Here is a 72089-nt window from a genome sequence, read left to right as displayed (position 1 = left end):
CGGGCACCTGCGTTGTTTTTGATGGCGGTATGCTAATGAAGCGGATGCGCCTTGCAAACGAGAAGGAGATGCCTAATTAATTTTCAGATTTCAGCTTTGATGTGTCTAATTGCTCTAAGCTTCCCGACTTCATTAGTCAGCGAGCGGTCTCGGCGGACGGAGGAGCCGGGTCCCCGTGGTTAGCGAGGGGTGGTATACCTGTGTATTTTTAGGCCCTGCTATTTATTATTAGAAGCGCTGTGGATGCTTTTACATCCCTGACAAATCTTAAACAAATAACAATTGATCTCGACGGAATTTACGCTGTGTTTCAAATTATTAGGCTCATGCTGTTTTTGTATTTCATTTTTTTGTGATTTATCTACAAAGCATCTCTGTGGCTGAGATCTTGGCGATATAATTGTGATTGCAATTTAATGTGCAATTATTTTTGTGAAGGTCCTCTTCCCATGCATTTTTTTTTTAAACAAACACAAGCAATGAAATAATGAGATGCAAACATGCGGACCACGCTTCTTAAGCATTGATCTTATCTAGACCGATTAAATGGGCAGATTTTGTTGTTGTTGCTGATTCATTGTTTTTTTTTTTTTTGCATATCTTTGCGTGATAAAATTAGACAAAATCATATCATTCAAACCCACTCTCCTGCCCCAAAAAACAAAACAACAAATCAGCAAAAAAAGTGGCCGATTTTTGCCGATTTTTATTTTTTTACTCTGTTGTAAATTAAACAAATCTAAAAGTAAAGTAAGTACATTTTCTGCCTGTCATTTATTTATTATTGCAAAAGTGCATTGTGCCATTTAAAAAGGTAATGTTAAAGCTTTTTTATTTTTATTTTTTTTTTTTTACTTCATGCATGCTCCACCAATGCCCAGATGAGTACGAAGAGCCCTGACTGTTTTACTCTGCCAGCATCTATCAGCTTTTATCTTCCCTTTATAGCAGAGTGTGTGGACCCTGCACACTCCCCAGTTTCTTTGGGGAGGGCAGGGGCGGAGTTTTTCTTACCTCTTTTGAAGTCATGTCTTCGTTTGTCAACTGCGGCTGTCGCTTTAAGATCGTGCACTTACTCGCACGCGCACCATGAACGAGTCTGACACAGATGCTGCAATTGCGCTTTGGGCCAGAGGTGGCAGTCGCGAGTAAAAAAAAACTTAATTGGACAATTAATCGGTTATTGGAATTTGATTCTGCCAATTATCGGAATCAGCGTCAGCCTAAAAAAATCCTTTATGGTCGACCTGAGGCATAGTTAGGGTGTTGCGACAAAGCGAGGGCCACTCGACCGAATGCTACTTCTCCGCCGTTTGTTTCATGCTGGGTGAAAGCAAAACATAATCTCTCTCATGTGTGAGCTGCTGTCAGCCACAGCTCACACCCAGTCACTCACACACGGATTTGCCGTTCCCTGATACATTGTCAGCTTGAAATTACTTCTGTTCTTTCGATTACAATGCCAGTCCAAAAGATTACTGCGCCAAATTCTTGCTGACGGCGCAGCCGTGTTGGGACAAAGCATCATCCACCATCCAAGTAGCGCAGCATTCATCAGTGTTGGAAAATCAGTCCAAGAACCTTCAATTTATTTTTTTATTTTTTATTTGCTTTCAGCTGTCAAGCGATGATTCACTACTTCATTTGGAGAATTCTAAAAGCTTTAATTGCAGTGTGACCTCAGACAGTGCAGTTCAGCGACCAATGCTGAAATGAATCGCGCGTCATGCAAGTCAGGTGTCTCATCAATGTGCTATTTCACTTCACTATTCTGATAAGCAAGGAAAAAGTAGCAGGTTGCCACCTCGCTTATTTTACACAACGTTACACAGCGTGGCTCAAAATGGATTTTGTTTTTGTTTTAGGAAGTCTTGGCAAGAGGGGCAGATTAGCATTAGACGTCAGATTTGAGAAAGGCAGCATGAAGTTAAATCTATATATGTGCGAGTATATCTTTGGAGCTGATAAGCAGACTGTGCTATCTGTGGCACATCAGCGGCAAACATCGCATTGCCCAGGCGCGAACCTGCTCATCTAAGCGATTTGGAATTCCCATTGACGCTCAAAAGATAATCAGCTTACTAACGTTGTTTTAAGATGTATTTATACTCGCGTCTGCGCTATGGATTGCAGTTTGCCGTTAATGATGCTTTCTCCTATTGGGCTAAATCACACACCGCATTAATTCATGCATCCTAAGGCTTCAATTAATTTAACCAGAACAACATATTATGTATAGAAAAAAAAAGATGCTTAATTATGATGTTACGCTTTGGGAAGTCCTTCAAAAGTTTCCTCAAGGGTGTCATCTCGTGCATTTGTAATCTACATTTTCCATGCTCAACTCCAGACAATAATTTAGATGCTGTTGAGCCGTTGTATATCACCTCTAGTATAATGTTGAAGGAATTTATTGATTTCACCCTTGAATGGTGCTGAATATTCAGCTGTGTACAAGCACTTTAATACAAATCAGGGTCCTTTCAACAAAGAAGCAATTTTGTAAAAATGCAAATGATACAGGTGACCTTGCCAAGTGTGGAAATGAGTGCAAAAAGGTGCGAACAACTGAGGCGACCGAAGCGAAAATATTCCTTCGAGGCAACCGGGATGTCTTTATTCTTTCTAGCAAACCCACAAGACTGTCAGAGGATGGACTGGGGTTTGTGGTTGGTGTGTGTGTGTGTGTGGGGGGGCGTCAAATTTTCCCGGAGCATGAATGATCGTGAGCGTTTTGGTATTGACGTATTTTAATGCAGCTGCATCGCTCCCAGTCGAAACGGTATCATCTGCATAGAGAGGCAGTATGATGCTTAAGAAAGAAAAAAAAACACTAGTCAATAAAAATGTGCTTGTGAATAATGGATGAGGGTGTGAAAGAAAAGGGAGAGGTGATGTATGAGTGGGTGTATTTGTGTATGGCGAGGGATTCATGCGACAGGGAGTAACGGCTGTTGCCATTAACATGCAGACATTCCGAACAAAGATCCGTCTTATCCAGTTGGCCTTGAATCTTCTGCTGCATCAGCCAGCAATGCTTTGTTTGTTTTTTGGGCAGTGTGGCGAGCCAGATGCACGGTGGCAAAAATTCAACAGGTTTGCTCAAACACACAACAAAAGTTTCAAAACGAGCAGGGGTGTGCTGCATTTCTCCAATAAAAGACAATTTAATACGTATCTTGATACTATGTATATATATATATTTATTTATTTAGTTAAATATTTATTTATATACAGTGCTGCTCAAAAGTTTGTGAACCTCCTTGAGCAATTTGGACTTTCCAATTGTTTCAACCTGATTTTGTTGTTCAATCTGAACCATTACATTTTATATGAAATAGGTAGGTGTAGGTTTATCAATTCAACGCATTGTTCTATTTTTAATCAATTGCGTTGTCAAAACTTAATTAAAACGAGTTTTATGGTCAATTCATGTCGGTGCAAAAGTAAGTGAACCCTGAGCTACATTGCTTAAAACAAGCTGTCATGTAGAATCCGGTAGGACAAATTGGTAGCTAAACTAACCATTGAAATGGACCAATGAAATGAGAGGTTTAGCGAAGAAATTGTGCATCACTCACTGAAACAGAGACAAAACCACGTGACTTTAGTCTTACCCAGTTGAAACCATACAGGTCAGTCATGCTGAGAGGAAGAGAAATCTTAGGGGACCTCAGGAAGTGGGTAGTGAAAGCACATCTGTCTGGGGAAAGCTATAAAGTCATTAAAAAAAAAGCTTCATCATTCCACTGTGAAGCAGATCATCTGCAACTGGAGAACACAAAACATTACTACAATCCTGCCTAGAAGTGGACGACCTTCTAAAAATATCAGCAAGAACCACAAGAAAAATGATAATTCAGGTAAAAAGCCAACTCGAACATTACATCGAGGGATTTGCAGACCTCTTTTGCTGCATCTGGGACACATGTGCATCCTTCAACAATCAGAAGAAAAGTCAAGGCTTTCATGGAAGGCTTGCTAGGTAGAAGCCTCTGCTCACAAACAAATATCAAAGCTGCCCATTTCAACTTTGCCAGCGAGTACCTGGACAACACTGAAGCTTTTTGGAAGTCCCTTCTGTGGACAAATTAGTCCAAAATTGGTCACAACTAAAACAGTCATGTTTGGTGAAAAGTCAACTCTGCATACCAGCAAAATAACCTTCACCCTAGAATGTTAAGTTCTGGGCTGGCTTTTCATCCTCAGGACATGGACAACTCCACATAGTCCAGGGAATCATGAATTCAGAGGAATATTGTGAAATCCTGGAACATAACCTGAAGCGGTCCTTTGTGAAGTTACAGCCTGGTAGACGATGGATCATGCAACATGACAATAATCCAAAGCATTCCAGCAATACAACCAAGGAATAGCTGAAGAACAACAAGATTCACGTTCTGGATGTGCCCAGTTAAAATCCTGACTTAAATTCTTTTAAAACACTGGCGAGACCTGAAGCGGGCAGTTTATGCTAGACGCCCATCCAACCTCTCTCAACTGGCTGCGTTTTGCAAGGAAGAGTGGCAAAAATTCATAGATGTGAAAGACTGGTAAGTCACTAAAGAAAGTGTTTGGATGAAGTTCTCTTTGCAAAAGGAGGTGCAATGTCCGATTAAATGAGAGGTTCACATACTTTTGCACCCATGAAATGAGTTTTTCTTAAATCAACAACTTTTGTTCAAGAATGAATGACAATATATCATTCTTTTTTTTCAAGTCCCTTATTTTCAATGTCAGCATTGTAGATTTGGGTATGACTAAATATTTAATAAGGTTATTTTAATATTTTATACAAAAAGTCTGACCATGCCTGTAGGGTTCACAAACTTTTGAGCAGCGCTGTATATATTTTATTACATTTTCTTGAAATCTACCTAGGTGGTCACCAGTTTACTTGGGTGGCCCACCCAAGTATTAACATGGTGTGGGAAACACTGTATATGAATTGGGATGATAAATAAAGTCCTACAATATCTTTCCGAGTCTTCTTCCTGTTTTTAGACTAGGTGCCATTGATTTATCCTATTCCTTGGATAGAAGAAGAAAGAAAACAATAAGTTAGAATGTATATGTACAGTATATGATAAGAAATGCATATGAAAGTGATGCGTAGGAGTCGTGGCACCAACCTCATTTAATTGCTCTGGGGAGTAAAAAAAATGAAGACAGAAAGTCTGGTATAAATTCATCCAAAAAAGGTGCATCACGATGGAGTGGTTTATCTTACAAACTGGGAATCAAATTCATCTCTTTTGAGCGTGTGCTTCAGGGGAATCCTGACCTTGTGACGAGTGAATGAGTACTAATTTGGCTGCCAATTAGACTTTACTGAGAGAAATTGGTATCAAACTATTTTTGCTGCAATTCAGCCATACTAAATATTGCGAACGTTACTGTGGACAACACGCAAAGCAAGGAAGCGGCTCCTTGGAAATTATAGGTTTTGAACGGCACGTTGCACAAATGACCGGTATTATAGCAACGGCACGGAATAAACGAGGGGCATGGGTGGAGAAGAGGGAGGTGTAGAGGAGCGGATCGCTTCAAGGGTCTTGACCTCCCTTTCAGCTCCAAGTGAGGAGCTTTGATCAGTGAGAGCTTCTCGGACGGCAGCCAATCATGCAGTGTATGTATCCCCGGCACCTGCATGAACAATTTGGATGACGATGAGCGTGCACACGCCAAACAAATTGCCACCATTGTTGCTTATTGGTAGTCTGGCCCATTGAAAGAGTACTAAAGGAGAACAGGATAAGAGCAGATGGCCGCTTTTGCGTCCTCCATGTCCATATTCAACACCTCACCCTCCAAATCTTTGGCTCATCTAACATCTGGCTTTCCTGACAATGAGCTTTTCATTGTCACATTCACCTCCGCACAAACCACCGTAACGACTGTGATTTTGCATCCAAGACGATCGGCACGATCCAAACCTGACACTGAATGGGTCCAAGCTCAATTGTTTGGTGAGAGGTTGACCTTGCATCACCCAATCCAATCCCCTGTTAGTAAATATATTATTTACTTATACTTATAATTATAATAGCAACTGCAATGGTGTGTGCTTACTGTTTTTTTTTTATAGTGCAGTGTACTTAAGATGAGACCAACACGACATCACATGCTTAAGAAATGTCTGTTGTGGTACCTAGATTGACCTTATTGCCACATGGTAACACAGTTTGCAATAAAATATGAAGAAGAAGAGTATTAATACAAGATCATCAACTGACACCAACACATTAGCAACACTAGAGGGTATGGAGACCGAGACGAGACCAAGGCTTTCGGGGGTCGAGGCCGAGGCGAGACCAAGGCTTTCGGGGGTCGAGGCCGAGGCGAGACCAAGGCTTTCGGGGGTCGAGGCCGAGACCAAGGCTTTCGGGGGCCGGGACGAGACCAAGGCTTTCGGGGGCCGGGACGAGACCAAGGCTTTCGGGGGCCGGGACGAGACCAAGGCTTTCGGGGGCCGGGACGAGACCAAGGGTTTCGGGGGCCGAGACAAGACCAAGGCTTTCAGGGCCGAGGCCAAGACGAGACCAAGGCTTTCGGGGGCCGAGGCGAGACCAAGGCTTTCGGAGGCCGAGGCGAGACGAGACCAAGGCTTTCGGGGGTCGAGACCGAGACAGATTGAATATATCTAAGATAAATCCCAAAAAACAGAACAAAATGACCTTCATCTTTTTTGTCAGTACGTTTGTAACAAAGCACAAATTTTGCTATGTTGTTTGAGATCTAATCTAGGGGGCGTGGCACTTCAGACGACAGTGGAAACGCAGCGCAGCACCCGCATTCTGCGTTTCTCACTGTTCTTGATCAAAGATCCAGAGTCCGCCCTGTCCAAAACCGAGCCCTTAGACAGACACAACGATGAGCTGACAGACTGCTCCAGTACAGTGACGTGGACGTTCTTCCTTGCACATCTCTCAAACAAATTGACGCCAATGATTTATTTGCTCGCACTGTTTTATCTTACAAAGTTATGACACACGTGTTCATCTCATCTGTCATGCATCAAGATGTGCATAGGTTCCAATCGGTCTCGGCAATTTCTCGTGTCACAGTGCCACTCCGTGAAACAATGGATGTCTGCTTCTAATGCACATACGGTTGCGAAGATGAGAAAGAAACCCCTCATTCAATCGAGGTAATTTTTTTTTAAAATATGTAGCAAAGCAATCGACTTGCTTGCATTTTATATAACTTGGGACTTGCGGAACACTCACTGTAATTTGTAGTTACATTCAAAATGTGACCAGAACAATACAATCTTTGTCAACACAACACACTGCATATTCTCCTTGCTGACCTGTTTCTTGTAATGTCCTTTGGGAAAAACAAGTATTTATCTGAAATGCCACTCTGGTGCTTTTGTTTGTTTCAATGTACTTTTTATAGAAATATCAAGCTATGAACAATGTCAGGTACAATTTGCCATGACTTCTGCAAAGCTGTTATTTCGAGTTTAACTAATGGAATAGAGCTGGACAGGAGAAAGAATACATGTCAAAGCTTTCATTCTGCATTTGAGGAGATAAAAATGATTAACTCTTAAATGTGGCTGGACTCTGGAGGGAGATGTGATATTGGCAGGCCAGTATTCACTATTGGTGCTGAAAATTTACCTCAGGAATAACGGTTGGTCAGCTTTTATTGGTTGACCATTTGGTCGACGTAACCCCGCTTCCGTCTATCGCTTCAACTTTTTACAGCTAAGTCTCCACCTCAGTGTGTGTGATCAAAGTGGTCGTCATCAAAGTTTCCAATAACAACGTAGTGGCATAAGGATGGTTAAAATGGGTCAAACACACCCACTAGTCTCTTTACGACAGCTCCTATCAGTTCATTCGTTTGGATATAATGAAAAAAGTTGCCACAATAACAGTAATCAAATTTGCGTGCCAGTGCTATGAAACATCCTCGTCCCATCTGTGTCGCTGCCAAGCGAGGTGACATTCTAAAAACGACCAGCTGCTATCGGTGCACTCCACTCCTCGGTGCTTTCTTTAATAAGAATACTAAACTCTTTTTTTTTTTTTTTTCTTCTTCTCTTCTTTGTCTGTGGCATGTTCTGCACCCATGAGGGAATAAAGGGGACATGTACGTTCAGGAATAAAAGTGATATTAATTCGAAAATGCTTTATATCCTTAAAGTTGTTTGGTTGGTAGTGGGACTAGTTTCTGTGCATAAAGCAAAATGTGCAAAAGGTATAAGATGGATGTGCTCAACATTTCCCATGTTCTCCATGATAGCATGAAAATATATTATTTATAAGACCTGCAATGTGTTGTTATAACATTGGCAAAAAATGATGATTGATGGGCATTTTTTGGGGGAACCGATGCAGAGAATGACTGAAAGTGGTGGACAATGTGTGTGTGTGGGGGGGGTCCCTTTCATCCAGATCCGTCACAACTGCCAAAAGAGTTTGGGTAAGTCAACTTTTAACTTCTTAACATTGGTACTTCGTATTTGTATTATATTGATAAAAAAAAAAAGGGTTATTGATGTTGTTCTATGTTACCGGTTCAGCCATTCTTTTCCAAAGTTTGCAAATGTCTTATTTTGATTAAACACAGAAGATAGTTTTCTTTTATCAAGGACTACAAAAATCCGTGAACAATTACTGTTCATATGCTGAAATCAGAGGTTTTGGACAATAAAAAATAAAATAAAATGGCTCCAGATGATTACTCTATTAAAATAGTTGTCGATTAATTGGATAATCGATTACTTGTCGATTGCTCGATACATTTTGGCAATCCTTAGCTGCTGTGGTGTAAAAATCAGCTACTTTAAAATGTGTATTCCCTGCTCCGACTTTCTATAAAAAAAATTAATAAATCATGCACGTTGAACACTAATTGCACCTTTTGCACGGTCACGCTTATGGCAAGGAGACTAATATCAAACAGGCCTTTGGCAGAATCGGGACGCCACTGGCAGCAGAATGAATCAAATTGCGGGAAAGCCTCCCAGTGTCGAGGCTCGGTAATTAACAATGTCCATCAGCGGGGTTGCTGCTGTCGGCCACTGATGACAGTGCCACTTTGCCTTTAATTCCATTCCAATGGAAAGTTCAAATGTAATTAGAATTAGAAGCGATTCATATACAGTATCACATTTGCAGGAATGATTGGATGGCATTTTACGTGCACTTACGGTATGTCAGGCTTTAATTACTTTCAGGGATACAAAAAAAAAAAAGCAATAAGGCACAAACAAATGTGAGTAAATCCCCTTTCCATTTTACATAATAGCTCCCTCCAAAACTTGCCCTGCAGCTTAAAGTAAATCCAGGCTGTTGAGAGTGCCCGTAAAAATAAAGACCACATGCCACTGCACTGATAGAGGATTTAATTTAGGTATATTTGGCTTCTTGACAAATTGAGATCAAGGAGTCTCACCTGGAAACTCAGAAGATAATAGCTTGATTGACCAAAGTTACTTATGTCACGGGGAGATTTGCACTTTTTCCCCCTAGCGTATTAAGTGGAACTCAGTGTCACCATAATTCAATTCTATGCTTTTATTAGTTTTATTCGTGCAATTCCAGCAGCACTTTGGCTCTAAAAGGAATCAATCTCTGCAATATTTTCTTATTAGAACCATTTCAAATCTCAGGTAAGTGTCTAATGGAACACGGGTTGCTCACATTTGTGCGTCTTAAAATGTTGTCCTTTGCCGTTATGTTACTTGATTTGAATCCAGCATACAGAAGGCTTTGATGCAGCCTCTGAACTGAAGAGAACACTTGATGCAATGGTAGTTATTACAAAAATGGCCAGCAGGTGGCAGCATAGTATAAGAGATCAACCTGGACCATGTTGCAAAAAGCTCTTTTCCCTAGTGTGTTCAACGGGTTTGTGAATAATGATGAAATTTAGCAAAACGGAAACAGATACAATTATACTTTTTTTTCCTGATGAAAGAAGAGACTCTAATCTTTGTTTTGGTGGGTTTCATGTTTTTATAGCAATATAACACAATATTCTGTGGGCCTTGCAAAATCAGTAAAAATCCAGTAAAACAGCCGGGCGCGAAGGGGGTTGCTTCAGTGAAAATGTCTGTGAGTGAATGAGTTAATTGCTGTGTAATTAAATAAGTCATCTGATTGAGGTAAACAATTAAGTATCCTAAAAATAACTGGCCAGCCGCAGTGACGGAAGATCTAGAGACGTACTAAATTGCAGTTTGTCGCGTTTGTACGAATCAAAGCCATATTAGAATTTTCCCTCCTGAAGATACAATCAACAAATGCAAATGCACGGTGACTCGGCTGTTGTCACGATTGAACTGCAAATAATGATCCACGTTGCATTTGCATGTCATGAAACATGTTGTACTTTGGACTCGAGGGAGTTTCAAATTTGTCGGGGGCACGACTTGGTGGCTCAATCAAGCACCAGATGCGGTTATTTTTAAAGTAGGGGGTATGTTTTATGACACTTAGTCGCTCAAAATTACGTTCTTCTGCCATTATCGCCATTGTGCATCTGTCGACTTTTTTTTCCTCCCTCGGCTTTGAAGTGGTGTTTATTTTAATGCGATGCCTCTTTAAACGTTTACTATTGCATCTGTGTTCCTCCATTCCATGTTTTCCAGCCCCCACCACCCCCCCCCCCCCCACTCCATCCGAGCTCATATGCCATTAACAGGAAATTAATACATATCGCTTGCCTTTCTCACTCACCCAGATGGTGACCAATGGCATTGCTCCGCCGAAACATATTACACATGGGAGCAAATGCACAAATGAAAGCTAGGAATGAATTTCGTGTAAATTACATTTCATATGTAGATTGCAGTTGATACAATGACGTATTTAATTGGGAATAAAAGGAGGGAGCCCAAAAGGGAGGAAATTAGAGAGTGAGGAGATGGAGGAAATAAGGCTGAGGGGCGATGATGTGTTAAAGTGGAGGGAGCCGAAGCCGCATTGTTGTTTGATATGAATGCCACACCGGCGACTTGTTTTGGGGAGAATCGAGATCTGCTCTGCGCTGTATGAAGTCACCTTTCACAGTTCCCCAAATGTGTGAGATGGCAAGTATTCCACGAAGGTGCCAAGTGCACAGCAGTGTGAGATCCAAAGAATCATCGTTGAGAATTTCCGAGCTTTTTGCAAATGGTGACACTTGAAATTGAGACAGCCCCCAAGGACACACTTGTCATTTCATTTCAAGTCGGTAAAATATTTAGTGTCTCATAAATGAGTCGCGTCATGTTCAGAAGTGTAAAAAGTGAGACCACTCATATTTTTTTGAAGAAGCTGATGACACTCAGTTTATAGCATGTAGAAATGATTTATTTGATCATTTGCTGTTTTGATGAAGCAAACAATAATTGCAGTAGAAATATGTTTATAATTGCAGTGAATAAGGTTAAGGTTAGCTGAATGAAAAAGTGTGAGCTTAACAATATGTCATATATTCCCTTTGGACTTCAAAGTTTGTTGCTTCCACGGACTTGTTTGGAAAGTTTCATTTTGTCCTGTACTCTTCTAATCAGAGGTGGGTAGTAACAATTACATTTACTCCGTTACATTTACTTGAGTAACTTTTGAAAAAAATGGAGCTCAAAAAGTTATTATTATTTTTATGGTTTGAAGACAGCATTTTCACATCATTTTGTTTTTGTCTGTATTATGACATTGTTTTAAAAAATAAATAAATTACACTTCATGTTTAACTCATTCACTGGCAGCCATTTTCACTGAAGCGACCCCCTTCGCTCCAGGTTGTTTTACTGGATTTTGACTGATTTTGCAGTCTCCTCTTTCATCAGGAAAAAAAATTAAATATATATTATCAAATATATAAAATATTTCTATCTGTTTCCATTTTGAGCAATTAGCATTAGAATATAGCTAAGTTTCATCATTATTCAAAAATCTGTTTAGAACTGTGGGGAAATCGGCTTGTTTCCCAGTTTTCCCTGGTTGCTCTTATACTCTGCTGCCACCTTCTGGCCGTTTATGTAATTACTACCACTGCTTCACCCGTTCTGTGCAGTTCAGAGGCTGCATTCTATATGCTATAGCAAAAAATAATAAAAACATTAAAAACAAACAACTTTGGGACACTTAAAACATTTCAAATAGAACGTATTTATACGTTTTTGGGAGCAAATGAGTTGCAGTTACTCAGTACTTGAGTATTCTTTTCAGCGAATACTGACTTTTACTTGAGTAATATTATTTTGAAGTAACGCTACTCTTACTTGAGAACATTTTTTTGGCTACTCTACCCACCTCTGCTTCTAACCCAGTAGCCCGGCAACCTCGTGTTTGCAGTATATGTGCATTTGTAAGACCATGTCAAGTCTCAAGCCCATTGATGTTTGCACTCCCTCCTCCTCCTCCGAAGGAGCGCGGAGCATCTCGCGGCATCTGGGCGTCCGCTTCAAAGGCGTAGAGACGGGCGCCAGACAGCAGAGACACATTCAAACACCCTGACCTGATTATGTGTTTCTACCAGAGAGCTGTACATGTGATGCGTGGCGACGTGTCATGAAAAAGACACAAAAACACACACCCAAGTGCTCATTCTCCGTGAGAAGCACACCAGGTTAGGTGCGGAGTGCAGCAAACGGGCGAAACGACAAAGACGAAAGGAAGACAAGCGGAAAGTGTCCCCGAGGGACCCCGCTGACAGCTTGAAACTACTCGCGCGCACAAACTTTAGACATTCATACCAGACTGCTGTCATGGGCAATTTCGTGCACCTGTGGCCCTACACACAGTTGACTTTGGAGTGAAAACAATTTTCCAAATAACTTTTCTAAAATGGGCTTGATCCTCAACCAGAACAAATTTATAAGAGTTTGGGATTTCCTCCCCTAGGAGTTAGGTTTTTATTTCGTTTTTAGTCAAATTCAGTTAGGTTGAATCCCTTTTCAGAGCAAGTTTGCTAGTTTTTAGTAGTTTTAGTTATGTTACTTATTTTTATTTACTTCGAGTTACAAGTCATCTTGAGACAATCCCCATCCCGTCCAACCATAAAGAAATTGCCATGGAGATGTGATGTTATTTATGTAATTATCCAAATGTGGAAGTTAATTGTAGCATGGTGGTAGCAAATCTGCCGCGGTTCTTTGGGGATCGAATCTCTACTCCGGCTTTCTTGTGTGGCATTTGCATGTTCTTCCGAGGCTTGTGATAGTTCTGTAATTAGTCAGATTAGGAATTAAATAAATTACTGAATCTGTATTTAATTGCATCGTGTATATACATGTTTATATAAAATCTCTAGTATGAGTAAATAATATTTAATTGAGACAAATGCAAGCACTTACTCTGAATGACAGAAAGGTGGCTTTGAAGCCCAAATCCCTAGATTTGCGTAGCCTCAAACCCCCTTCCCCCAGTAAGTATTGGACCATTTGTCTGTGATTACTTCACTTTGCAGGGACTTTTTCACTCTCAGAAAAATGCCCTCATTTTTTGGTGCAGTAATACTCTTATTTAAGCCACTTCTACATGCCGCGGCTAAACCATTACCTTGACTCACCTTGGATAAAGTTATATTCTGGAAAGTCACTTTTGTGAAAGTGAGATTGATTAGCATGTTCCCAGAATAATGGCAGTAAGCACAAAAGGACACCTGTTTACGTAAGTGCACTTGTGGGATTATGAATTTGCGCTCTGGTGGTGAGCCGGCGACACTTGAAATGTCTTTGATACAATATGAAGACCTTGCCGTCGCTCATTTGAAGCTGCGGTTGTTAAGTAGACGGGTATGAGCAGACAAGTGAAGGTATTTGTCTGATGAAACTTTAACTTATATAAAAGAGAGAGCATTAACGCCAAAGTCTGGCAATCTAACAACAACAAAAATCTCTTTATTCCGACTTTTGCCCTTCTATGCTGTTTGAAAGATCCCTTGTGAATGTCATGTGACTTCCTGCAAGCGTATCAAAGCCAGAGACGAAAGGTCTGGATCTTTAATCTGCCATTGACCCAGTCTATAGAGACAGCCCACTGTGTGAGATACCACAAACTGGTCGATCCATAGCGACAGAGAAGACACCCCCCCCTGTGACTCTTTGCCCAAATAGGCCTTGTTAAATACACAGTCTGAAATGGGGACGTAGCCATCAGTCATAGAGAACCGCAGGCACCTTAAGCTTTCACCATTATGTTAACACGCGCCCTTCCAGAGCTAAAAGTACTTTTGTAATCTGGATTGAATTTACTACAGTAACCAAGTATTGGTACCGTTCCTCCCCCATCACTGCTGCATAGCAACAGCTGAGCCCAGGTAGCAGGTGCAAGCCTCATTTTCTCCAGGACGTGTACGTAGCCCCGTGCTGGTAACCCGTAATGGAGCCAATCCTTCAGGGCTGCGTGTGCGTCTCCAAGCAGCTTGAGGCCTGAACGCCGGGGGGTGCATTGGCTAACACAGGGGGCTTCATTAACCTCCGTGTTAGCGGCCAGGTATAACGTTGACAGCTGCCAGATGGGAACTTGGATGGTCCATGTCGACAGACAATGTGGCAGAGAGCGCACAAGAGAAAATGACAAACGTCTCCTATTAACACCTGGTAGAATAATTGTGTGAATGCTGAGGAGTATTCGCACGTTATTATGCACTAAAGTTTTTCTGTTAAAAAAAACAAAACGAAAAAAAAACTTTTTTCATCCTGAAACATTTCTCAACCAATTGAAATCATTCAAGCTTCACAAAATTCATAGAATTCAGGTACAGGTACGTTACTGTATCGTGGTTGAGTCTTCCGCAAATAAACAACATTGCACATTAAACTAGGTTACAATGTACACAAAAACAATGTACATTTCTTGAAAATTTGTTTTAATACCATATATTTTGAATGGTATTTAATCTTTTATCAACTGAAGTATTTTTATTTTACATAGGTAAAAAAAAAAAGTTAGCAATATTGACTACTTACATTGTGATACACCATTCAGCCAGGCATATGAGCACAATTATCTTTAAAAAGGTTTTTATTTAATCTTTACATTGACCAATTTATTTGCCTTAACCACAGTTGTGTTGATTAAAGGTTAAATAAAGTTACCTAAATTATACCATTTTTCTCCGGATCCTTATTTTGAATAAAAAAACAAAACAAAAAAACATCAGTAATTATCTAAATCAACTGATACGATATTTTTACATTGTGACACTTTTCTAGCAATATCGCCGAGCCCTATTCATGCTATTTAATCTTGCAAATATTCATGAAATCCGCATTTTAAGAGAGATCTATGTCCTCCTTGCACATTTCTCAAACATTCCAACTTCAGCGTATTCATGATTTATATTGAATTATTTCTTCAGTCAATACATTCCAACTTCAAGTGCTCACATATGTTTTACAGCATGTCCTTTAACTCCACAAGATTTCCATTAAACACTTCAGCATTCACATGCAATTTCCACAGAAATTGCATTCTCAAGTACATGTGAGAGTGTTTCAAAGTCTCAACGTCCAACAAGCCTTCTCGCTAATGGCTGGAATGCTAATAATGTGTGCGCAGGAGAGTGGTCAGTGGGTTCAAATATGTATTTTATTAATACCAGATTAAGTGTGTTGTGAATGTTTGCTGACGTTATTTGGTGTATGAGCTGCTTATACAGTAGTTCTCTGGTTTACTGTCAATATTTATACAGTGGTCACTGCTATGCCTGCAGAGATTTATTCCCCCAAGGGAATTAGCTACTGATGCGCAGCAGTGTAAATTCACCATTATGGCGAATATGAATCGTCAAGGCTCCATCAGGGTTTACAGGCCGTGCCAATTAAAATGTCTTTAGCGTTGTGGAATGAGCTTATTAAGGGAGACGAAAGGGATTCATGCAATTTATTGCAAGACCTGCTATTGGGTGAAAAAATGGCCGTGCCAATTGTATAACCCGCCGGATTCAGAAAGTAAACATTTTATTGGGTTTGGTTGGTGTGAATGCGGTCGTTATAGAGACGGCTAGTTGCTGTAAAATGACCTAATGATGATGGGCTAATCTTTTATTTTACTCAGCAATTGCTTGCAATTTGGGGTACACTTCCAAATGTGTCCTTTGTGTTGAAAGGTTGTAGCCCGTAAAGGTCATAATGTCACAATTTAAAGTATTGTCTCTGAAGCGGTCATACCTAGAATACATACTGAAGTCAAGTTTCATATCAGTTGGATATGCTTGGTCTAATGTCATGATGACTTTGACACAATGACGAATTTCCGCGACTTTTGTCTTTGATAGCGGCAACAAATCGCAGTTAAAAAAAAAAATCTTTGTAATTATAGCTTCTGTTGCGTTGTGTTCTTACGCCGTCATAAACATTCATTTTGTGTGTCGTGATAATTGCTGTCGAGAAAACGTCTTGTTTAATCGTGCATAATACATGGAATGCCATATTAGCACTCGCTAGATGGAAGATCAAGCTCAATCTTCAACTCCAGTGGGATAGATTAAAAATAATGACAGATGGTGTTTCTTAAACATCAACGATGCGCCACGTGTCTTAAGAAATTTATTTTACCAGCGATCAGGCCAAGGGCAATTAATCATGTGTGTCAGGAGTCCTTGTGGGTGGGCAGCATTACACCATAGTGAACTTGTTACAGTATGGAAATGTATAGCCTTATTAATAGCGGTTGTCGATTGGGGCCGGACTTCCCTTGGTAGTCATAGTTGTGATTAGTGTTTTCACACGAGGGTCATTCCAGCGACTTTTACAGCAGTTTGCCGCCTTTCTTGTCATCAATTCGCGAAGGACATTACAAATGAGGGAAGGACCTTTTCACACAGTGGATGTGTAAGCTGCGTAGTATAACCAACATCTTAGAAAACAGCTGATTGGGCTTAGAAGTTTTGAATTTCAGTTGATTTACCTGACTGTTAATTGAAACTGGGTGGTCTGTGGTAAGAAGCAGAAATGACGTCTATTTGCGTCATGGCGGTTTCGATGGGGGTCGATCATATTGCTCACGCATGTAAACGGGTTATTCCAAATCTTTCAGAAACTGGTACTTTGACATCAACCTGAATATTGATGGCATGTAAACATAGTCATTGAGAAAACCGTCAACTATAACTTGAATGATGGTTTTAGCATTCTTCTCTACTGTTACTTTACTGTGCTGTTAGTTGCTAGCCTGTTACAACAACTCATCCAATTTTCTTCTTAAATTGTACTTTTCCGTCCCTGTTTGTCAAAATTGATTGTAAAAAATATTGACGCTAACATTAACTTTTTTGCTGCAAATGAAATAGGCTTGAAATATTGGTTATCGGCTTCCTTGACGACTAATAATCGGTATGGTATCAACTCTGGGGGAAAAAACATATCGGTCTATCACTAGAAAAAATTAAGCTTTTTTTTTTTCATATGTGATGTGTTACTTGCCAAATGGCGAACTTTTGACTGTTAGAAAACTACAGTACAGTTGTATACATTCAAACCTAGCTATTAGAAAAAACGTGAGTCTTCGCGCTGTGATTAAAAAAAAACAAACAATTTTAAAATCCCCTTTATATACATCTATGGTCCCGGCGCCCTTATACTGGTCATTGGATACTTCAATCTTGCTCGTCTCTCTCGTCTGCTGATCCTTCACACAAGTGGAATAAATCTGGCAATGTAAAAAGAGCTCTTTAAGATTTAAATTATTTTATTTGTTCAAAGTGCTTCAAGTTGATTTGTCGTAGATTGCCATTAGACAATCTTGCTATCTGCGCCGTACAACAGACTATTTAAGACATACACGATCCTTGTGAGGACAAGCGGTTAAGAAAATGGTTGGATGGACTACATAATAAACTATGAATAAAGACAGTTATAAACTTTTATAGGGAGGCAGCAGGGCTCTGTTCCTATCCCACACACACAGCAAATGTTTTTTTTATGCCTTTAAAGAACCACAGAAACAGTTTTTGTGACATGGCCAAATTCATGTAGTTCAACTTTTGTTTGAGATGATGTAAAAAAAGAAAAAAAAAAGTTGGTTCTCTTATTCGATTAGGGTTTTGGTGTTTACCGTGCCAAAATGGAAGGCACTTGTACAAAGAAAAGGTGTGACACATTCTAAACTTAAGCTGCGAAGCTTCAACTGCTTTATTTCAAAAGCTTCACCCCCGCCGTGGTAGGGATTTCTGAGTGTGATCTTAATCTTATTATCTTTTGAAGGCATTTCACCTATAGGACCTCCATAAATAAGCCTCATCTGAAGTATTGCGTTCTGGCTGTGTCTGATAAAGCATCTAGCATTGTTCCTTTTCTCCCTTTTTCCCCACTACAAACTGCATCTCTCTTTTTTTTTTTTCTTTTTTTTTTTTAAAGCAGCCTTTAATCATACGGCAAGGTGACCTCACATTCTGTTTATCAGGCTCACTCAGCACATGCGCATTCCGATACAGACGCGCGGAGTATGCCCACGCGCCCTGTTGTACCATATATAAATGCAAAGAACACCTGCAGTGGTTTGTGTTGGAAAGTTTGAATTGTTTTAGTTATATAACGCACTCCCCCTCCTGCTGATGCCCAGGGAACGATGTTGAGACTCACTGTGTGATCATGTATTTCTTCCACCATATTGAAATTCTGCAGAGAGAAGTTCAATACTTCATACTTTTCAAAATATTATCCACACTTTTTGGGAAGGAGGTATGGAATAATGTAGGCTTGAACGGAAACACAGCAACTCTGAACACACTTTGCATTCTTCCCGAGTAGACAAACTTTTGTTTGTGAAATACAATATGACGATGGAGTTTGACTTTTTGAGCCATTATTCTCTCGTGGCAAACGGTTTTATCACGTCGCTGATCTTCCACTGCGTTTTTACAGGTGAAGAATGGATCGGGCCGCTGTGCTGGACATATTGTCAATCACGTGTAGTATACGCAATCAACATTGGATTTATTTCACAAGTAAAATCCACCACATTACAGTATTGCTGCCTCATAAATAAACAAGGACGCCTCAGCCTGCTGAGGCTTCCATGAAGATCAATCTCGAATGACCGATTGCAATGTAATCTGCATCGTAATTACAAAACTGGGGAATTATCCTTTGCTGCATGCTAATCTCTCCCTGCCCCAAGTTGTTTTCTCATCATGTTAGGTTTCCCAAGCTTCTTTCAAGGAAAGACGGTTCTCACACATGTAATTGCGTGTAGCGCATGTTGCCGAGACTTCTCCTTGCTTTTAAGAGCGTACGCGTGGGAGTGGGGTTCGCCGAGATGCTGTAATTGATAGACTTTGTCGAAACACGGATACGTTTGCTCGTTTACGTGCATCTGCCTTGTGAGCACAACAGCTCCTTCAAAAAAGTCAAGGTTGTATATGTGCTCTGCAATAAACGACCTACTTGTGTGCAAGCAAGCGCAAATATTATTTCGACACGATGAGGCTTTTCCATTCTTCTCTCTATCACAGAAACACAGATAGGTATACAAACGCATACATTTGCATTCCAGTTAATCCCAGAGGTGGAATCAATGCGGAAATACTTGGCATCAGCAGTATGACAGCCCGCCGCAGCACAGCTAGCATAGCAATGAGCTTCCAGTAATTTAAGCCTGGAATGGGAACCTTGTAAAATAAAAGTGGGAAGGGTCAATACCGGCTATCGACGAGTCCATGAAGCATGGTCTTCAAAGCGGCGCCCTTTTTTATGATTGCTTTTCATCCGCCCAGCAGGGAGACGAGTCTGTCCAAGTCTGTCGGACTGGTGTCCTTGAATCCTAATGCTGTGCCCTTGAAAAGTAGCTTTGTTGTGCTCAACAAGGGGATTCCAGACGGGTTTGTTTCTGCACGTACAATCATTCACAAACGCTTACCAGAGCAATACACATCGGGCGGCTCGGGGCCGGCCTGGCACAACGGAGTGAATCACAATCAATGACGGCCTTTCACATTCTTCAGCTAAATATCTTCTAGTTTGCTGTCATTTCCCCCATCATGTTTAGCATAAATTGAATGGTGAAATGAACTCGCCATCAATGAAAGAGCATGCGTTTGCATTAATCATTTCCTAAGCATTTGTAACTAGTAACGTAAGATGGCTTACTTACAGCGGAAGTAATGGATTTGCGTGTGATTTCCCTTCTCTCGTTCGACGTCCCTTTATGACAACTGAAGAATGGATAAATGTAAGTGAGGGCGGATAAGCCAAAAAGCGCAGGGAGCACTTGAGCCGTCTTAACACCGGCGGGGCGGTATCAGACAGAGCTGGAGCTGAATAAACTTGCTCAGATCAAATTCAACCATAATCCTTCAGGAAAAGTCAAATGTGGCACCGCAAGCACAACGGGGACCAGCCAACTTAAAGGAACACTTTTCATCGTCAGATACTTTTTGCAGCGAGAACTTAAATTTTATCAGTGGCGGGCCCTGGATTTTGTACCTTGGCCCTCAGTGGGGACTTACCTGACTTAATCCACTTCTTAACACCATCACTTTTACGTTCCAATTGTAGAAACCCTCCATGCTATACAGAAACGATAGATCAGGATGTCGAGCTTTTTGGGAAAGTCTGCCTTTAAAATTGTAATTGTGGGTATTAAAAAACTAAATCAAACTTAGCTGTAACAGTTTTGCTCGCACCAACCAATCAGGGGATGGAGGAAATGGTGATGTGATGTGAGGCGAATTGGAAATCTGATAGTGATGTTTTTTCAGACCGATACCGGCCACAAGAACTAGAAATAGAAAGATTAGAAAATTGCTATACATTTCATGTAATTTTAAGGAAAAATTGGGATTTAAAGGGCTTTCTTTAAAATGGTGTAAATCTAAGTCAGTGCCTCTTGCAGTGAAGGCCTTGCTGTCCCTTTTGAGCAATTATTTTGAAATTGTCTTGTTGTTGGGGGGGGGGGGGTGCTTGTCTCTCCCTTGCACACTTTTTACATTAACTCTATTGACCTAAGTAGTCAGAGGGGGTACACGCACCACAATCTCCACAGATTGATTTGGCCTGAGAGTGAGTAAGGCTATTGATTTAATTTCTCAGGGAATTCGATTCAGGAGATCATGGCACCTACAATAAGATTGGCATGGCATGGATTTTTTCACATCGGGTCAAAAAGGCTTGGATTGTAAATGTTTTGTAGTACTGTTTACCTCTTGAACTATTCTTGTATAGTATTGCTTGCTTGTTCTCACCACCAGATACTGTAGGTCCATATAACATTTTAGTGTCTTGTGGCTGCCGTTTGCGTTTAATGACTTCATTTATTAGTCGTGCAACAGGTCCGGTTGCCTGACTTTACGTAAATGCTGTGTTATTGGAATAAAAGGTTCCCTTTTTAATATGATTGGTTACTATACCAGAATAGAAGGCCTTGTCAGGTTCCCCATACCGATTCCGTCCAATTGCATTTTTCTCCTCCACGGCGAACTGCGAAGACACATCTTTGCGCAGAAGCAGGCTACTGGCTTTGCCTTGACTGCCAATTATCGCCCAAGCAGAGGGCTAATTAAAGTTTGATTAAGTTCACGTCGTTGCGGATATGCAGAGTGGGCTGTTAGAAAGGGTCCCGCGCAAGATCAAACAGCGTCTGCTCAAGGCAGCCGCTGTGAAATTGAATTGTTGGCCATTATCAACCTTGACCCCAAATACTACGGTGAACGCGGCAGCTGGGAGGAAAATTCACTTCAGGGATAGAAAAATAGAGCTGCCGGCTTGTGTCGACACAGGATGAATCACTAACATGGTCTATAAGGAATTTAATATATACATCTGTTTTGTTGTTGTAGTGAGCAGCATCAGCAAACTAACAAAGAAAATGTCCATTCTGTTAAATTGCCTCATTTTCTCTTCTCTCGCCGCTGTGCTATTTAGGTAACTGCATCCTTTTGGGAGGAAAATTCCAGGTAGCATAAGAGGACACGTTGCCCCCAATAGGAAGAACTGATCTGCTTGTCCTGCAGGGAGTGGACAGGTACTCTGGCACAACCCGCCAAGCGTCCCTCCCCTTCGGCTATGTTCTTTGTGAACTTGACACGCGACACTTTAGCAAAGGGGGTGGCGGGTACAGGCGTCTTACTAATTCATGGCCCACACTTGCATATTAATGCAGCACCTTTTCGTGGCAAGCGAACATATGCACGTGGCTGCTCCGGGTTGTATTTTTAATAAACAAGAAGAATGTGCAGGCAGTCAGGTGGAAGAGCAAAAGCGGGCAAACGATTTCGGCGGGGGCACGGCGCCTCACACTTCGGTGACAACTGCTTTGGCAGGTGACTTGGAATAATTATAAGAAAGGGCATGAAAGTACTAATTATTGAGATTGAGCAGTTACATAACATTGTGTGTTATTACAATAAAGAAGATTCCGATTCTCAATCAAACCTGTGTTTTTTCCGATGAACACTTGGGCCATTAGCCATGATGGTTTTACTTTGTGTAAAAAGTTTGAGAATCGCTGTTTTAGACTCAGGACTCATTATTTCTCTCACTCGTCTCAGTCTTGGCTTGTAATTCCATTTTCTCCTCCCTGCTTACATACTCCCGCATACTCCGTTCTTGTACCTCGATTCGTCATTGTCAGTCACAGCTTTTAAAAGTGAAGTGCTGGGACACATCGATTAGCACCGAATAAGGCCTGAAGAATCATGTAAATTTAAAATGTCGATAAATGGAATAATAAGTGCCCCCCCCCCCCCTCATGCTTAATGAGTGTGTTAATATTGTCATTTCACTGTCATTTGTTGATGTCTCCAAAAAAACGGTTGATGGAGGGGGTGGGTGGGGGGTTAGAATATCCTGCTGAAAGCGGAACAAGCATTGTAATGAAGACTGAGTCAATAGTTGAAGTACCCAGAGATAAGCAGCGTTATTAAATATGCAAATGAAGCTAATAAGGGTATCACGCTGGCATATTTCTTTGTTAACCTCGGTGATCATCCGTGACACTGTCAGGCATCTTGGTGTGAATTCAAAGACGCACGCCCTCGTTTTACATGCTACATTTAGCATTTCCAATATGCCGTCATCACTTTTTGAAAAGTGCACACAATCAGGGATTTCTAATTCACTTCCAGAAACACAAGCTGTTCTTGCCATGCAGAAAATGAGTGCCAGTGTAATTATTCGTGTCTTCACTAGAACATTTCAGAAGCAGCACAGAATTATTGGGGATTGTTAAGCATTAAATATAATACACTAAAAAAAACACAAGTATACTTCACTTTGGATGGATTGAAAAGTGGAAACCAATTGTGAGGCCAGGTATACTGTATATACAATATAGCCCATTTTTTTTAGCAATCCGAGAAAATAAAAGGGTAAGGGTTTCGGGAAGAGACGGCAGAGGAGAAGTGGGTGGGGGGGAGACTGAGATTACCCCAGCTGGCGCAGTCTGCTGGGAGCAGGTAGTGTATTTGGGTCAGCACGTTGCATCATCAGCATTTCTCCCAAGCTGCCTGAGCAAATGGAGAAGGGGCCAAGTCGCTGGAGGAGCTGCATTATTAAGAGTTTGCGCTTCTGCAGTCAACTTGTCGACAGCATCTCGGCTCTCTTACAAAACAGTACAGTATATGTGCACTGACGCACTGCTTTGAGCTGGGACACTTTTAGTGGAAAGCTAATTAAATAGCAAGCATTTTTGGTTATTGTTCATTGCTGGCTTGAAAATAGAGTACTCACTGTTCATGGGCTTGAGGGACCAAGTCGGACGCAAATAGCAAAAAATCATGACTCATGGAAATATTTTGTTAAAAATGTAATTACCTTTAGTAATTGGTTGATACCACTTTTTTTTCTGACTGATACCAATGCAAGTACTCTTGAGTAGGCACCTTTAACAATACCAAGTATCAATACCACTAGTACTTCTGATATATAAAATGTCCCCGCAAAAAACGACAACATATGAACTATATGTCCCAATATAGCATTTTTCCTTAAAAGGAACCCCGACCGTCATGACAAGTTTGCTCTATATTATTTATTTGGTTGTTACTAGCATAACTATGAGATACATTTTTCAAAAATTATTTCCAGTTTAATTTATTTTGTAGAAACGTTATTTGGACGTACATTGTTATTTACGTCGCAACACACACAGTGAATAGTGACGTACAATGGCGGCAGGCTCTCTGCCGCGCAATGTGAAACGTCTATGAAGAACGCAAGGTAAGCCTTCGTAGCGTTCCTAAAGAAACATGCGATCGGGAGAGTCTGCACTTACAAGTTGTACATTAAATACAGTCTCACCATTGAAATGAATGAAGCTGTTTAAAAAAATGTCAATAAAGAAATAGCACCGTTTTGTAAAATCTTAAACCATACTAAAACATCCTAAAAGAGAATGTAAATAAATAAGGTGGTTTCATAAAGGGTAATTAATCTGGAAGTCACACACACCACACAGTCAGTGAGCATCTGCTCCCCTATGCTCCTTGCAAGTGTTTCATTTTGTATTTATGTATTTGACTGTTTGTCCCATCAAGTAAACAGCTTTAAGTGTGTCGGAGACTCCATTTGACTTGAGTGGTGTGGTACATGAAGCTTGATAGTACAATTTATCAAAACTTGATTAACCCCACAACCACTACATTCTCACATTTTTTTCATTTATTTTATTTCATATTGTTTTTAATTGGACCAACATTTGCTGGTACCAACCTCCACCACTTCCATTAGCAAATTTGACTTTTCTATGTATCATCTTGAGATGTTTACCACCCTGCTTGCTTCTGGCTTTCTGGTATTCCATGTCATGTAAGGCTTATAAAAACATTTGTGTGCCCGGCACACTCTGACTGAATACAGTTCTCCAGGAAAATAAAACCTTTTTGGTTCCCAATTTAAACATGGTAATGTAAAATGATTATGCAGGGCTGCTGCGTGACGCCAGAACTTTAATTGCATATTTTTGGCATCAGGGAATGGATGCAATTAACTCAATGTGGGTGGACTTCAATCACAAAGATGCACCGTAGTGAGAAAAAGGTTGTTAGAAGATAATTACGACTGCATGATTATTCATTATGCTGTATTTGGTGTATGTGTGAGTATGCAATATATTAGCTACCTTGTGTACAGTAAGCAGAAATTTATATTTCATTATCAGATAAAAATTGTGCTGAAAACGGCATATTTGGCTTTCAACGTGTTTAGTTGTCTAGATTTTTTTTTTTTACCCCCTTTTATCTTCATCTTGCTGATTATGAAACAGCAACACAATATGCTTACTTCAGCCAAATTTTAAGTCCAATAAATCTTTATCTGTGCATCAGAAGGCTCATGTCGCTATGTTTTCCATTTCAAACACATTTATATTTGTCGACAAATTTGGTGAAACATTTTCGTGCAGTGTTCATAAGAGCAGATAGCGCATAAATGCAATCTTTAACCTCATTTAGCAAGAAGGCGAACCTATGACCGTGACGCTCATCACACATGTGGAACTACACCATCAGCTCTCACTCTATCCCCGTGCTCTATGCCGGGAGGCCCATTTTCAGCCCGAGGCTCGACTGAATCCATCACCCTTCCTGTGTGGGATGAGGAATGGGCCACCGTGCATCACCCTAATAGTCAAAGACGTCAAGGGTGGGACGAGCGGGGTCTCTCCCCGTCGCCTGGGCTAAAAGCGTGCGGGTGGCGAGCGAGAACAATTACGCGCAAATGCTTGAAGCTACCATCGGTCTCCGGCTCGCTAACGGAAAGGTCCCAGATAATCTTTTGAGACTGCACCATGCTCACATTCGGGTTCTCATTGACATACAGTTGTACCTTGACTTACAGTTGAGTTAGTTAGAGATGACTTGTATCCCAAATCAACTTTCCCCATTTAAATGAATGAGTGAATCCATTCCAGCACCCCGACCTCACCCCCACCCCCAATAAATACAATAGAGTGACCCGGCATAGCAAAATGAAGTCAGAGTGACCCATGTTTGAGCTGCGTGTCTACGGCGATGCTAAGCTAGGAGGGTCAAATTGAGAAAATTCCATGTTTGTGGACTGCAAGAAAACCAAAAGACCAAGGATGCCATGTCTTGTCGCTTATGTTAAGTTGTTAGTTTTTAGTCCTGTTTTTCATGTCATCATATCTCCTTTTATATTTTAGTTATAGTTTCCTCTTGTGTCATCAGCTTTACTTCCTGTCCTTGTTTCCATGGTAGCCAGCCTGATTGTCCCTACCTGTGACCACGCGTCTATAAATAGTCTGTTTGGCCCTGTCTGTTGTCAGTACGTCTTGTTTTTGCCACGTCCTGAACTCGATCATCATAGTAAGCCTTGCCTGGTTTCATGTCCAAGTATCCATGCTTTTTGTTAATATTGCTAAAGTCAGTTTTTTTGCCCCCAGCCTTTTGCTGTGAAGTTTAGTTGCTGCTTTTGTTCCTAGTTATTACCAGCCTCGCTAACTTCCTAAGTTGTTACTTTTCTTGCATTGTTTTTTGAGTCCAGCTTTGCTGTGAATTTTTGTTGATACTTTCAAATCACTATTGACGATTTAATAAATCTGTTTTTTTGTGACTTGTGAATCGAGCTTTTGGGTCCTTTGTTGCATCTTTGTCAAAAGATGCTAGTACATTGTACAGCATAGTTTTGTACGCTATATACCATAAGGGAACTTGTGACTTGAGTGACCTTTCACAAGTAAAAATCTATCTACTTTTTTTCCCAAGTAGTGTACTGTATATTGATAACACACAATTTAGCGAAAAGTAAAACTGATTGCAATCACAAATAAGCAAGTTAGGACTTCGTTTCAATGTCCATGCATTACCTTTGACGGGAAAGATGCCCCTACCAACATGGCCACCATGTAGGCACGGCAGTTAGCCGGGCTGCTCCAGTGTGTGATTATTACATATTACGATACTCGAACGAATGACAATAGCCCAATCAGATGGCAGCATTTTGGGTTAATAAATGCTAGCATAGCAACAAGATGTTGCTATGATACCACTAATACCGGCAACGAGTTGTTGCTATGCAATTGTTTAGCAATATTTGGAGAAAATTACAGGCTTCTTTGTTGAGTACCTAAAATTAAAAAAAAATACACTGCACAATGTTTATTTCATGAAAAAGAAACATTTCATTGATAAAAGGGGTCAACATTTCTCCTCCAATACATCAGCTATCACTTCAAAATATAAGAATACATCTAACATGTGGTGACAGTCTTGCTTGAAGTGGAGGAGGCCAGACTGGTCAGTGAGGGAGGGAAAACTCTTGTGTTGCTCGTCTTACTTGCACATTATGGTAATGAATTGGCCACATAATACCTGTCACAATGAAAAATGACCTATTTTCTCCATCATCACTATCATTCTTCATTGTTCCACTGATGTGCTGATCAGTCAGGAAACCAAAAGGAATAATTGTTCTCATTTTGTGGAAAAAAAAGACCACTACCTTCTCATATTTAATCAAATGTGGCACTGATGAGGAGAAGCATTTATCCATATCGTACGGAATGCAAATTATTGCTCACAATGTAGTTTCCTGAAGTTAGGAAAGGGATTTGTTGATGTTCTGCGTGTGATGTCCTTGTCCCTTTTACAAATACAGTATAAGTCTGTCCAGAGATTTCAGCCCACCAGCACTTACATCGTCGGGGGAAATTAATGCATGCCAAACAGATTAGATGTCACTCTGCTGAAAATGCAATTTTTCATCTTTACCCAACACCAGTCTCAAAGGTGGTGGTGGTGGGGTCTTTAAATACAGAGTAAAAAGTGTGTCAGCAGAGTATTAGGCAGGCCAAGGAACAAATACTGCACTTGTTTTCCCGGTCGGGAGCTTGGCTGTCATGGTTGCTATAAGGGGGCAGTGTTATGTTTGTCTCCTATAGCCTGGATGTGACACACAGTATGGATTCTGTGTGTATGTTGGGGGTGTGGGGGTGCAAAGCACGTATTGTCCAGCCAGTTCTTTGGGGAGGCCGAGGAAATATGGCTTACCACAGATAAGCCTCACTGTCACTTGGCTTTGACGACCATTTACTCCTGGTGGCCTGGTTTGCTTTGCGGTAAGCTCCACGTGTAACCGTGCTGTGATCTACGAGAAGTCCATCAGCGCCGATTGATTTTTAAGTATATGTTGCCCTAATGGTGGGACTCTTGAGACTCTTCTTCCGGGACAATGCCAATGACAAACACCAGGTGTATTACATTTAGCATAGGTGTGAAAACGCCAAACAATGGAAGATGGTGGCTATTGCATGCTACAGCACTCTGCTATGTAGCAAGGCCAAGTAGAACCTTGGCTTTGAAAGATTTTTCTTTTTTAGCATGTTTGACATACCTGGGAAGACTCCAAGAACCATCACGGCCTTGATTTTAGTGTATTACTCTTCTGGATCATTCCCCTTTCAACTGAATATGGTGGAATTAGGGGACCAAACAAGTTTAACACCTGTTTTGGAGACAGAACAAATATTCAGCCCACTTTTGTGAACTCCTAATTGCCGCGACCACCAATGTGCAAGCCAGTGAGCGCATTAATCAGTGCCGAGACTGCATCCATCTGTCGCATGGGCACGGGAGCCGCGAGCTGTTGGCACCGTCCCCGCTTGTGTTGTCTCCTATTACTTCTGCCCATTTTGACTCTGTTACCTTTCAGGCAGGCTGCTGAGGGACAGACAAAGTTGGAGGGATGTCGGCCTCACTGTCAGGCTTGTTTAGCTTGTGGGGTCGGTGATAAAAAGTGTCTATCGACACAGACGCCTTTTCCGGATGCGGAATCGATGTAAATGTTGACATACACGTTGATTTGAATTGACATGATTGACTTCATTATCATACTTGTGACGCGTTTTATTGGTCATACGCTGTCAGATACTCATTCCCTATCAATATTACACCACAGGCTGTTATGAATAAGCCTGCACATGAATGCCTTAGCCTCGGGATATCATTGGATTGACATTTTGTCGTATGTGCTAATGTCCTATTTGATGAAGAAAATGATCGTAATCATGAAACAAAATCTTTATATGTTTAAAAAAAAATGCAAAATGTGTTTGGAGGAGGTTGTGAAAAATGGTTGACTGGCGGCAAACCCTTTTCATGAAAGGCTCTATGCAAAGCCAGTTCAAATGCCAGGACGGACAATTAGTTCAACTTTTTTGCACTCTATTCTCTTTCATGAATGTTTTAAAAACAAAGATGATATTTGCGTGACAAAAGCAGGAGTGGACTGTGAAGCTCTCAATATTAAGCGCACACATTCGGGGGCAATTGATTTCTTGTATTAACCTGGAGTCGCTGTTTATTCTTCAATCACTTTCATCTATCAACTCACCAGCGTTTGCAATCTTGGTGAAAGTGTAGGTCCATAACATAACCTCCCAAAACTTTGTAAATCGGCAAACGCCAATTTTGCTCATTAGCACGTAATTTAGTGGAATCACGGTTCAATTTTTGTGGCTTCACTGAATTGAGGATAAAAAAAATAATCATGCCTATGTGACGGAATATAGACAGAATGTCCAAAGTTTGGGATCATTTCACTCTTGATAAAAGATGTGACTATTGCAAATTGTATGTTAAACATCGTTAGCTAATTTAATGTAGTCGATCATCAGCTAGAGTGAATTGTAATCCCGCCACTTGTTGAGAATAGAGAGTATAGCCATATCCGCTAGTGTACTTTGAATTGTTTTATTGAACAAAAGGTACAAAAGAAATGCATTAAGCACATTTTTAGATGACCTCGATTGCCTCACCAAACGCCGTCACTCTCCTAAGCAGTTCTATTGGGGTGAAATACATCCGGAATAGAAATTACTTTTTTTTTTTTTCTTTGAGTATTTTGCGTGCCTTGCTGGACCTGTAACAGAGGTGTGGCTTTGATTAAACCCTGCTCACCGACTTATGAAGTCACTGAACGCAAGCAGAATTTTGCAAGCTAACCTCTCTCCCATTATTCACAAGTGCGAAAATATATTCATGCGCGCAGCAGTCAAGCAGCCCGGTCCTTACATGTGGGAGCCGATTAGCATAAAATCCACTCATTTCTCATAAAGCGCGCGTCGTGAAGGGCTAAGGGCTGTTGGAACACCTGAGTAGGTCTGCCGGAGTGCACGTCCGCCGCGTACGCTGACACTTGGCTCAGCTTCTCTGCTCTTGGAATTTCTCCAAGACATGTGGACACAAGAATCAATAGTCATCCAATTACCTGATTCTGGAGTATGTAAAACTCATGCAAAGGCGCCCAGTGGGGAAAGCAAGGATCGGCTTTGTCTCGACATTGTTCTCTTCTGAATGTCACACATTTATTTATTTATTCACTTGGCCGTTTTTTTTTTTTTTTTTAATTAGCGAACGCTTATCATTGCCGTGCGGCACGCTACGGAGGGCTGACAACACCCCGGTGTTGTAAAATTAATTATACTGCTAATGTAGACCCTGTGCATTTTGAAATAGCTGAACTCTCCCCAAATAGCTCATTAATCATCAGACAGCCACTCCTGGGCTAGGTGAAGTGCTCTTGAATTTCAACACCCACCCTCGCTGGTGTAACCTTTCCCTCTCTTCACCATCTCACTGGAGCAGCCGATGAGGTACAGGAGCGTCGGAGAGAATAATATTGTCGGCGGCGGTGTCTCGAGCACTTCACTCTGACTCATCTAATTATACACACCTACGCACCTACCAAACGCTGATACATGCACACTACCTGAGTTTAGTGGCCAAGGAGTGCTTGGGGTTCCTGTGGTTATTTATTTAAAAATAATAATAATAATAATTCAGTGAGATAAACAACTCCAAATCAAATTGTCAGGGCAACACAAACAACTTATTTAGTTATTGTCAGCACTTTCTCACACAATCAAAGCGTCCATTCTTTTTGTGTTTACCAGCTGCCTGTGACAAGCAGTTTGGTTTACTGGCTCCAGTTAAGCAAATAAAAGCTGAAATGTCAACAAAAGACACAAAAATGCATTAACGAGCATTCCGATTCCCAACCAATTTCACTTAATTGGTCTGAAAAGTGTTATTTACTACAAATCATGTCTTCAGCCGTCTATGCCAGCAATGTCTTGTGACACCTCAGGGTCTTACGCTGGCCATTTATGTCAGCCTTAGTTCCCTTTCTTGCGCTTGGGAAGCGCTCCTGTCGAAAGCAGACCTCTGCCAAGAACAACAATTTGCTGCTATTGAATATTTCTAGAATCAATTGTTAGATTTCTACATTTGTAAAAAGTTAGATAAATTGGCCAGTAGTTTGTTTTGCTTTCTTTTTAAAGACCAGATATGGCAGCTAAGACTGCATTGATCAGAAGACTTGACTTGATAACCACAGAACTGACTTGACTTGCCCAAAACAAAATGACTTGGGGGACATCTCTGGTTGTAGATACTGTATCTGTCCTTTTGCTTGTTGACAAGGAGAGAGGAGTCTACCAACTCAAAAATCTAAATCGACTGCAGCTACAAAGTTCTTACCAGCAGAGTGAATAATTTGTAAGCAAGACTGCGAATCAGTATTAAAGCATATTTTCCTTTATTACTCTCTATTAGTGCGGGGGGCTTTCCAAAGTAAATTGGAATAGAGCGATCTGAGAAATATTCTTTAATTGGTTCTAAGGGTCTATGCGGTGGGCCCACTGGCTAAAATGTATCCTTTTCCTGACTCTTTTCAACTCCCAAACTACCCTCTCATCACATTTCCTGCAATTTCCTGACTTGCTGCAAGAAATAGGAACTGCTGCAACACCAAAGTCCACGGCAGACGAACAGTCAGGCCTCATCAGCATCGGGAAAAATCAAGGATATCTCTTTTGACAGCTCAACCTTTAATTAAAAGCAGAGATCAGAGACAGTTGGAGTTAATAAAAAGTTGCCAGCGTTATAACCACGACAGACTGCTACTTGACGTTTTTCCACCCTCATGCTCCCTGTGCATCGTAAAATGTGCACTTTTAAAATCAATCATCTTGCATTTCAAATTTGGTTCCAGATAAAACAGTGTTTCTGGGAAAAACACCCCAAAAAAATGTAGTCCAGTAAAAGCCATTTCCTTTGTGATGTACACAGTTTCGTTTCTCCAACCACTCAGAACCCCTGCCGCACTATTTTTACCTGCGCTTAGTTACCGTCTCCGTGCATGTGACGTCAAGGGAGGGAAAGGAAGAGACGCAGCATCGATGTTGTTCATCTGCAGTGGCTTAGAACTTTTCTGTTGTTACCTAAAACTATGAGATGAGCAACAAACTCTTGATTGTAAAATCCTTAAGTAAGCCACTTGATTCTCATCTGCAGTTTAGTGAGTACTTATTTAAAATAAAATACCTTGTTTTGTATTTTGTGGTCTCTAGTGCATTGTCCAATGCGCACCTGCTCTTTAAACAGCACGAGGGTACAAGCATGCGCGTCTTTCTCTCCTCACAGCGTTAAAGCTCAACCTTGTCCAAGGTTAATCTGTCACTCTTGCCGTGTATTTGCATCCATTCTTATCTGCGGCCCACCACTCAACCGACTCTCTATCTGGCCCAGCCACTGCTCAAACTTAATCGTCTTTGTCCATTATAGATGAGCTTCCAAGCAGGCAGACGCACACGCAAGATGTCCTCTTTACATGGGAGACACACCGCCTCTCCAACAACACCTATAAATCGTTTCCTCACTTTCAAATGGATATTTTTGTTTAATGTTAGACAAGACGTGGACCTAATTGTTATGGTGTAATTCTTGTCCCCATGCGGATTTGATGACACCCTTGAACTTGAAGAGAATAAATCACAAAATGCCAGGTCAGGTGAGTGTGGAGGTTTGCTCCAGCATGGCAGCTAGGAACTGTCTCATACTCTTGTCATGGTGACGCAGTCCCAACGTTGCCCTGCCACAACTTTGGCCTCTTCTTTGAACGACGCAAATGCTGCAGTAAAAGCTACTGGAGATAGACAGAAGTCATTTAAGTGTGCAATGTCTGACAGGCTGACAGATATACTGTACTTTTACGCAGGAGTGAATGTGAGCAATTGGGCATGCTGACATTGACTGCTAGGTGTCATCTCTCCCCCTCCATCCACGTTGCAGAACTCCCTTGTGTCCAGAACAGTTGACATGTTGACAGATTGAAACCCGGCACACTCTTGTCCTTGGCTGACCAAAACCAGTGAACCGTGCCCACACCAGTTAATCAATACGAGACAAGGCTGTCTATGGAACGCATGGATTTAGTACTATGTATCGTAGTTTCCAAGTCCAGTTTACATTGGGCGGTATTGGCAGGCCTTTTGTGATAATGCTCAAAAGGGATATACACAAATACAATATTAGAGCCAGCCACCATCCATTCATACTGGTGTCCTTGCAGTGTAACGACAATACTGTATCTCAAGTTGCCACTGTATTCGGAAAGGGAATTTGTACAGAGCAGATTCCCATTTGTAAAGCTGACCTTTTAATGTTAGATGGAAAACATGTTTTTCATTAGAATAAAAAATGATAAATTATTAGATGAACAAATATACTATGAAAAATACATTACAAGTTATTTGTCCAGGTTCATTTCTACAATACATCTTCTTTTTCAAAATGTGACCTCCCCCTTTTTCCCCTTTTTATAAATATATTTTGATATACTGTATGAAACTGATGGAGTTTTCCAGCACGGTGTCCATTTCCTCCACGTAGCTCTGGGCATAAGATGGCCTTGTCCGCTCAGTCTTCATTGATTCCAGCGGCTTGCCTGAATGTGATTAAGGCAAATTAAACTCAAGACTGCTGACGCAAATCATGTCCAGAGGTAATATAATGTCCAGATGAAGTGGAGAGCTCAAACCCGATGCGGAGGTGGCACTTTCTGACCCCGCGTGGGCTCAAGCAATTACCATTTGACGAAAGTGCAAAATCTCCAAAATGGAGGAAGTGCTTGCACGGCTCATCCCTTCCATCCTGGGAGTCCCGCAGCCCTTTTTGTCTTTAGGAGACCACTGAGAATGCAGGTCAGGGATGTAGAAGAAACTGAGTTGCCATCAGTCTGGATATTGGACATGTCTGGACAACTGCCAAGTGAAGAATTATCTTCATGTTAGTATAATAACATGTCGTTGACAACATGAATGTGACAACATATTCAACATATGTTGTTTGGAAAGGGAAATTGCATTGTCCTTCAGGGCTTGGAGGCTTTTCGACACGCATTTGTGAAATTCTACTCGTGTGATTAATGTATTTCACATTAGGGCTGAAAGGTTTGGATTTGTTGTTGTTGCTTTGTTTATGCTCATTGCGATTAAAGATGCAATTATTCTTTGAAGGTCCTCTTCCCATTTTATTTTTTTTTAACAAACAAGAATAAGTTAATCTGCATTACAATAAAACATCAAATAATATACATGCAGTGCAAGTCTATTTATATATGTATGTTTATCTATAGGGGTGTCGGGCAATTCAAATTTGTAATCGTAATTAATCACATGACTTCAATAGTTAACTCACGATTAATATATTTTTTTCAGTTAACATAAAAGTGGGAAAAATGTTAAACTAATAGAAATATTATAATATAATATATAATTTCATAATTCATAAAATTTGTACTACACTGTAAAAAATAAGTGCGATATTGATTTGTGTTAAGAATTTTCTGCCACTAGATGGCATAATTGCATTGGTAAGACGTTGGTGACAGCTCAGTGCATTTTATTTTAAAATTAAGAGCTAATCTTTAACATGAAGTCACATTTTTAAAATTGTAAAATACAGCTTGACCCCATCACCACAAATATATTCATTATTATTAAATTTATTGCTGCAAAATTTTGACGTGGACGTGTCTGATGCGTTGCGACTTGAAGTCCCCAAGTACAGGCTTTCCAAGTAAGGGGGCGGTCTTTAATTGCACGTTAAAAAAATTTGTGGTGTTAAAAGAACTTTAAATTAACTCAAAATTAACACACTCATTTTTACACCAATATTATCTATACAAGTATATGTACCTATATATGTATATACTATACTGTAAAGACAGAAAATCTGATCTGCCGATCAAATTGAAACTGTTGTATTTAATTTTATTCTCTCCAAATTTGTCGACTCTTTACCCTGGATATGGACATTGCGTTGACCAAGTGGCTAATAATAAGGAAGGTTTCCTGCAAGTTGGGCCCACATGATGCATCAATTACAATTAGACTGTAATTGCTGGGGTAGGAATAAATTCAAATGAGCTCAGTCAGGGGCACACGCAGTCTGCTTGACTATTTATCACAAGCTCGAGTGTTTATGCCGCAATCCACGAGAATGCAGCAGTAATTCCCACAATTTGGCGAGCATATGTCTTTTATGTGCAATCTTTGCCAATTAGCTAAGTGTGCCCCGATTTCAAATCGTTTCCCTGCTCGCTACTTTGTTGCATTCAGTGTGAATATAGCAGATAAGTAATTGTTTTCCGCAAGCGATGCAGGGCCAAAGTGTCAGGTGGATAAATACGTGGGTTGACCAAATCGGCCGCTTTGTCCGCCTTGGTCCTCCGCGCTCGCCGCCAGCAGCCGTTTCCATTTCTGCAGGTCGCCACTGAATGACTGCAGATTTCATCGGCCACTCTGTGATGTCTACGGGGATGAGGCCATCAGGGCTGAGTTGACACCGGGTGGTGACAGACCGAGTTCTCTCTGACACCCACTGACATGACTCCCATTCACAGCAGCTGGCCCTGTGACACTAATCTGATTCTAGTCTATAGGGCCTGTTCTGCGCCCGCCGGCTGCCACCAAAAGAGGAAATGACCAGCAGGGCAGCATTCTTGCCTGACTTACAGGTATTGCAGAGCAAACTCATGAATATTTTTCTTCTTTGCCCACAATAGCCAGCAGCTACCCCCGATTTGAATGAAACAAGATGGAATCTCAGGCTCTTTCAATACAATGCACTACAGTGGGTCCATGAGATACAATTTAAGATTTACAATTTTTTATTTATTTTTTTGGTCTGAGCTGTCAATCTTTTCGGGCACCGTATTTATGGTGGCAACTCAACTCAATTTCACAATAGGCAGAACTTTGCCAAATAGTGAACAATTCTTCAACATTTTGTTTCAAACTGTTTAATACTACTCCTAGTTAAAGTTTATGGTCAAACTAAACAAAAATGTAAAACAAATTACACATTGTGTGATTAAAACAAGTGTATAGATTAGCCTTTAGTCCACCATCTTAACGCTAATGGTAATTCATAATAAAAAGCACATATACAGATGCATATATAACCTTTTAAACAACTGATATTTGAATAGAAATTATGTAACAAAAAACTTTTCGACATTGGATATAACAGTCTTCAGTCATATGTTCTTTATCCTCCGTGAGGAGCTGAGACGTTACAAAATTGTTTTTGGCGACTGGAACTAATTATTTAAATAGTAGCCCTAAACTTCTTAACACACATCCAACTGTTCATTGATTTTAGTACTTTTTGCTTGCTTTTCTTTAAAATGGAAGTCAACCTTAAACATTTCTTGACAATAATACGTTATGTGCGACTTCACTGGTCTAAACATGACATTCTGATTAATATTACATCTGTGGAATATAAATTATGAAGCAAAATCCAGCTATTCATTTTTATCCACGACCAATCATACTGTAGCTCACCTGTGATTGGAGGTTACCTGAGACCTGAGCATCATTGACGTCATCTTCAGTCGACAACAAGTAGCAAAATGGCCGTTCCCCTGCGATAGATGCAAACTGCTGGATTTTCAGAATCAGAATCAGTTTTATTGCCATGTAAGTGAATAAATGTCACATTACTAGGAATTTGTTTCTGTGACTGGTGCAGACATAAGCAGGGTGATTAAATTGCATTTGAAAGTCCAACAACACAGAGGAAAAAGCTGTTTTTATGGCGTGAGGTTGTGGTCCGAATGGACCGTAGCCTTCTGCCTGAGGGGAGTGTTTAAAAAAAAGACCATATCCAGGGTGAGAGAGGGGTCATCTGTGATCCGACCTGCACGCCTCACAGTCCTGGAGGTGTACATGTCTCGGAGTGATGGGAGGTTGCAGCCAATCACCTTCTCAGCAGAGCAAACAACACGCTGCAGTCTGTCTCTGTCCCTGGCAGTGGCCCCAGCGTACCACACCGTTTTTGCTGCTTTACGCAAATTCCACTAACGCAATATCTAGAATGCCAAATTTAGACTAGTGGGGCTGCTTAGAACAACAACATTAACAACAGTTTTTTGATCCGCGTTAGACCGCGAATGAATCAATAATTTCCCTGCTTCAATTAGAATTGGTAGCCTATTTTATATTTGGGGTAAGTCTGCAAACGTGTCTGTGATTTACTATGGTATTTTTTTTCTGCTGAACCAGCTCCAAATGAGTCTGCAAGGTGTCTGTTGTCATTTTGCTTTGAAGATTTTATTCTCTTATTCCAGGGGGGCCGTCAGGCCCTTTGTGTTCGCCCCCAGCGAACGCCGGCCATCTTCTCAAAGGAACTTGGCCTCCGTCCATGTAGCATTGGGCACACAAGGTGATGATAAATCGGGTCCGCTCTCTTGATTTTGAGACGAAAGACAAGTCCCTAATTGGATATCATCTCTTTGCCCTAATTAGTGCTCCATAGCTTTATGAACTGATATAAGATGCGGGAGAAATCTTAATTAGAAAAAGGTTATCACGGGCCAGAGGCGCATAAGCACGGAGCATGCTGGGCCATGTAACGATTGTATGTGCTCTGTTTACTTTTTGCACGGTTTACTGCTACCGTAAATGCAGGTTTACACAGCAAATATTTTATATTAATTAGCTTTTAAGTGTCAAAATATGCAGACTGTTCATGCTTTTGCCAAGCAAACAAAAGCTGGTGTGCATTTACAAAAAAAACAACAAGCAAAAAAACCAACAACTTCTGTCAGACTTTTTACTCCCAGCGGAGCTATTTATCACTCTGCCAAGGTAGAGTGCTTGCGGCTCCCATGCGCAGTGGAGACTTGCCCAGATTGGAAGCCGCCGCCATGATCACGGCTGACACTGATTATCGCTTTTACTCACTTGCGGCGCAAATGTGGCAACTAACGCATGCCCCCGGGTCACGACGTAAAAGAGAAAAGTGTTTTGCCGGGGTCCCAAATGGTGATGTATTCTTACACTGTGGTGCAAACGACAGTGCGAGCTTGACTTAAGAGTTTCTTTCTATGACCACGTGCCAATCAAATCAATCTTATCTTCAATCATCACTCCCCATTGAAATGAATGACAATCCTGTTAACCCCCAAAAACACAAACATATTTTAATGTGAAAACAATTTACACTGTAACCTGAAACCTAACCTGTAAAGTTTACAGTGACTACGTTTACATGCAGTATGGACTTGTATATATGTATATAGATTAGATCTGTCAAACGATTACATTTTTAAAAATCTGATTAATCACATTTTAGAATTTTGATTATTCGCTTAACAAAAAAGGCTTTCTTTTAATCAACATTTTGTCCCCGGCAAATTTGAAGAGCACTGGTGGTTGTGTTAATTATTTTGACATTTAATGTTTCGAGGACGTCTTCAAATTGTTTTGATCCACTGCACAAAGCTCATCCTCTTTTTCTAATCAATTACTTGCATAATTTAAAATGGGGGGGAAAAAAAGACAAATATTCTAAATGTGTGCGTTACTTTATTGCCATCCAGTGTCGCGCTAAAGTGTAATATACGGTCAAAATTAGTTATTTCATGATTAATGCGATATTTTTTTGTGATTAATTAATCAGTTAATGCTTTACCTTCAAAAGCACTTATATAGATACACATTGTGGCATTTTCGCCATAGATACAGAAGCTAATGCAGCAGAGAAATCAATTTGCTTATTTTATGCTTAGTTTTACAGTAAATGTCAGACAACAGATCATCAATCTGGCCAAGTGTCTGTAGTTTAACGTTGACCATCATGGACTTTTGAGGACATTATGTCACAAAAGACGAGCCGTTTCTACTGTACGTCAAAGTGTAGTAGAGGTTGGCGGTCACTGGCTGTCTTCTTGAGTATCACAAACTGGCCCAAACACAAAACCATCTGTCAGGTTCTGTTCTGTGCAGAAAAGCACATTCTCCAGAAAGGACTTGTAAACAATCAAATAAACACGCTGACATTGTATCACAGATTATCCGCTCATATACATTCTCCCTGTCAAAGCCAAAGCCCCCGCTCTTTCTCTCCCACTCTATTTCTATCCTCTCTTGCTGCGTGAACACTCAGGCTGGCGCCTGCAGTTTTTTTGTCAGCCAAAAGAGGACAGTGTGGAACATGTCATCTCCGGGGAGAGGACACAAACTTACAGCTGTACAATGCCCTTGCCAAATGACTCTAAAGTAAGTGTTTATATTTTATCCTTTTTTTCCCCTCATTGCAGTCGCCACATCAGCCCCTCACCATTTAACAATATCATTTAGCCTTTATTGCTTCGACAGCCTCTGCGTTTGCTGCGTTCCAATGGTAATAGAGTGCAGCACAAGGAGACCTTATCACCACGGCATGTCAACCCGCCCTGCGTATTAAGTACAGGGAAAATGGCTTGGAGGAAGTAGTGACCAGGGGAAGTGAGCGAAGGGACGCAGGAGGGGAGTAAAGAGGTTGATAGCAAAAGACAAAGTGCGAGGGGAGAGAAGGCGACGTGGGAGGCTGCAGGAAGCGGAACAGACAGCCTCGTGAAGCTCAGCGGAAGAGGCAGCAGCCAGGGGAGAGATGCTGCGAACCGCCGACGTGAACCGTTCTGACACTTGGGTAGCGGAGCGAACAGGGCCGACACAATGGTGGGAGGCGGAGAGCACTGCGAGGCATCATGATGTACAGTAGAAGCTACCGCCACTTCAGGTTTGTAGCCCCAGGCTCAGCAGGGGATGCGTTCACTGAGCTGAATGGAGCCCTCTTGACACCCATCTCGCCCCCCACCATCTGTCCACATTGCTCTTTATTCTAATCAAAACAGGGGGAAAAAAGCCTCCCGTGCCAGTCTTGTGCAGAGGCTGCAGAAGTTCACTCGCAGATCACCTGTAGTTCACAGATTGAGATGTTCTGGTTTGAACCCAAACCGTTGTTGTGAATCCTCACAACTAACAATTGCATGCTGCCCTGATTGTTAAAATATCTATTTGCTTCGGTGCCGAAGGATGCGCCAGCCACCAAGTTTGCGTGCGGAATTAATTCCCTCATACTACCAACATCAACACCTACCCCAAATTATGTTCAATTGCTAATTTAACGTGCTAAAGAAAATCTTTTCCAAAGATCTTAGAACCAAGACTGATGCAGCAAATAAAACGATCAGCTGACTAAGAGTGTTTGAAGGTAGCTAATGTTGATTTTTCAATCTTTTTTTGTGTACTATTTCCTGTCGCCAAGAAGAATGTACTTGCGAACGTTTGCAACCTTGAAAGAACCCCAACAAAAAATCAATAAAAAAATCAACAATTGTTAGCTTGCAGACACTTGCAAGCCTTCACAGCTTTAGTCAGCTCATCGTTTTATTGCCTCTCATGGTTCAAAGATCTTTGGAAAAGGTTTTTTCAACATATTAAATTAGCAATTGAACATAATTTCGGGTAGGTGTTGATCTTGGTTGTTGCATAAGGTGCGGCGTTTGGTAACTAAAACGAGATGCCCTTTAATTCCTGAAAAGTAGTGATTTTGTGAGACCACATCCAATCAGCTGCTGTACATCGAGCGAACCTGCTTCGGTTCTTGACATTGCTCAGCAGGCCACGCCCCTTAAAGACACTTATCCAACACACAGACACTACAGAATGTGCCGTAATTACACATTAGAAAATAAGTTTTATTCTCGAGATTTTTTTTCTAGTTTTATACTTATGTTTTAGTTTAATATAAACATATAACTTTTTTTGGGGGGGGGGCTGTAACAAATGAATGACAGTTCAATTAGTTGCAGTAGGCACATTTATATAGATTTTTTTTTTTTTAACAGTCTACATATAAACATTAAGTTGCATTTAAAGCTGTAGTCAACCAAAGCATTTTCTTTACAATAATGTGTTGTATGCACCCACCAGTCTTAACACAGCATTCTGATTAATATTGCGCTTGTGGAATAAGAATTTGGCAGCAAAATCCACACATTTTTTTCATCTCAGGGGGGGTGGCCATTTTGTTGTTGGCTGAAAATGACATCACAATTCCTCAGGGCTCAGGTAACGACCAATCACGGCTCACCCTTTTTCTGAGTTTGGTCATGTGATGTTTGCAAGCTGAGCTGTGATTGGTTGTTAGCTGAACCTAAGCAACTGTGATGTCATTTTCAGGCGACAAGTGGCAAAATGGCCGCCCCCTGGGATGGATAAAAACAGGTGGATTTTGTTGCTTAATTCTAATTCAACAAACACAATATTATTCTCTATACCATGTTTAGACCATTGGGGCTAAAGAGAACATTTTATTGCAAATACAATTTTGGGTTGACTTCCCCTTTAAAAAGGAGAGGGTAATTTATTTGTCATGCAAAGAAATTCAGCTATACACTTGGTCACATAAAATCTTTAGTCAATAAATAATAAAACATCTGTCGTTTTTTACTGGTCGACAAATAAAATGTATCTCTGAAAGCAAGTGAGTCAGGAAGATGGCGGTGGATTCACCTACTTGCAACTCCAAAGTCGATTTTTCACACTCAGCCAGCTAATCTGTACGCGCATTCCTCATTCTCGCGCAAGCCGGGTTCACTGAACATCCCTACATGCATGATGTGACAAACATACATGACAAGTAAATTGGTCGTCTGCCAGCGGGCCTCGAGTTGGAGATTATCGCTGATTTGGCTCGACTCTGAATGCGGCTGGTGTTCTTGGCAGGCAAGTCATGTGTTCATAACGCCACATCATGCTGCTATTGCTGCACTTTCAAAGGCTAATCAAGCAACTAAAGACATCTTTTACGAGCGCTGCTGTCGCTATGGCAACAGCAGCCCCACAGTCCCTGTCGATGGACCTCTGTGTCCTGTGAGAAATCTATGTTTCCGTAATGTGACATGCCGACGCCGCCCCACACCATGCACCCCCGTAGTCTGACTGTTATCGAGTTGAGGTCCCCAATCATTTCTGGGTGTGTCCGCCGATTATTCACTCCAGACATGCCATTGTACACCAAACTGAACAAATGCAAGGTGGACTTGGACTAGAGGTAGGAACATATTGACATTGGCATACCATCTCGGCGCTATTAGCTCATAAAATGTGGCACAAAGAGTTAATTTGAGAGTGTGCTTTGGCTGGCTGCCGAGGGCTAAGGATTAAGATGACAAACGAGCAACAAGGCACATTTGTTATGCCGTCGAGAAGCCGTCACGGGTCGTAATGTTGCAAAAAGGCACATAATAAATCTACTGTAATGCTATGATGTCATTCATGCCATATTTCTTGAACTTGGTCAAAACCAGCTCAATTGTAAATTTTTGTTATTTTCATTTTGGTAGTTTTCTTCACTATAAAACACGTGCTTGTCCTGATTTGGACTTCTGATTTCAAATTAAATCTGTTGTTAAAAACATATGCTGTAGATATTAAAAGTCCACACAGCCCTGTTTGAATGTCAGGTTTTAGTGATGTGTAAAAAAAATTACACTAAAATGTATCGTTTCAAAACTTTCCCCACTATTAATGTGGTCTAACCTGTGGAACTTGTGAATGTACCTGTATTTTTTATTCTCCCATTATTGTTGTTGTTATTCTCCCATGCATATACATTTAAATTTTTCAAGTTATTCATATCATTTCATAAGTAACATATTCCAAAAATTCATGGCTTTAACAGGACAGATTCATGTCATTCTCATTTCAAATTCTATAGGACATGTTCCTCGATTCGATTTACCTTGGGGAAATTTTTTAGCATTCCTAGTCTTCTACATACCAAAAAAGTTATATTTTCACTTGCATATTCTACTTTTATTTTTATTTTTTAATTTATTATTATTATTATTTTTTTTAATTTTTACAAATTCAATTCCAACCAAAATTTACCATTCAATACAGATTCACTTCATTCTCATTCCAAATTGTACATGCTCAATTCAATTAATTCACCTTGGGAACAGTTGTCCCACATACCACAAATGCCTATCATTCTCAATTTTTACCCCAAAAATACTCCATTGACACATTCAACATAACATATTCACATCGTTCCAAGTTGAGTTCATGCTTTTCACCTTTAACCTATTTTGGTATTACCACATTTCTACCACTAAAACCGGGAGCGCTGTAGCACTCTTTTACCTTCAAAGCCGGGAAAGCGGATACGTCATTTTGTTTTGTTTGTCGACTGATGACGACATTCGCTTCTGCTCCATAAAGGTAGAATGCCGTTGTTATGACGTGCGTCATTATGTTAAATTTTGTGCTGAACGGTCACATTATGGTTTTAGATGTATTTAGATTTTTTTTTTTTGCTATGTCCGTTTATGTTAAATCATTTTGAAGTGACGTTAGAGGCAAGGAACTCGAATGCACTGCTAGCTAAAGTCGGCTAAAACCACGTTTGCGAAAGATGCACTTGTTCTAACAATTGCGTATTTTCATACACTTCCATTACAATCTTAATTTTTTGTGCTGCTGGGAAATAAAAATAGAGACCTCAGGGGAGACTATTTGTGGAAAAATCTCTTTTGCTGGAGCGGGTCACATATGTAATGAGGTCATTTATATGGTTTTCACTCATAATGGCCCTATGATGAGGAACGTGACAAAAACAAGTGACACCACTGTCCAAGAATATAAAAAAATATATATAATTTCCATTGCATTGAGCTTGCGTTCTGGTGCGTTTTCTTTTCAATCATCTTTTGAGTGAATCGGCATGAATCATTTCCTCACATCACCTGAGCATTTACCAGCATTTTCAGCTTTAATGCGATTCATCCATGGTGGCGCCATGGACGAGCTCCAACTACAAAAGCGAGTCACAAGCCCCGGCGCACCAAACACCGATCCCAACGGTCGCGATCCGGCGGAAATGAGATGTTTACGCTAAACGGGCCTCTCGCCGGCACCCGCAGCGTTCAATATTGATTCATTGAACAGGATTTGTACGTTTGAGGAGAAGCATCGGCTTTCCACTCTGCCAAACATCTACCTCCGCATAAAGCAGCAGCTGGCGCATAGAGTGAAAAGAAAAATTCAGGCATCACTTTGAGGTCACAACTGCGGTTGCGAAATTAGATTTCTTTGTGGGGCTCACATTAGGCCTACTACAAACATTGTGTTTTGGCCTGTGTTTTGCCTTCAGACTTAATATCTAAAGTTTTTTTTTTTTTTAGCAAGGCTTTAATACCAAAAATGGAAAATTCCAATTACCAGGGAATAAACTGCTTTCATTCAGCCTTGTCTTAAATTCTCATTGAGCTATTATGACACAATTGCATATTACTTTGTGGCGGAGTTACAGAACATAATACACAGAACATTTCTGAGTGGCATTTAGCGTCTGCGTAGACTTTTTTTTTTCTTTTTCATATCTTAGAATAAAATAGCCACATTTAATTTCAAAGTTCCAGAGCTGCACAAAGTCATGAACTCCAATATTAATGCGCTTTAGCGAGCACATCTTTGCTTTCAACTTAATAAGCACCCAGTGGTGAATTGTAAATGTTAAAATGATAAGCTTCTCCCGAATAACACGCGTCAAAGCCTTCCGCCAGGCATCTGTTTGGCAATTAGGAAGCCGAGGCTCCAAAAAGGCACCGAGCAGCAAAATGTCTGGGGTCTGACGAGTCACCTGTTTTGCTACCCTGCGGGGCTCTTTGCGAGCGCCCCCCTCTGCCTCGTTCAACATGAGCTGAACTCTTGCACTCGGGGCGAGGACGCCATTATACGGCGATAACACCACCTCAGCGCGTCACCCCTTTAATTTCACTCGACTTCATTTCTCGGCGGGATGAGGAGACGTCAAAAGAGGGCTACTAGGATCCATTTCAACGTTTATAATTAGACTCCTTTTGTGCACCTAACAGACATACATTCAGACTAACATTATCCTTTCACAATTTTTAATTAACAGCTGCCTCTGGGTTTTTTCCCACATCAAAAGAACACAGTGCGTGTTGTGAGAGTGAATGCGTTTGACGCTGTGCGCCCTTTCTGAGCAAAGGTGCCAAGGAGTGCAGATTGTAATGCAAAGTAGGCTGCGTGTCGGATGAACGTCAGGAAAGTTCATCATGTGCACACTTTGCAATCCAGCTGGAAATTGCCCAATTGCCCAATGTTTGTATTATTTATTTTCTTCACTTCTTTTTCCTGCTTGGTTCCTTTTTGTCACAAACACAGCAGGAGCGGTGGTGGATTATACCACCATCTAAAAACAAGCACATCTGCTGTGACAAGGGAAGCGGTACATCAGATGTGGGAGGAAGTTGCATAGGAAAGTTGGAAGCAAGTCTCAAAGTCTTAAGTTTGAAGCAATTCACAAGCATTATCGCAATATTAAAAGCAGCACATCTATTAAAAAGGCCAGGTCCTCCATTCATGCAGTTCCAGCAACCTCTGGTGGTTGGTGCAGTTTAATTTGAATTAGGCATGTTTTGGTCACCTACGTTAAGAGCTTTTTTACGATAACGTGAGTTTTTATACAGTATCATGAGATTTATTTTCTTTTCTTTTTTTTTTACGCCAACCCTCCTAGAATATCATGATAATTATCGGATCATTTGGTTCATATGATAATATTGTGACATTCATCATTTTGTGGGTCAGACTTAGGGTTGAATGAATAAAAAAAAAAAGGCAATTTGCATTCTCCGTCACCTCAAAATTGCAATTTAATATGCAATAATTTTTTTCAAGGTCCTCTTCCCAAGTATTTTTTAACAAACACAAGCAATATGCTCTATTACAATAAATAATCTCAGATTGATCATTTATATGTACGTATATAAAAAAAAAAGAAGTTTGAAATTGGTTTGAAAATGAATTGTTCTGAGTTTTAGCCGAGCAGTTCCCCAGCCCTAAGATTGGCAATTTGAGTCTGACTTGAGTCAAGTCCACTGCATTCTGTTTGACTCTTTGTGTGTGTCCGTCTGTGAGGACCTATTCCGCATCACGCGCAAACATAACTCCCACTGAATGTCTGCTTTTGTTTCATCTGTTAATTATCGTTATTGCAAAGCGAATGTGGCAGAAAATAGTGCATTTTTTTGCAGGCGTAATTCCCTGCTGAAGAGCATACTGATGTGCGACATTGTCTTCTTTTCACACACACACAGACATCTGCCGTGAGAGAAAAGTGGCGAGAAAGCATTTCTTCCCCGAGAAGAAAGAGGTGACAGAAGCGAAAGCTGTTGCATTCGTGACAGAAATGAAAGCGATGATTTTCATACACAGCTTAGACAACAGTGCTAAACAACAATACAATTCAGATTATCTTTAATTATTAAATTTTTTCAACCATACAATCAAAAACTGAATGGCATAGAGAATAAGAGTTCTTTTCTAATGATAATTCTCATCTTCTGCGCAACTTAATTTTCTTGTGGAAAACATAGGCCATAAAAAAGGGCTGACCTTTCTGCAGTTACCTCCAGAGATGATGTACTTTGCTATCTCTGTCTGACTTCTGAAATTCTCAATTGTGGTGCATTGAAGTGGAAATTTGGCATGCAGATAGATGATTGGTACGCCGTGCAGTTTGTGCATCTTGACTTCTGGACTCCACTGAGCTTACCTAGACACTATATAAATAAAATGTGCATATGTATAAAGAATAAAGCCTACCGAGTACCGACTGACCAGAATTAAGCACTAGTTTCTCCCAAATCGCAGCTTCTGCATTTAAAACATTGCATTCTATATGTGATGCCGATTTGGTTTTGATTAATTGTTCAGCCGTAGATATAATTCTAGTTTCGCATTGTGTGTTTGTATGAAGCTATTTGGTTCTCAAAACTTAAGTGCTATGGTTTAATACACAATTTGCAACTATCTTTGTTTTCGGTTTAAACTTCTAATGGTAACAACTTAAAAAATGCTTTATGATTTTCTGTTTTGCATTTGGACTGCATTATATCAATACGTTTGAAAACTAAGTAAACAAATATTGTTTATCAGTAATTTTTATGATGTATTATTTTGTTTGCAGTGCATGATACGTGGCATTGTGGGGGAAAAATGCAGAATGAAAATCATGCACAAAAACGTTTTTGTGTTTTTGCTTACACATATCCAAGTCAGTACCCCGTGGCATTATGGGAAGTTAAGTTTTTAGCATATAGCCTACCAGTATGTTCAAATGTACTTGCAAATGTGTTTAAACATATTTGTGAGTACATTACAAAGTATTTGCAAGTGCGATACATTCAAACATATTGAAATCCATTGAAACATGTTTGCAAGTACTTTTATGTTCCAACGTATTTGCCTGTCAAAAATATTTCCTCCACCTCCGTAGCACCCCCCCCCCCCCCCCCCCCCATCCTCCCGCCCACCAACCTTGACAAAAACTGAGTTATTTAGGACTCTCTTGAATCCAGGCAGCAGACAGATCTAAGCTGTATTGTTTGTGTGTTGGGGTCCGGGCTTCCTTATGGCTGGTGCCAGCCGTGCCACACACAAGGGGATATGATGCATTTGTGTGCAGGCCAAAGGAATTGGTATCCTTTTGTACAGCGCGGCCTTCTTGATGCTTCACTGTGTCCATTCTGCTGCTGCACCGTTTTATTGTTTCCCTCTTTGTTTTGCCATCGTCACAGCGTCCCGCCAGATCGGCTTAGCGCAACACGGGCAGCTCTGTAGCGACTGTGCCGTAAACCTGCCTAAAGAGTTTCAGAATGCTTTACATCATTCACGTGCCCATCTGCGTTGCCATTTGACGACTCGTCAAATTCCGTCCTCGCCCGTTGACAGCACAAAGCCTTCAATTCCCATCGCCGTGTTTGTGACACTCATGCCATGCGAAGGCTTTGGTTGGAAAGGGGCTCGCAAGCATGCTGCGGGAATGGAGGGGGGGGGGTGATGGGGGGGGGGCTGCGTTACTGCACTGTTCGCTCGCAGCATTCACCCTTGTTAGCCTTTACCAGTTAGACAGTGCCCTGACGAAACATGACAGGACAAGCTTTCATCGCTTTCATGCTGTTGCAAACGCGTTAGAATGCCAGCCGCATCGCCCGCTTTGTAGTTCGTGAAGGGAAGGAGAATTTTTTTTTTTTTTTATATACTAAAGCCTAAATGCTACTGTTAGTTTAAACCAGAGGTGGGCAAACTTGGTCCGCGAAGGCCGGAGTCTTGCAGGTTTTGGAGGTTTCCCTTTTCCAACACAAGCTGATTCCAATCAACAGGATCGTTATCAGGGTTATGCAGAGCTTGCTGATGAGCTGATCAGCTGTGTTGGAGAAGGGAAACATCCAAAACCTGCAGGACTGCGGCCTTCGAGGACCGAGTGTGCCCACCCCTGGTGTAAACTGTAGCAAAGGCTCCATTTGCACTGGACCAGCTTGAAGGTCCATGTCAACACTGATAATAAACATAATAATGATGATGATAATGATCAGAACAGCAAATTACTATCGATCCATATACGGGATAAGGTGGATGTGTTTGAGTTTGCGTTTGCATGGTACTTGCTATTGGCTATCTCAGTCAGATAAACCAAGAATGAGTAAATATCCAGATCCAGCCCGTTTAAAAGTTCTCCCGTGACGGTGGTACGGAAAGCTCATGGGATGAACCCATTGTATGATGGCATGTGCAAGGCCAAAGTCAAATGATTGATATCAGGAGTGAGCCACGGGGCTGAAAGGTCTCCCAGCGGCACACGAAAGGCGGGATTAACACAAGGGCTCGAGACGCGACGGGCATCAGCAGCGCATCAGTGGAGACCTGATGAGGAAATAATAGAGCGGCGGGAACGGATAGCGAACGCAGCTCGCGAGATGCAGACGAGCCGGGAGAGATTGAACGATCACGTTCGGAGAGCTGGCAGGCTTCCCGGGTTCACCTCAGATCACTTTCATATACCAAGACCCTCTGCTAATAACAAAAATGTGCAAATAGTTGACAAGCCTGAAAAAGGGGTTAGGATGAGGTTAGGGTTTATTCAACACTTAATACGGTTTGGCATCACACCCCCACCTTTGACAGTTAGTACTTCTTATGTGTAAACCAATAGCTGCAATTCCCAACATGCTCAAAAGCACACTGAAGGATGGCAAACATGTTTTCTACTTCTCATGTTAGCAACGCTTACAGTTTACTACCAGCGCCGCGCATGGTCGAAATGTACGCTCACTCGTCAGAGACCCGCCGGGAAACTTTGCGAATGAATGTGCGATATCGATATGGGCATTGTAAAGAGGTCATGTAAATTATATATATATATATATATATATATAAATATATATATATATATATATATAAATATATATATATACACCCACACAACAGATAAATACAAAAAAATTATAATAATAATTGATTATCAATGAATAATAATTAATTAAGAAATGTATATCAAATATTTAAATATAAGCTATAAAGATATACAGTATTCCCATTGTGACCCCTACATCCTACTACATTACATAAAATAAATGGCTTACAGATTTGCAAAAATTGCGCCAGAAGCGGCGAGGACATTTTAACCCATAAAATACAAATGACTACTTTCCTATTAACTATTTTAGTAAAAAAATGTTTTCCCAGTGATATATACAGTACTCACAAAAAACGATATTGAACTTTCAGGGAAAATTTCAGCATGAACTTAAATGGCACTATTATTTTTTACAAGTGATGAAGTGGCCGCAGATCAATTCTAATTGATGCAAAAAATTCATTGGTCCAAAAAGTAAAAGCAAATTTTCACTCATGGAGGCAGCACTTCATTGCAAATTTAATGAAATAAATGTTGAAGTATTGCTTTTTTTTGCTTCCACATGTACATAGTTCAGCTCCAGTGTGTGTGTCTGATCATGTTGCTGTCCACTTTCCTTGTCCTTTCTTTTCCGGGTGCGTCAGTGGAGCCTTTTGATTCAACTTCTTAAAAAAAAAAAATATTATATATATATATATATATATAAAAAAAAAAACATCCTGAGCCTCGTGATTCATTTACATTTGAGCATATTCCACATTTTTGCATTTCAGTTATAATATTGCTTGTTACTTAAGAGGATGCCATTTATGAATAATTAATGCCAATTCGTAAAGTGTCTGTTGCATCTTCCCCAAACTTTGTAAGATAGTGCAAATGAGAAGGAAAAATAACGAAATAGACCCAGCGGCAGCAGCCTAATAGGCAACATATTCGCGGGTTTGGTAACTTGTGCTGTGTTTTATTGTACATTTATCTGTCTTTAAAGTTCCCGAGAGAGGGGAAAATACACTAATTGGCAGCATGAAGCATTCATACAAAGTTCACACACACTTTTCCAAAAGCAGAGCAAGGGTGAAGAAAGACACCTTGTTATTGAAATTATCAAGTGCTTGCTCAAAAAATATTTTTAAAATTGCCATGAATGATGTAATAAAGAATTACAGCACCGCTGTGCATCTGTCATGACACTCTCAAACTCGCCCACACTGCGTTTTAGTTAAGTTTCATGCATCAAGTGTTCCAAAGCGGTTGATTATGCGGAGGAGAGTTTGATTTTCGGGTCGGTCGGGTTTGCCGTGCAAGTGGGAAGAAATGTTAGGTTTGTTCAAGATTTGATAATCAATGCTTGCTATCTTAAATAGACGCATCCTGATTTTTAACAACTTAACCCATTTTTAAAATGTGCCAAGGAGGAAATCACTCCAAATTTCGTAACCAAATGATTGACGGCGGCAGTTGTTTACCGACAGGACATGATTGCAACCTTTAACAGTTCACAAGTACCACAAAATGTACGACCTGAAGGAGAGTGCCTGCAATTTTTAACCTTATTATAAAACATTGTGCACCGCTGCCTCAAAAACAAGAAATGGCTCACGATTAAATAACAATCTGTTTCTGTGTAATTATATGTACCAGCTTGCTTAAATTAAGCTGAAATCCATTACCGAAAACGACCTTGAAAATGGAGCAAAAGAGCGGGCAGTTGGTTTGGTTTTGGCATTTGCTGAAGAGATGACGGGCTATTGGGCTGTGTACCGCCGGCAGCAATCTTCTGACTTTTGCTCATCACATAATGTGGCCTTTTGAATAGCACCAAGCGACTGTTGTTTTGCTTTTTAAAGAAAGCGGTACATTTGTATGACCTCGGTCAAATTGCAACACGGCACAGACTATAACTGTCTCGTGATAAATTGCCTTTTTATGCTTTTTTTTTTCACATTAAACCGCCTACAGTAGATAATTTAAACCCAAATTAGGCTAATTAATAGTTTGCAAGCGTAGTGTTGCATTCTGTGGATATTGGAAATTGTTACCTGATTTCCTGCTTATCATCGCAGCCAGCTTGTCCTGTTTTTCCCCGATAAGCCTCTAATTGCATTTCACGTGTTTCTAATGAGAACTGTCATAAAGCCAAGCATTTCTTTTTTAATAAAAACTCAGGATTATTCAACCGGACAGGTTTAACCAGCAGGCAAAATGTACGAAATCATTAAGGTGAAGTTATATCCAAAAGCTTAAATACATTGACTGCAGGGCATCTAACGGAAATAATTTTTTTTGCAGGTTCCTCACTTTGATGTTCAGATTCTCAAACAAATGCAAATATCAGACAAAGATAACACAAGTAAACATTAAATGCAGTTTTAAAATGGTGGTTTTGTTAATTGAACAGGATTTTCTGGTAAGGAGCAAAATTCATGGTTCCATCAAACACATCAAGTCGTCCACGTCCTGAAGAGCAAAGCAGCCTTAGACCATCACACTTCGACCATCATGGTTGGCTGTTTCTAGAAATGCTTTTATGCCAGATGTAAGTGGACACACCTTCCAAAACGGTTCATCTTTTGTCTTGTCAGTCCATAAAAAAAGTTAGACGAGCCTTTATGCTTCGTAGTGGTTTTCGCTTTGGAACTCTGCCACGGATGCCATTCTTGCCCAGTCTCTTCCCTATTGTTGAATCATGAACACTGACCTTAATTTACACAAGGGAGGCCTGCAGTTCCTCAGGTGTTTTCAATTCCTTTGTGATCTCTTGAGAGGCTAATTTATGTAGGCTGGCCACTCACCACTGTTTCATGCTATCGCTATTTGTGGATAATGGCTTTCACCGTGGTTCGATGGAATCCTAAAGCTTTAGGAATGGCTTTGTGACCCTTTCCAGATTAATCAATGTCAGTTGCATTATCAGTTTTTTTTCCTCATCTGTTCTTGAATTTGATTGGGTTATGATATTTTTTGGCAGCTATTGAGATATTTTGGCTGACAATTTGAAAAAAATTGAGGATATTGCAAAGGATTTTCTTTTTTTTCTGTTTCCACCAAGATGGAACTGATGCGCGGCAAGTAGACCAGATTCATCGTTGTCAAATGTATTCTAGTGTGGATGAATAGAGTTGTATGATGGGCAGGTGTATTGTAGACAAGTCACAGATATTTTCGGGCCCCGCAGTGACAACAAAAATGTAGGTCGGACGACGGTAAAAACATGTTGGCGTGACGGCCAAAGCGACATCAAGGTGCCTCCTGCTTTGAAGAGCAAAAGGTCACTTGGCAATTGCAATGCAATCGATTTTGTTTCCTCGTTGTTTTAGTGTTTTGTTGTATTAGCGTTTTGGGATCAGAGTTTTGGGTTGATCTGCTCCAGCGCCAGGACAAAATACCTTGCTTTTATAGGTGTTTACTTACAAATAAACATAATCCCTCTATTTTTTTTCAATTTAGTTTAATTTGAATTCCAAATTTGTTATTGTGGATATTCGACCGACAAGTCCAGATGTTACCTGCGGCTCTGACGTGGCACCACTTCAAAAAAGGTGCCAGTTTTGTCTGCCCTGTTCAGACGCCGTAACAATAGATAGGTGTCCTATTTGTGTTTCGGACCGAAATAATGTCAATTAATAGTACCGACGGTTGTCAGGAAAGGCATCGTCGTGAATCTTTGTCCTCTCTTCTGCAACTTGAATGAAACTAAGGCACACAGACGCCTTTGATCACAATGACATAAGGGAATGAAATGAGGAGGAAATGGAGAGATGGCAATTGGGACAAATCGCTTCTAAAATTGAACATGACAAGCGTCTGATTGTAATCTCCGTGTGGACTTTTGGGGGCTGGCGTGTCTATGATGGCTGGGAATATGAATAAATATGAAACTCATTTGAAAGCAGAGCGCTTGAAAGAAACCAAACTCACGGTATGTATATGACAGAATACGTCATTAGGAAAAGGGCTTACCCTTTGCTTTTGAATTTGGGATGAAAGTTTTATATAAGTCATAGAATGCCAGCTTTTTGCACTGCGGTACACTCTTCGACACACTGGGGTTGCAAGGTGAACTTACTAAATCCAAAATAATGACCCCATAGATGACAGATGCAATATGAGGTCGGTGACTCCGCCTCAGGGTTTGGAACGCTTTTAGTCCCTTCCCGCAGGGCTTGAAAGGGAACCTATTATGGAAAACCTTGTGCTGAGTCAAAGTGAAACTGAAAGTATGATTTTCTCATGATGCAGCTTGCTAATACCCGGCGTATAGTTTACTTTAATATTGTGTGTATTCTGCTAGCGTGTTATTTAAGCTTATATGCTAGCTAGTTTAATGTGAATGTGGTTAGTTTGTTTTGAATAATTGAACTACTGACGACAGTCGTTTACGTAACATGGGTTCTTGACTGTGTACATCCGAGATGCATGGTGTTGATGCCTTGATGAGAATTCTTTGTCTCTGTTTTTACACACCACAGTATAAATGAAATGGAATTCTAGTGTCTGGTATTCCGTTTGGTATTACAAACATTTTCAGTGGACTCAATTATTAAATTTTCTTCTTATTAATTTAAATTGTTATTCTATTTTCTCTTTGTGGCTATTCCTGTATGACTCATATTTGACTGTTTTAACACCTTGTCGATGTCACTGGGAGTTTGTTTTTGTTTTTTCCCCCCCCCTCTCGTGCCCACAAATCTGCGAGTTGTCATGTCATTTCACAATTTCTCTGGTCACCCCTCGTGTTGATGCATGTTAAATTGGACTGGGTGTTGAAGATCTATTTTGAGTATATCGGTGAAAATCTTGTTCATGTGTCCTTTTTTGCTACAATGCTGTCGGTACGGTATAATAGTGCGCTATTGTCTTCTGTGGCACGTCGAATGGCACTCCTGAGGGCCGAGGCGGACATTAAGAGGTCCAAGCTCGATTTGGCTCGTCCATTTCCCGCATTCCTGTTTCCCCGTCATTTAACACGGTGGTGGGGAAACTTTTGTGCTCAGATAAATGGGCCAGACAAGGTTAAAAAACAACACAATACATTATATATATTATCAAAATTATGTGATGTCTAATCAATTTAAATTATTTATCCAATCATTTAATTAATCAAATTAGGGAATGTCAATTCATTTCTAAATAATTTGAGTATATTTAATTAACCAATTATGTAACAAAATAAAAACATGTTGAATGTATATTTCTTAAAATAAATGTTCCTATTATTTACTATAAAGCAATTATCAAATCACTAGAGATGAATGCATACAAAATGAATAAATAACACAATTAAATATTTCAAGTGAATTTATGACATTTGCTTTAAATTAAGCTCTTATTATGAAACCAGTGATTTAACATAAAATTGTTTTTATTCCTAATGTTTTGTATTCACAATGAATTAATTTGTCAAATGATTTAACAAGAAGTGAATAAAAACAGAATAGGTCTATTATTATTTATTTTAGGAAATATCTAAATGAATGCACCACATATTAAGTACTTGCACTCTTTATAATGTAAATGGTCGATGGGCGGGATTAAAGAGGAGTTAAGGCACATTCCACATCTGCCAAAATGACCATGAGGTGCTGGGGTCAAAGCGGGCGGCACGCACACAGCGGCAGTATGACTTTGTAGGGGGGGAATCGGTTACCTCCACAAGGGCAGGTGGCAGTGACCCTGAAAAAGTTGTATCTGTAAATGAGATTCTCCGCTGCCTCACGGGAAACACTTTGAACGCAACTTTCAAGGTTGTTTCAACTGAGCGATTACGTTGATGACACACGTTCTCCCAACTGGCAAATCTATTGTTGGTGTAATATTTGGAAGAAAATAAATCATTAATCGATCACGACAAATACTTGACCCTACTTGGTGCTTGGTTGGATGAAAATATATGAGACCTGACACATGTAGCCAGATATTTATCGGAGGCATCTAACCCATGCAAATGAAGCTATAAAATGCAACCCAGGATAGATAATGAATCAAAGGTTGCAGAGGGAGGACATTAGTACCTCTGGCACTGTTTGTGTATAGAAAGGCTTTTATAGCGTTCTCCGGGGTGTGTCAAGCCTCTCAAGAGGGTGTTCAGCAGGTTGACCTGTCATCATCGTCATCATCATCATTATAATAAACGTAGGATGTTAAGACCTTTAAGATACTCTGCCATGAGATGATCAGTTATTGTTACCGTGCAGGCCCAATTCACCCGCTTCCAGTTTTTCCCCACTTCAATCTCATTCATCTGCTTCTTTGTGATCATTTAAGATGCATTTTAAGAAGAGTGCATACCATTAATAATCATCTCAAATGCAAGCCTCTGTCCCAACGAAGGAGCTGCAGATGAATCCATTTCATTTCTATGAGCGGGGCAATTGGGCAGGCATCTGTGAGGAACACAGTTTCTTTTACCCGTTTTTTGAAATAGATCAAATGGATTAGAAACTGTCAGTTTCTCTTATGTGCGCTGGCTGACGTGTGTACTGCTTAGATTAACAACACGGGTGCAAAGAGGGAAACTTGTTTCCAAAAGCACAGTGAGTGTTGCCAACTTACTTATTTGGTTCCATTATTTCACAACTTTAATCACCCTTTGTGTGACTATTATTAAAAAAAGACTTTGATCCAGCTCAAGTTCTTGCTAATGTTTTCAGCTCCAGTTGTTTTGAAAGCTTACATCAAAACATACCTGGTCACTCATAGCTCCATTTTCGACTTTATGTTGGAAATTCAATTTTGCCACTGAAGCTTGGTTTATTTTCTTTGTCATCCCTTTTTTTCCGCAAGCAGAGGGGATTTGGTTTCTAAGCGACATCAAGGCACTGACATGACTGCGGTAACGCACGAGCCACCCCTGATGCCTCGCTTTTCTTCTTGCCCGCTAATATCCTGTGAAATCCAGCAAACTTAATTTGAGGGAGAAGAGCTGAACCTGAACTAAGCGGATTGAACTAATAAATGTATTTTCCATTTAACGGTTTCATTTTTCCCAAAGCCTGTTTACAACCGCCGAATGATCTGCCTCTAAGTCAGGCCCCAGGCCAAATCTGCTTACAGTTGCCTAAATCTATTATATGTGCTCCACCTTACGGCGAGTCACTGCATCCGTGTTGCAACATGATTCATGAAAATATCATTCTTATCTGAGAAAAGGCCAACATGTGGTCGTGGAGCTGCGTTCTTCAAATTTTCGTCAGTGACGTTTGCTTCAGAGGATTCTTAAAAAAACCCAAACAATTCTATCAAGAAGAACAACAGTATTCGGTGGCCTGAAATGGCCACTTTAAATTAAAATTACATTCATTTTACATTATGGGTCCTTTAAGACTATTCAAGGTGGACGCGCCTATCAAAATGCATGTCTTTTAAATCAAGTTGGCCAATATTGAGCCATATTATGCCTGGAACCTCTTTTCAAGGTCTCTTCAGTAGTTTGGCGTTGACATTAATTGAAACTGCACGGTTCAAAGCTCTTAAAAAAATTAAAAATAATTATATATATATATATATATATATATATATATATGTGTGTGTGTGTGTACATAAACGAAGCTGTGTGGAATACTGGAACTTTTTTATTATTATTATTTTTTTACACAAAACAAAATTAATTGGGAGGAGTGGCAAAATCAACTTTTGTCATTTTACCAGAAGAGCCCTTGAATCACGAGACTTGCTTGTTGCCATTATGGATTTGGAAGTGTGTGATATGTTTTCAGAGGGGAATAGAGGTGTGTTTGTACATTTGTAGTCTTTCAGCTCAATTAATAAGCATCACTACCGTGATATTCAGTAATTTAATTGAGGAGCTTCTGGATTAGCTCTCGGCTGACTTTGAGCCAGTCACAAGGAGTCATGCAATGCATATCACTTATCATAAAACTCCTTTCAACTCCGCATTTCCTTGTGTCTGGGACATTTCAGCACTGTGAAATTTCACCTCAAAGCATGATATCCCTAACTTTTTGCGAGTAGCATATGCGATATGTACTTTGGCTCAAAAGGAAACACTGGTCTACAATAAAGTTTTCTTCCAGAACACCGTGCTGATAATCAGGCTAGCATGTCCATAAAACCCTCAAATAATCACCCAAATTGTTTCTCGAGTCATATTAAACTCAAAGCGTGAACTATTACAGGGTTTATCATCCCGCTACCTGTTATAAATCTGTGCTGATTAATGTAGCTGCAGTTCTACTAAAACGTTAGCCAGCCTTGTTAACACAACCAGCTGCTTCAGTATGTTTTGCAGAAGGGTGCTTACACTTATTTATCATTTGTTTATTGACTTCATTTAGAGCATCTTAACCTCTTTTGCTTCTCTAGGAAAGTAATATTGATAACGTTTATTTTGCTTGAATTTGTGATCATCCGTTATGTTTTGGAGCTGTCCTTGTGAATACTGTATTCCATTAGTGCTTCAAAGTGTAGCTTTTTGAGGTTACTGCTACATTTTAAACAACCATCAGTGGTGTTAAGCAAAAGAAAACGAAAAACACTTTTAGTTGGAGATTTTGTCATGAAAAACGAATAAAAGTGCTCGGCCACAATTCCCTGAATACATTACTGGATGGTTAACCATGACATTTTGGAGGTTCAGAAAGACTTTGTGTCACCAACACATTACAATTCTTTCATTTTAAGTATTATCCACAGACATTTGAGAGGGTATTTGATGCTTCTGTGAAAGAGACTAATCCTCGTTTTCCAGATTTGGGCGGGTTTCTTGGCGTTCTTTGGAGGGGCGAAAATTTCCCCGGTGGGGTCGCTGGGGTTGAGTGGTTTGAGTTCTGGGCGATGCAGTTGTTATACGAAAAAAGGCAGAAAGTTCAAAATGGCTATCACGCTTTTAGCTGGGCGAGCCCGAGAAGCGGTCTGTTCAAGATGAGGGCCAAAAGGTGTGTAAGAGGTCAAAAGAAGAGGGCAAAGGATTGTCTTCCTTGGTGCGTATATTGGCATTTGTGACAGACATCTATTAGATCTCGCTATAATCTCCAAACCAGTAATCCTGCCGGCCGATTAGAAACCCTCCATCACTCCATATCGGCGCAATCGCTCTGCAGCAACTCACTGATAGCATTTGGCAGGGCGACTCATTCTAGTTTTGCAGGAGAAATTTATTTTTATTGGAGCTGCAGAAATGTTCACATCTGGCCAAATTATACCACATCGAATCTTGTCTCACAACAAACACAAGACAGCTGTCTGCATGTGTTTGCTTACCCGGACTTCAGTATTAAGAGGCTGTTGCTCTCGACTGAAAACCTTGCTTTCCGCCCGTCTCATCCAATTTTTACGCAGAAATGTACTGTATGTGAGAGCTTTGCGATGGTGGTGTTTTCTCTCTGTCAAATGTGATATGATGCAAAAATTGTATGGTAAAAGGCTCAGTTTAGTTTTTTTGATGATCTATAAAGTCCCTCAATGTTTTCAGGAAAATTATCCTGCGGGGGGGGGGGGGGGGGGGTGGGTTACCTGTAACTGTACCTGTACCTGTTTATTTACTTGCATTTTCTTTTTCTCAAAACATGTTCTTTCATAATAAAGTTAATAAAAAATTGAGGAACACTGTTTTTATCTTATTCACTGCCATGGACATTTATATTCATCTACTATAATCCGACCATTTACTGCCACTGACACATACTACTTGTAAAGTATGTGTTTGCACACTCAGTGTATGTGTCGCGGAGGGTAAAAAGTGTGGCGCCATTGTAGGTAAAAGATGATGCATTTCCTGGAATGAATGACAAATGCCGTGTAAAAAAGCCACCGATGTTCAACTTGAGACATGGTCAGTCAGAGATGCTCACTGCCCATTTCATAGTTGTCTATCTGTATATAAATTATTCTGATAGCAAAAATATTTTCCCAGTGTTATTTGATATTAGTCAAAGTCACTATTCTGCGTGACGTTTTCACAAAAACTGCTTTTTCTCCACTATTTAGTCAGAAGCCAGTGTTTATATATATATATATATATATATATATATATATACACACACACACACACAAATTTTATGCAGGAAAACCATGTTAACAGTATATTCACGTCTGTGTGTGTGTGTGTGCGCGTTACTGAATGTATGCTTTGGTGAACAGATGGCATGTCAGGCATTGTGATTTCTGTCTTTTGCCTACACTTGTTTTATGCTCAACTCGCAACATTGGAACCAAACAATCCAGAATAATTAGCAGCAAGTTAACATCTGTCTCTGTCTTTTTCTTTCCCTCACTGTTTCATTTTCGTATCTTGTGAAGCAAGTTGTTTGCAGTTATTCCGTCCATGGCTTCCAAAAGAGCTGAATTTTCCTCAAACCTCATTTCGCGATATTGTTGTCCAAAATCTTCCAGCAGTGTGTCCATGTTTGCACTATCAACATTATTTCCCTACCTGGTTAATCGCATTGGCCGTGAATCAAAGCGAGATGGGCTGTGCTCGGTACCAGGAAGAGAAAAATGGCGGAGAGGCTGATCAGAGAGCCTGCTCTGTAATCTTGTCTGAATGCCGCCTCAACACTATGCCTCTCTATCTAAGTCTGGGCTTTTCTCTCCTTGCCCGGGCTCCTTGCAAACCAATAGTCATGCGGCTGAGAGCTGGAGGAGAAACGGGATCAGTGGTAAAGAAGAGAGACGTGCAGAGAGGTGGCTGCCGGTAAAACTGTCTCCGCCGCCTCCTTCCGCTCCACAGTCAGCCGTCTCTTTTATTGTTTGTTTATGTGCTTGCCTGGTGTTTATTGCTGCCTCCACTTTTGAAATACTCCCCTCCACTTCACCTATCAATTCATACCTGAGCCCCTCCACCACCACCACCACCACTGATTGCAGATTTACGGAAAAGGGAGCGAGGCGGACTTAGACGTCAACAAAACCGCAAGCACTTGGCCCCTAATCCCTCTATCCTCGCTCGCCTCAGTTTACTCCTGCCTCCTGCGTTCCGCACACTTAATGGAAATACTGGGTGCCCTGATGGGGCATTGTTGCCATTATTAACAATTATGCTAAGCCTTTCATTGCGACAAGTAAATACAAACATGGCTTTTCATTGAGAGAAATGTGATGGAGAGCAACATAAATAAAACGGAATGTAAACGCTGAGGCAGGGGAGAGATGTGGCAGACTGACTCAGCACCGCGTTTAATTACATTTTACCTGGGCCAAAGGCCTAATGGAAGACTTGGAAGCAAGCCCGGACAAACAATGTTCCACTTGGCGTTGACCGACAGGAAATCTTGGGTCTGACTCACGCTGGCTTGTTTATATCATTACACTGTCCACCCTGAAATGGGACATGAGATGGCAGGTGGTGGCGCAAAAGCTCCGCTGTGACCAAGTAATAAACTTCTTCCTGTGTTCTAACAGTGCCAGTCATCGTTGGTTGTATGATGCCAATCACCTTTGGTGCTACTGTGTCAGTGGTCTTTAGTCCACATATTTGCTTCTACAGTGGCAATCATCTCTAGTCTTTAATATTATAACAAGCCATGGGGGGAATTAGAGTAAACAAAGCATAGTAGATACTTTCAACATGCACTTCATTAATGCGCGAAGAGCTGGTGCGAATGTTTGGTGGTGGTCGGAGGGGCCGTTGGCGCACACTGGCAGCCACGCTTTCGTCAGCCTGCCCCAGGGCAGCTGTGGCTACTTCAGTAGCTTACCGCCACCACAGTGTGGATGTGCAAGTGCATCATCAATGTATCAGTTCCTTTGTAAAGCGTCTTTGAGTATCTGATTAGGTAGAAAAGCGCTGTATAAATCCGATGCATTATTATTTATTATTGTTAGTCAGTTAACACTTCTAGCTAACAACACTGATAGGGTAACCGCCTTCACTGATTTGTCCATTGCAAATCTGAATACATTGAACTTCAATATCTGCCTCTGAAGTACAAAGGGCCCTGTTGGGATTGGACTGTAAAAAATCTGGTGGCCCAGACTAGATTGAGCCATATTTCCTTAACAGTGCAGCAAACGTGATTGCTGGCCCTATTACCTTCATTTTCGATATTAGTCTACATTAGTCTTCTATTCCAAAAAGTGGGGACTCTGTTTTAGACAATTATTTGCTATTTTTAAATTCATATAATTGACTTATCAGTAAGCTCTGCAGAAGCCTGATAACGATCCTGATCTTTAGAATCAAGTGTGTTGAAGGACAGAAACATCTACAACCTTCAGACTCGGGCCTTCGAGGACCAGGGTTGAGGAAGCCTGATCTAAAGATTTTGATACTGTGGAGTGGACCACCACCTTTTCCTGCAGATTGCAAAGCATAGGTTTTATTAGTATTGCACTAAACTAGTTTAATAATTACCTGAGTGGCAGAACTCAGTGTGTGACATTGGATACTTGTACCTCATCCTCGCTGGAAGTAAAAATAGGAGTTCCACAAGGATCAGTGTTGGGCCCCATTTTCTTATCCATATGATTTATGTAGGGACATAAGGCAAACACAAATTCTTCATTATGCAGCTGATACTATTCTGTACACCTCTACCAATAACATATTTACAGTCGTGCTGAAGTGCAAGAATCTCAGATAGGGTTAAACATAAATGAAGCTAAAAAACAATAATGGAAGTCACCTTGTTAACTCGGGTGCCGTACTGCAATGGAGAGACTGTCGTCCTACAAATACGTAGGTATTTGATTGGACGATAAACTGGGGTCCATATTGAGAGCCTTTTAGGAAAACTTTTAAGAACAAAAAAGTGCTTTCCCTTTTCAGCAAGAAAAATGTTAGCACGGTGCACTTTTTTTAAATCAGTGTTGGACTGTGTTGACCTAATTTATATGCATGCCTCTTCGTCTTTGTTAGAAAAACTCAGGCCTATGTTTGATTACAGATGCACTTAGCTCAGGGGTGGCCAAGTTCGGTCCTCGAGAGCCACTATCCGGCCCATGTCTCCCTCCTTCAGCGCAGCTGAATCTGATGATCAGCTCATCAGCAAGCTTTGCAGAAGCCTGATAACGAATCCTGATCATTAATCAGGTGCGTTAGAGGAGAGAAACATGGAAAACAGGCTCAATAGTGGCTCTCGAGGACCGAACTTGGCCACCCCTGCACTAGCTGCAACACACCATTGCTCTTTGTATAAAACTGTACAATGGCCCTCCCTCTACTTTAGAAGGAAAACCTACGCATTGATTTTTATTGCTAAAGCACTTACGGGTAAACTGTGCCTCTAGATTTCAAATCTGCTTTCTTAGCATAATAATACTTACAGGACAAGGTCGTCAGAAAAAAATGCTGTTAACCATACCATTGACAAGAACAGAACTTGATAAAACATCATTTCCATCATATGCTTCAAATAAAAAATATATATTTTAAAATCAGCCATGATGGGAAAATCATGCGTGTCTCGTGTCTGCCTTTCTACTGTGTGGAGGTTGTCAATTGTAGCATAGCTGTTTTGTGTGCAACTTTTTGCCTCATGTCTGTTGTGTAATTATCTGGCGTTTATCTTGGCTAGGACCCCTTGTAAGAAGAGTCATTATGACTCAATGGGACCATCCTGGTTCAAAGAAAAATGAAATGGTCCTACAGTTTCAGTCATCCTTGGTCTTACAGTGCTAATTATCCTTGGTTCTCCGGTGCCAATCATCCTACAGCGCGAGTCTTCTTGCGTCCTACAGTATCAGAACTCTTCTGTCCTGCAGCTTTGGTTTTAAAGTGCCAATTATTCTCTGTCTACAGTGGCACTCATCCATGTTCCTACAGTGCCAGCAATCTTTTGTCCTACAGTCACAGTCATTTTTGATCCTATACTACCAGTCATTTTTGGCCCCACAATTCCATTCATGGCATTCGTGGTGCTATAGTAATCGTAATCTTTAGCCCTCATTCTTGGTCCTACCATATTAATCACCTAATTTTAAAGTCTGTCTCTGATTCTACAGTGCCAGTTAACTTTTTATAATATGCATATCGCAAAGACTTTTTATTACTTCCATGATTGAAATTCCAGGGTCTGCTCTTTACTTGGAATTGTATACCTTAGAAGACAATCAATTCAATGAAGATGGCAGACTCGCGTTAACCATTGCATTTAACACAATAAAGCACCATTGGCTTCTTAATTGAAATCGTGTGTGTAAATATAGTGTAACTTTCAACTCTTCTGTTTCAATGTGCCCAATAATTAATTGAATAAGGATGTAGTATATACGCTATGCTCTTCAAACGTTGCCGCCTGGCTGATTAGAATTCTACCAAGTGCTCGTGACAGATATCAAACAGAGTCAGCATTCCAGTCTTTCATTTAGAGCCTGTCCTATTGATTTGTCCCATTAAGTCTTGATTGAAATTACAGGGAAGACGGCTGCTATAAAATACTCGATAGCTCTGCGCCCATCAATTACACTGACTAGAGATTGTGGAGGGAAAAGGGTGCCTGTGAGAGGACTGATAATTTTTACGCCACAAAATGACTGTATTTTCTCCAGGAGAAATGGGAGCATTAATCTGCAATGTCCAGTGCATGATCACAATCAATATGGAAAGGACCTTCAGAAGAAATCATAATAAAAAAAATCACAATGCATTGCTGTAGTTTTAATTCATGTAAAAAGGATGTATAGTTCTTTGTGAGGTGATGTTAAAAAAATAAATAAAAAAAAACTCCATTGGTTGTGGTTTTGCTTAACACACAACATAATGTCAATATTTGGTTCTCGCTATTCCCAAATTTGATCTGTGTATGCTAACACAAGTCATTCCAGCAGCCTCTGGCATGAAGCGCTGTAGCAAACCAGATTACTGCAATATTCAGTGAAGTCGGGTCCATGTCCAGATAAGGCATTCGGCGACATTGTCAGTAAAAGGGTGACAAAAATACTCTGTGGACTGAGAAAATGCACACGCGTTCTCGTTTCCACATTTCAAGTTGTTTGCGGCAACATCAAATTGTAATTTAGCAATCCCAGAACAAGCCTGCCGTTTAACACCGAGTGTTGACCTGAAGTTTCTGGTGCTTTTATGAATGGCTCCCATTGACTTCCTCTTTGTGGGGTAAGAGGTTAAGTGTTATACAGTAGAGATGTGAGGTCGACAGGAGGGATGCGATGGGTGCTGTAAGTGCACAGGCTGCCAGATGGTGCTCACACAACCGTGATCATTTTTATTTTTTTTCACCAAAGGTCTCTAGGGCAAAAAAAAAACAAGTGAAGAAGAAATGGGTTAAAAAAAAAAGAAGTAAATGTAAGATGGCTATCCCGAAGTCAAATTTTGCATTTAAAGTTGTCAAAGGTGCGATGTCTCCAACGATCACAATTGTTTACCCTGTGCAATATTTCTGATCCCAAATTTAGCCGATCCACAGACTCCATGATTGTGGCAAGTTCAAAATCGGTACATGTTTATCCTATCATGGCAGATGTTGTCCTTATTTGTTTTTGTGTGATTTCACAGTCTGCTGCTGTATCTGCCCTTAGCTAAATGGCTCAAATGGCTCTTTTTTTTTTTTTTTGTGCATTTCATCAAGCTTTTCCTCACAATTCCTTTTGAGTTTAGCTAAAAACCTTGGGCTGTACAACCCAAAAGGATTTTTTTTGAAAGACAGTCACAACCAAAGAACATTTACATAAAAAAAACCCTATTTGATTTGAAAATTGAATACAAAATAGATGTAATACATTTTGAATTCAGCACGAGTAAAACGGATTGCCCTATACCCAGTAATAAGCAATGTGCACTATAATTACAGATTTGGGTCAGCATTACACAGTGGGCTTTCTGTGTTGCCCCCAAGGTAGTTGCAGCTATCCTTAATTCTTTGGAGGAAAAAAAATAATAAAAACATCAGTGATGAACATAATCTTGAGCACTCGGCAGGAAAAAAAAAATAGAAGTGCATTTGTTGCTCAAGGCTCCACTCGCATCCCATCATCCAATTATTATTAATGCATGCCTTATGGTAAATCTGCAGCAAAACGTCCTTTATTTTCAGTTCACTCTTTTTCATTCATTTTTTTGCCCTGTTTTCATTCTCCCCATGGCCTTAAGTAAAAGGAAGAGGTCAGGGTCGAGAAAACCATTTCTCCTCGGGCTATAATTAGTGCTGCGTTCTAAGCAACGAGGACCAAGAAAATAACTCGACAACGTCCTCCGGAGAGAAAGTGATGGTGGCCAAACACAAATGAGTCGTTATGAAAAACAACATGCGTAATGCTATCATGACTGGGCATTTCCACATGCCTATCTCAGTTGGGGGGGAAAACAAAACAAAAAAAACGAGAGCCCGTCTTAGAAAAGTGATTATGAATTAACTGGAGGGAAAGTGGCAAAGACAGAGGATGGCGGGGACGGCGCAGCACAGCACACCCTTGTGTTCAATAATTCTTCTCCGTGGAGATTGCAGACGCTCGCAAGTAATTCCACTTGACGGAACAAGGGGCTCCTTTTGGAAGCAATTGGGAACGGAACCAAAGTCTCATTCAGGGAAGTTAATCCCCGTTAATGGGTTTGTTTAAATTCAATAAAAAGGAGAATATGCACGGAATGAATTATGAAAAACGATTAATGAATGCTCCAGCAAGTAATCATCTTGCGGATAAATATGCATATGCATATACATATTCATATCCACCCCCACCTTCAGCTGCCATCCCATTGCAGCTTTGTCTTATGTTTAATTTAATCATTTTGGCTCTTTATCCATGAAAAGCAGAATAATAGGTTGTTTGTCCGATACAGGAAGTATGTTGCAGTTCATGCAGAAACTATTTACAACGGTTTGCTCATCTTTTGGCAAAGTGCCCACTTTTACGGTGAGTTCTTTATGATGCACTGTGCCCACCTCTATTCATATATATATATATATTCATATATATATATATATATATATATATATTCATATATATATATTCATATATATATATATATATATATATATATTCATATATATATATATATATATATTCATATATATATATATATATATATTCATATATATTCATATATATATATATATTCATATATATATATATATATATATTCATATATATATATATATATATATATATATATATATATATATATATATATATATATATATATATATATATATATGCGGACTGTAGGTTAGATTACTTGGTTGTGGTTGGTCACTGATAAACACACCTGTGCGAACTCGAACCACTTTACCAATCGACTCCAAAATGAGTTCCCTACATCGCAGCCTCAGCTCGCCGTCGCCGCCAAAGCTGTATGCAAGCCAAGCGTTTCCGCCACTGTTTTTCTGTGTTCCAGTATCCGGGGAAATCTCTCCTGTGCCGCCAATTCAAACACGATTCGTTCCTCCTATATCAGCAGTTCCATTTGCCCTAATCATTATTCCCATGCATCATATTTACAAAAAGGAAACTCAAACAACACAGGGACTTCAATGAGTGACTAATTTCACAATGTGCAAGGGTTGTGCTTTTTCTTCGCCAGCTGGGGGCAGTTCACAACCTTTTATTTTTTTATGTCTTCAATGTTTGGAAAATAAATCCTAGCAACACAGACCGCAATCTGCTGTGAACCATTCGATCAGTTTTACTAACTGGATTTGTATGTGATCTTTATTGCTTGGAAACTCGAGGACACGGCTTCTACATATAGAATGGAATATTTCCACAAGACATATCTGATCTCATTATACCAGCTCTCCCAGCGCCGACATTTCTCACCTGTTCTGTTACCCCAATATGGCGGGTACATATTCCAGACAATAGCTACTTCTCAGAATCATCAAAAAGGTTTGGAATAGTGGGGGGAGTTTGAAAAGACTATTATCTATGGTTGAAAATCCTTTTACGCCTCGATTGGGAGTTGGAAGTAGCCGCGCTGTCCTGAGGTTTAGTATTAAATATGCAAGGAGGTACAACGAGAAATAAAAAGACAAATCCGGTGGGTGGAGGAAAAACCTCACCCATTTCCTATTGTATGTATTCAAACATATGCAACAAGGTCACATACATTGCAGTCAAGAGGGAAAAGAACCGTATTGTATATGTAAATATGAAGGCAGCCCAGTAGAATTGAATAGGTCCCCAGTGTCCACACAACCAAAGAAGGACAATATATATTTGCCCACCATATATCTCCGGATTCAATTTCATTACTCAAGCAACAGCACAAGAGCAACAGTGTAGTTAGTTCCGATTACACCTTCATGAAGAGTAATTGTCGAGTTTCATGCTTTTCTCTTGATTTTGAATCTTAAACCTTGAGGATTACATGAGTTTGCGTTGGCAGCCGTCTGAGAGAGGAGAAAAAAAAATCATCAGTTCACTTAAATCCAATTTTTTTTTTTTTTAGACTGCACAATGTTGTCCAAAGTTGATGGATGAGTTAATTAGAGCACTGCATTCACAGTTGAATCACCTTCTGGAAATGAGCCGGCTGTCATCGGCGCAAAGCGGATCGATCCTCTGAGCCGACCCTGCGGTCCAGTCCGACTCGTTGATGGACTCCCCGCGTGAACCGGCGCTGTCGAGGGAAGATTTTTTTAATCATGACAGAATGATGACGGATCCAAGTGGAATCATTTGAAAATCTCATCAAGCGTTGATGAGGTTGAGGCCGTTGTTTGCTCATTGATCATTGGAACCGTCAGTTGTGGTTGAATGTATTTCAATTGTGCAATGGCAGTTTTGTGGTTTGTAGTACAGCAGCCACTCTAGTTACTAGCTGGACACCCGAGGTGGGGGTGGTGGGCAGTGGGCGGACACGTCTTGAGAGGTGGCACTTTAGCAGATGTTGGCTATCCTGTGGCGACGAAGAATATTTGATGACATGACTAGCGGTTTGGTGACCTCTACTCCCCCCCCCCCACCCTTCTCCTCACACTTCCCTCTCCCCGACATGTGTCAGTCAGTGCCAGGTCAATATGGTGGCCCAGCGCTCCCGCCAATCTGCCATGTGCTTCCAAGGCAGGAACTGGCAACGTTGCGGAGCATAAGTCATCTTCACCCTCCCCACCTGCCAAGTGCATGGGGAATAAATGAAACCTCTGGCATGGCTGATGAATAATGTCACTTTCCTTGTTTAGTACAGCTAGAGAGGAACCGCCCTCATTCATTTTCTTTAAATACTACTGCAGTTTAGGCTGCTTGGAGTTGGCGGAGGTGAGGAACTCGAGCCATGCGGCTTGACTGGAGTCTGACTTAAATCGCCAATTTTAGGACCTGAAACTTGTTGTGGGAATGCTTAATCCCCATTTATAATAAATGTACCTGTAATCTGATTACATGTTTTTTCCTGTAATTGTAACGAAATGCAGTTAAAAAAATTCTTAATCTGATTACGTAACGTCATTACGTGGATTCCGTTACTCCCCAAGCCTGCCAACTGACTACCATATCAAGAAATGCATTATAAGTTTACTGAAATTATTAAATCAATGCTCGCTTTCAGCATCGGATGACACTTTAAAAAATAAATACACCATTAACCGTGATAAAAAAAAAAGTCACGTTATCTCAGTGGTTAGAGCAATTGTCTTCCACCACAGAGAACCTGGGTTCAAACCCCGCTTGGACCACATTTTAGTACCTTCGGTGGTTCGATACCAACTGATACCAATATCAGGAAATGGATTATAATTTCTCTGAAATGATTAAATCCCACAGATTGCTTAAATAATTTTTTATTTTCACATAATTTATCTTTTAATTTGATTCATAAGCAGCTGCATTCAGCTAATAGCATTCAGCTTTTCAGCATTCCCACACAATTTCTGCAGAAATTGCACTTTGTCTAGTTGGCTGAAGCTATTGAAATACTCGACTCGAGTTTCTAATCGATTAATCAATTATCAAAAATAATTGTCGATTATTTGTGATAATCGATTGGTGGTCGATGAATCGATTAATTGTTGCACCTCTAAAAATAACTAAACAAATTTGATGTGTTATTGTATAGATGGTAGATTTTGCGAAACAGTATAGCATGATCAAAAATGAACATATTACCGTTTTTGTGGAGCAATATTATAGGCTAATTTAGAGCAAACAGTCAAAGATACTTTTACAATTTCAGAAATTATATTTCATGCTTTCTCTGTAAAGTTTGGTCTTTAACCAAATGCTTACATTTGAACATCTGCATTTTCAATATAGTTACTTTTCACCAATCTCAAGCTGATTAAGATAGATCAGCTATGCTAACTTCACATCATAGTAACTGGTAACTAAGACTTGTGATTCATTTACAGTATGACGCTCATATATGACTTGACTCCCACCGCCGCGTGGCTGGCCAGTGAATAGTGAAAACTGGATGGGGAGGCAACTGAGCCAGGCGGAGAGTAAAAAAGGGTGTCAGAGGCAGCTGGTGTACAGACGCACTGTTGCCTTGGCCTGGTTGGCTGCAATCGGCGGCCACTCATCCAGAGGCCCTGTAGGGATGACGGACAGGATGACTTATATTTTTTCCCTGGCACAGGGTGTCTGTTCGTGTGTGTGTGTGTGTGTGTGTGTGTGTGTGTGTGTGTGTGTGTGTGTGTGTGTGTGTGTGTGTGTGTGTGTGTGTGTGTGTGAATTGGGGCATACAACTGGTGACTGTGACACTGAAAAATGACCAAATGACCACTGGGTACCATGTCGGTTGAGGCACAGTATAATTGGATGTAGCATTACAATTAAACACTTTTGGACAATAACACCAGATCAGGTCTGGAGGGTTTATAATGTCCAAAATGTTTCTTTAATAGCAATCCTGCAACACTTTGGCTATGCGCAAGGTCATGCTACTATTGGACATTAGAATTGATCCGTGTGGGCGCGTGTGCAGACTTGTTTGCTGTCAAGTACCAACATTGAATAGACAGTGCAGAACTGAATGCGGGAAAGCATTCTGTTCGTTCAATATGATAGAAAATGAACAGGATGCTTAAAAGCATGAGATGAATGCACTCATTTTGATGCATATGGGGGAGGACAAGTGTTATGGTTAAGACTATAAATTGCCCCAAAATGGATTTAAGTGAATAATTGACTTCAGCCTAGTAATTAAAAACATAAAGCAAATTTGTGTTTGCTCTTTCCGCCCATTAGGTCAAGCCAAAACTCTGGTATGACCCATATATATATATATTGGGGTGGAACTTTTTATAAAATAGTTTGAGAGCCACTAGTTTAAAAAAGTTGAGCATATTCACAGCGCTGAGTAACACTTTTTGGCTTTTTAGACGTTATGTGCACACAAATGAGTTTAGTTCCCTGCAATCTCCCAGGCCTAATATTGTCCTCTGTGTTGGTGTGATGACATTTCAGCACGTGCGCGAATCCAACCGAGTCCCAGCAAAACCTAATAACAATATTCCTAATTAATTACAGGTCTCGAGCATGCGTTCACTCCTTTTGTCAATTATGCAATTTTAAAACCTCCAGGCGAGGTGTTTGCGTGACAAGCAAGAAGAAATTGGCTCCTCCATCTGGGGAAATTAAAATGGCAGCCGACATAACAATCAATGTACCTCATGCTTACATGTTCTTAGAAGCCGACATGATAGCGCAAATGTTACGTGGCCAATATACCGCAGGCCCGAGCTCCCATATGAATCAAGTCGTCGTCGTGAGAAATGGAACGTTGCGTGTTTAATGATGTTGCTGTTTGTTACACGTGCTTGGTCCGATGTACAGTGTACATTTGGAATACCGGGATATATATATACTATATATATATATATATATTTTTTTAGTTTTAGCAGAATTGAGCTATATTGAAAAATTCAGCGGTTGTGATTTAGCAGCTAGTTTACGCTAATATAAACACTCATCGGTGTAAAATACGCTTAAATGTTGATTCAAATGCAGTAAAAAGCAAGATAGTTGACTACTCAGTTTCATAGAATTTTTAATCTCTTGGGCTCTTGTTGGCTGCTGGTAATGTCATGCATCACTTTTGTCTGTGTTGACTATTAAAAACGGATTAGGTCTGAAACAATGACTCGAATAAATTGAATAATTTAATTAAAATAAAATAAAAAGTCAAAATAACATTTCTGCCTCTACTGTGAGACAATAGCTGCATGCAAATCTGCCTCTGCTGGCAAACTTTAAAGGTAAAAATGTCTTTAAAAAGAAGATTAGCGGGACCGATTTGAGTTGACCGGGGGATTATTCCCGTCTACCAAATCACAACAAACCGGATTTCCGCACTTGACAAATGCCGAAACTTAATAGAGGATACATTTGGTGCTTATGGGACTCAGCATGTTGTCTGTTGTGGGTCATAAAAGTCCTGTTTAGATGGAACTGGCCAGATTTGCCCACCGGTCAGAGGCTCTGTGGAGCTTTGGGATTCCCTAAGAGGGGATTGGAAGGGAGACTCAAAGCCTGTCTCCTGCTGGTTTTTGCGACTGGAGATTACTGGGCCAGTGAAAGTGTCTTAATGGAGAATAGCTTTTTAGATGGGTATCTTTGGAGGCTTACTGATGAAGAGGATGCATGGGGCCATTCTGTCTCGTACAGCCTCATCGGTCATTTCCTGTATGACAGTGGCGTGAGCAAGGGGGGGATCATAATTTCATTCATGCTTTTCCTCCCGTCCCTGTGCGGCTGTGTGTCACAACTGCCCAGTGAGATATGGGTCAGTTTACATCTATTGACCCTTTTGACTCTCCAAGTAAGCCCCAGGCCTATTGTGACAGATGTCGTCTGGTGCCACACGGAACTTCATTCCTGCTTTTGGCAGGGGAACATAAAATGGACATAGTGAGGATATTCCTTAGTTTTGGTCAACACGTACATTGCCAATGGCGGGTGGACCACAATTCGACTACATTATGATTACATTATCTCTGCACTGTTCCAAATGCATGTAATGCAGTTAAATGGCGTTTTCCAAAAGA

The sequence above is a fragment of the Leptonotus elevatus genome, chromosome 17 (genome assembly GCF_054856555.1).
Source record: "Leptonotus elevatus isolate MCC_2025b chromosome 17, RoL_Lele_1.0, whole genome shotgun sequence".
NCBI classification, from domain to species: domain Eukaryota; kingdom Metazoa; phylum Chordata; class Actinopteri; order Syngnathiformes; family Syngnathidae; genus Leptonotus; species Leptonotus elevatus.
This window is presented reverse-complemented; position numbering follows the sequence as displayed.